The 72,089-nt window shown below is 35.6% G+C and overlaps 1 protein-coding gene across 1 annotated transcript; it reads left to right on the top strand.

The window, feature by feature from the left end:
• Positions 1-12,630: 12,630 nt before the first annotated feature.
• LOC150092165 (transforming growth factor-beta-induced protein ig-h3-like) lies at positions 12,631-71,398 on the top strand. The gene is made up of 11 exons (XM_090415242.1): positions 12,631-13,024; positions 43,883-43,981; positions 48,216-48,280; positions 51,786-51,934; positions 60,914-61,090; positions 61,303-61,603; positions 61,694-61,903; positions 62,191-62,504; positions 69,227-69,363; positions 69,550-69,721; positions 70,924-71,398. Exons 1-11 carry the CDS (start codon positions 12,912-12,914, stop codon positions 71,146-71,148), a joined length of 1,962 nt encoding a protein of 653 aa, XP_090271368.1. The 5' UTR covers positions 12,631-12,911; the 3' UTR covers positions 71,149-71,398.
• The last annotated feature ends 691 nt before the right edge of the window (positions 71,399-72,089 follow it).

Raw genomic sequence — 72,089 nt, 5'->3', positions numbered from 1 at the left:
GTAAGGTTGTTTGCAGCCAATTCTATCTCCTCTTTAGTGTGAATAGTAGGGACTGAGCCAATGTGATCAGGTAGGATTCTGGAGAGTTTATCCCAAGATATGAAAGAGTGGGAAGGGGAGAATTGTTCTTGTGTACCAAGTTGAAGCAGAATAGGATTGTGATCGGACGAAAGTTTATTTATTGTTTCCAGCTGATATTGGTATCTGAGGTTTTTGAGGACGACTATGTCCAGTACATCTGAACTTCCAGTTGAGCTGTGATGGGTGGGCTCTGTGGGTCCTGTTACAACAATAGAATGTTGCGTTGAGTAATCGTTTAGAGTTCCACCTTTGTCGTTGATTGTGGAGCTATGCCGGGCTGTATGTTTGGCGTTAAAATCACCAGCCATGATGATGATGGAGTCTGTGAAGCCGAGAATGGAGTCCAAGTCAGATACCAGCAATGGAATGCTGGGTGAATTATATACAGCATAGATTTCGATATTACCAGAATTTGTTGGTATGAACTTCAATGCCTGTTATCTCTAGGTTCTTGGTTTGGGGATTGGTCAGAACATTGTGGCTTAGGTAGTTTTTAATGTATATAGCTGTTCCTCCTCCGCTGCTGGTGAGTATATCTGTTTTGTACATAATATAGTTCCGTAATTTGGGATTATTAGTTGGCCTGAGATGAGTTTCATTTACCAGTATTATGTCAGGATTGTGTCAGTGAGAGAACTCTTGCAGCTCCAGAACTTTGTTATTGAGTCCCGTGGCATTCCATGCAGTGATTGCAGTGATCCATGCAGTTGGGATGGAATTTTCTTTTATTCATTATTGAGGGCTGTCAGAATTGAGTGCGTACCTTGTAGGAATCTTTTCGTGAAGGACGGCGAAGGATTCGTCAAACTGAATTCTTGTGACATGGTAGCTAGTGAGACAGTTAGTACTGATTTTAGATTTGAGTTTATATGGTCATGAGATGCAGTAGCCTTTGTTCGTGTTGCTTCTGCATAAGTTTTAGGCATTTGTTTCCTTTCTTGAGTTGTCGAGCTGGAGATAATTTGGACGGGGTGTGACTTGTACGGCTGTCTTGAGCATCTCTGAAATGTGTTGGAAGGGTAGTTTTTTCCTGACCCCCGGTTATTTGAGTGTGTAATGCATCCCTTGTAGTTAGCGGGGTGAGGTCCTCCACAATTGGCGCATTTAGCTGGAGTGGATCTTGGTTTTGAACACATGACGGTCTGGTGGCCCTCGCCACATTTTAAACACCTGTAATGTGCCTTGCAAAGTTTTTGGGCATGGCCAAACCTTTTGCACCTATGGCACTGCCCAGCTGTCGACTTCTTCCTTAGTGGTTCAGTAGAAATTCTGAAGCCACATATCGTTGTCAGTTCATAAATTTCTTTCTGTGTCTTATCAATTTCTATGAGTACCAGTGGCATTGGTCGGTTGTTTGCCCTGAGCATCCTGCTCACTTTCACTGGTGTTAGACTCCGACTCATAAGATCAGCAGTGATTTCTTCACAGGTGACGGCCTCGGTCACTCCTCGAAGCACTACCTTGAGATTCTTCTCACTGGGGTAAAGCAAAAGTGTGATATGGAAGACTTTTGTTGTCCATTAATCATGTCAGCTGTCTGGATTTTTACTCCTACATCTTGATTTTTAGCCCAGGAATATGCGATTTTATGTTCCCTAAGGGCTGGGACAAGGATAAATGTGACAGTGTTCCATTTATCCTTGTCCCTTAGTTTTACTGGTGGAACCTTTTCGGTGTTCCTCGGGACTTTTAATGTTGGTATGTGTTCATCCATCTGGTCTTCTATAGTTCTTCTTCTTTTGTTGGAGAGCTCCCCTTGAGAGATGGTGACAGAGCAGCAATGAGTTCATCTTGTGAGATCTCATTCTCCTCCTCCTCTCCATCCTGATCATTAGAGTGAATATATTGTTTTATAAATCCTGGGCAGTCAGATTATAACTTGCCTATTATGAGTTTGAGTACCTCTAGGGACAGATCCTTAATAAGGAGCAGTTCTTTGATGTCATCATCAAAAAACATCAAAGAACAGATCTGCTCCTTAATAAGGAGCAGATCTGTTCTTTGATGTTTTCCATGTCAAATTGGCGATTTCCTGCCAGCAGAAATTGGTTAATAACAGTATAAATAATCCCGCAAGGCCAGGGGCCTGCTAGCAAAGTATCCTGTAGACCTAGACGGACTACTAGCAGTGTATAATCCCGCAGGGCTTGAAGCCCGCCAGCAAGTGTCCTGTAGACTGAGTTGGTCTACTAGCAAAGTCTTGTTAGAACCTACTAATTGGAGAAAAGGAGTATCAATATCTCACTTGGCCACAGTTTATAAACCTACCTCCCTATAAAACCTTAATTCCACCACTGGTGCGCATTGCGGGTGGGACCTGCCGGCCATTTGACCTCTTGCACATTTCGTGCAGAGGGGGAGACAGTAGGAATCACTCTGTGTTAGCACCAGTGCAATATGAGATTACTGAGAAACCTTGTATGCAATGTAATCAGGCTCAGTCTAAAATAATACGTCTGTTCTCATCAAAATCCTCATTCATCCACTCAAGGGAGCACTAGGAAACTGTCATATCTTATATAATATTGCCGCTGGCCGCATTGAACTCATCGACATAGTACGCATGCGTGATATGAAGATACAGAAGAACAGGCGAGGACTACCTGTTTATCATTGTATACAACTGTCTGTTAAATTGCAAATGAATAATTTGATATTTGTATTTAATAATATGTAGCCATTTTTAATAATACGAGAATCAATAAATTTTGAATTATTTACTGAATAATAAGATCAAATAAATTCAGAATCGTACAATGTCCATCATTTGTTCAGATATCCTCCATATTTTAATGATTAAGGTAGCATATTACCTGTCATCGTGTAATTTTTTAAAGTTCTTATAAGGACTGGCTTAAAAGGGCAAAGCAAGAATGCTTTTCATCATCTTCCCCGTTATCTGTAGAGGACAATGTAAGAATAAGGTGTTATTGAGCTATAAAATTCTGATCATGGCAGGAGGGTAACAGCCGAGCCTCAGTTAGAACTTCATTGGCTACAGCATTACCCTCCCAGTGTACCCATTTTAGTCGCCTCGTACGACATGCATTAGCTGCATTGGGGCTTATATTTAAGTAAAGCCGTCTCTAAAAATTAAGACGACCTCTAGATCACTCAATAGTGGCCGAAAGACCGTTTAACTTAGCGTTGGCTCCACTCAGTGACGGGTCCCCCCACCACTGAGCAGAACAGCTTATATTACAGGGAAAAGCATCCACCGGCAAGACCCCTCAGGGGCCATGCCTGAGAACACTCTCCCTAGAGACTCAAAATGCTCTCCCAGGGCAACCCCCCCCATCAAGGGGAGCAAAATTTCGGAAGAAACTTGAGAGAGCGAACTCTCGAAACTCAGCATCCAATTAGTCGCCTCTTACGACATTCTTGGATTTGCATTGGGGCGATTCTTAAGTAAAGCCGATTAAAAATTTAAGACGATCCCTAGACCACTCCATAGTGGCCGAAAGACCATCCAACTCAGCGTTGGTTCCACTCGGTGATTGGGTACCCCCCACCACCGAGCAGAACCGCTCATATTCCAGGGAAAAGTATACACCGACAAAGCCCCTCACCCGGAGGACACCCTCCCCGGAGACTCAAAATATGCATATGCATATGCGAAATTCCAGAAGAAACCTGAGAGAGCAAAACTCTCGAAACTCTGCGTCCATTTAGTCGCTTCTTACGACAGGCATAGGTTGCGTCGGCGCTATTCTTTTCCCAGCCACCGCGCGGGAAGGCTATCATGTAATTAACATTAACATTAACATTTCTGGCTAGATGGAGGAAGCAAAATTGCTTTTCATATTCCCCTTTGTCTTGTAATGAAAGAACTTTGAATGGAGTGTTTGTGAGCTACAGGGTGTTCGGGATAAATTTGACAGTTTCGTAAGGAAAAAGAAAATCTTCTTTGTATCTATTAAATTTAATGAATTGACAAAAAAACATTACAGGCAGAGTTAATTACAATACTATCAACAAGATTTACTCAAAATAACCACCATTAGCATCGATCACAGCTTCAATTCTGCTTCGGAACCTCGAACAAGCTGATGCTACAGTCTCCCTGGGAAGGGCCGCAAAAACTGTTTTAATTTTATCCATTAACTGGGCTTTTGTATTACTGGAAGTGCGATTGGTGTCTTTTTCAACTGCGCCCCATACAAAATAATCCATGGGGTTAAGGTCTGGGGAGTTTGGAGGCCAAACATTTGGACTGGTGAAGTCGTAGAAATTTTCAGACAACCATTTTTGACTTTTCCCAGAGGTGTGGCAAGGGGCCGAATCCTGCTGCCATACATACGGCCTACCATTGGCTACCCTTGTTATCCAGGGCTTGACTACAGTTAGCAACTCCACGAACAAAGCCCGAATTCCAATGCCAGGGTTCTTCAACACCTGTTCCTACAGATTTGCGAGGAATTCTGCTGTACGAACGCAATCAGATCGTCTGCTAGGGATCTTTCTTCTTGCTACATCCTCGTAGTCACCATTGCAAGTCTCTAGTTCATGCCTGATTGTTTTTACTGTATTCAGGGAGCATTGGGCAGCAGTCGTAATATCCTTATTTTGATGGCGGGCACGAATCATCATGATACAAGTTATTCTCTTCCATGATTCAGGTGGGTTCCAGCTATCCATCCTTTCTGACATCTTGTATATGAATGAAGAAGGGTCCAAACTTTTAAATGAAGAGAAGTGTGTGTTAATACATGTAACTTACGGAAAAATATAATTAATTATAAATATGTCAAATTTATCCCGAACACCCTGTATATGCTCGCCCATTGAGGTCAGTGAAGTTAGTTGTGTTCAGCTGAACTTAAGATTGACTTTGGTCTTTTATATTTATAAACTTTCCGCTTCATTATATTCCGAGGCTTCCTTGATTAACGGGTTAGGATGAAAGCTTGTCTTGGTAAAGAACTTCTCAGCTAGATTTAGGAGAAGGGAAGAGATATAAGGGATATTAACTTCTCTATGGATCTGGGTGTTTCTTATAAACAAAGGGGCATTTAGAATCATCCTCAGGCACTTATTCTGTAATCTCTGAAGTTTTAGAATGTTTGAATTCGCGGTGTGGCTCCACGCTGGGGATGCGTAAGTGATGACCGGTCGAATTACCATCTTGTAAATTATTAATTTTGTTTGCGTTTCTAGTTTACTCTTTGTCTGTTGATCATAGGGTAGAGCTGTGCTAAGACTTTGGATGTCTTTAAGGTAATGTAACTTATATGTTTGCTGAATAGGAGTTTATTATCAAGAATCACTCCAAGATATTTAACTTCAGTCTACCATGGAATCTTTACTCCCAATAAATAAATATCCTCCATGGTATGGATTTTCTTTCTAGTAAACAATATAGTTGAGCTTTTCTGGGGGTTAACTTGTATCCTCCAGTCAACCATCCACTTTTCTAAAATGTGTATGCTGGTTTGGAGTCTTTTGCCAGTTTTCGGCTCGGTGATCTTGCCACCAGTGAAGTATCATCTGCATATAAGGCAGTGAATGTTGTTCTTGGGTTCAGAGGGATATCTGCTACGTAGATTGAGAACAGGAGAGGTGCCAGAAGAGATCCCTGAGGTATGCCTGCCGAGATCCTGCGTCTGGTCGAAACCGTTTCGCCGACCCTGACCTGCATATATCTGTCTTTCAGGTAAGAATGTATTATTTTTATTAACTTGACTGGCAAGTTAAATTTTATCAGTTTGTAGAGAAGGTCTTGATGCCATACTTTGTCAAACGCCTTCTCTGCGTCGATTAAGATGGCAGCTGTATTGAGTTTCCAGTTATAACCTTTAGTAATGATTTCTACCAGCCGGTGCACTTGTTGAGCTGTACTAAGGGCCTTAAGGAAGCTGAACTGTTCATTAGGCAAAATTCCTAACTTATCTGTTTCTGCTTGGAGTCTTGAGAGGATCACTTCCTCTGTCACCTCTCCGAGGCTGGACAATAGGCTTATGGGTCTGTAGCTTTTGGGAAGGTGAGGATTTTTTCCTGGTGTTTCGTATAAACAAAGGGGCATCTAAAATCATCCTCAGGCACTTATTCTGTAATCTCTGAAGTTGTTTTAAGCATAAAATTATAAGGTGTACTATTATATATCTCTTTATTTTATTTATAATATTTAATTATTAATGTTTTTGAAAACTTTTTTATTTTATTTTTAGTAATTTAATTAAATGTAGTTATTTAATTCTTACAAGTATTTCCAAGAGGCAATTTTATTTAACGTTATCTCATCGAGTAGGTGACGTGTTACATTGCAATTAATTGCAAGACCAACGTGTATGTTGCAATTAATTTGCGATGTGCACGCCCAGCTACTTCGCACATCCACACTTTTGTTTATTGACCATGTGTAAATGAAGGTTTCCTTTCAAATAATGCGTTATTAGCATATATTTAACTAAATTGCTCTTTAATTTAATTTAAATGCAAAGTGGCGAAATTAATGAACTTATGCAAAAGGGAATGAACTATCTCATATACGTTAAGACCTTCATCTATCCAAATCCTCGTTTTGGAATGTTCAATTTAGAAATTTAGACACCATTCCGAAATAGAGAGAATTGTGTTCTCCATACGTTCTTATTAGTTAACAATAGTATAAAAATTATATGGTATCTACACATATTAAATATTTGCACCCACTTTTTAAAATATTTTCTTATATTTAATTAAAAAAAATACCTATTTTTAAATTAATTTAACTGAATTTTTATATACAATTTTATTTTATTTATTATTTCAGCTTAATAAAAACAATTTAATGTGATCTGCATTTATCCAGATAAAACATTTTAATAAACGATTGGATCCAAATGCCGGATAATAGATTGGCGAAGAAATAGAAAGCACATGGAAATAGAAGTAGTGAAAGATCAAGAAGAAGATGGCAAGTATGGTCTTGAAACAGGGACAGTACAAGCAGTTACACTTAAAAGTGAAAGAAGCAGATACATTTTAATGTTTACTTAGTTTAATGTTTCGCACTGAAGTAAGTTCCAAATACAAGATGAAGCTTCACTGACCTGGAAAATTGTCTGTTTATTCATAGCCCGAGGATGATGCTGTAAAACGGAAACTACTGGTGAAAGTCAGGGTTAGCAACAGTGGAGTTTATAGTGCTTTTGTTAATTTCTGGTGATTTAGTGTAATTATATTTTTTGACCTTTGCATCCAGTGAAATGGTTCAAGACTTGAGAGTTCACATGTTCTTTCAGTCAACCACACCATAATTATAGAATGTAATAATGTTTAACGTAATGTGAGGACGTTAACCTTAAAAATATCAACGAATTATTTTTTTATTCGTATTATTTTTTATCATGTTATACTTTACAGATATAAGTATGTTTAAAAGTTGACATTTATATATATTCTTTCCAAAATGTCGATTTTAATATATATATATGGTTTAACTGTTTAAAAAGTTATGACTTAGAGAAATTTTAATATTATTTTTGTTATTATTTTAATATTTAATCTTTTAGTATTGCTAAAATTAAAACTGATTTGAAAATTTTAAATGTCAATATTTTTTAAACCTATAAATTACTTACGCGCCGATTTACTGTTATAATAACAAGAAATGAAAAATTTTAGGTAGAATTCTAAGTCAAAATTAGTATGGTAGATTTGATATTTCTTTCTTAAAATGAAAATTTAATCAGAAAAATTTTCTTCATTTAATTTGAATTTTATTTATAGACGAATATTGGATTCATTATAATTTTTAAATATTGAAAATATTGGAATATTAAAAATTCCAGCGTTTAAACCATAAAAATAATTATGATTAGTTGTTAATCGTTAAACTAATAAATTTGGACATTTAGAAAGCACTTAGTTTGTAATTGCATTCTGGATAAAAGCATAGACATCGGTAATTTGACCAACAAGAAATGCATCCTAAAGAAATAAGCAAATTTGAAAGCAAATTATCCAAAAGAACATTCAAAAGATTTATTTACAAAAGAGAATAGAAATAGTGAGAGAATAATAAATAGGTTGCGCATTTGTCGGTTACTGACAGTTCATCTTGCCATAAGAGGTCGCTGAGATCGATTGCACAAAAAAGAAAAAGAAAAGAAAAAGAGAGAGAAATATATAATTGGGGAAATATAACTATAAAATATTTTATATATTTTATACAACTTTTGTTACTTTTATATATATAGAAATGCAAACTTTTGTAATAAATGGAGTTTTATATAAGTTTAATTTACATAACTGCTGTAATATACACAACAAATTATTATTATTATTATTTTATTGCACAAAATAATTTTGTAACAAGTAGTATTTATTATTTGTATTATATTATATTTTATAGCAAGTAGAAAGTATTTGTTATCTGTGTCTTATATGATGTTTGTGTGTGTGTGTATTTGTGTTTGTATATATATATATATATATGCATGTATCATTTATTATTTTTATATATTTTATATATTTATCTTGACTAGTTAATAACGACACTAATATAATATTTATGTTTTTTTTTAATTACCTTATTAATCCAAATCAAAATTAGCTTCACTTTCACAAGATTCATCTGCAGTTTTTATGTTAATTAGTTATTATTATCATTATTTTATTTATTTGGATTATATATTTAAATGAATAAATAAAGTCTTCCTGGAAACTTACCAAAAATTATTCCAAATTTCCAGGAAGAAGATTTTATAAGAAAAGTTATCCTTAATGACTTAAATGATGCAACTGTTGAAAAAGTAAAGGATTTCTTTCTTTCTTTTTCTTTTCTTTTTTTTTTTTTTGCAACAAGGCATGATAGAAGGCTTCGGTGTGGTGTTACTAATTTGATCATCCTGTCTTGATGTTTACCACGATTATAGCCTCACCTTTCTTGAGAAACCTTTAAACAGACGGAAGTTGTCTCATTTTTTTTGATTCGAATCTTTCAACTTGTTTGCTTCAATGTTTATTATTATTATTTTTTTGCTTTTTTTTTAACGAAATGATCGATTATATTTTCTCACCATCCTTGACATTGACAACATGGCCAATGGCAAGGGCGTTGGCGAAAGCAATAAAAGTGACCTTGGAGACATCTCGTGTCTATAAACGAGTTCTCCAAAAATGTTAATACTCTGTAAAGTGAAAACTGAAAGGAAAAGAGGAAATCTAAAATTCAAACTTAAGAGAGAGAGAGAGAGAGAGAGAGTAAAAATGGTTTTCTATATTAGTAATAATTCCGAGATGACATTAAAAGAGTTTAAGTATGATATTCCAGACTAAAGATTAGTCATTTAGATTCAGGGGAAGAATAGGGGGGAGAGACAGAACGTAGCATCCATACTGAGCAGTGGCGGCTCGTGTCTTGAAATCGTGGGGGTGCTACAACTTTCGAAACATACATACACACTCTAAGTACAGTGTATACGTGTTTGGATAAAATATCAAAATTATGGTAAAAATGTAAAAAAAAAATTAAACATGAAAAAATAGTGTTTATTATCGATAAAATTATACAGTTTGGTATAATTCAAAATCACTTAAAAATAAAATCCATTCCTTTAATTGTAATTAAAGGAATAGATTTACAATGTTTGGCCATTACAATTAAATCCTTCAATTGTAATGTCCAAATATTTAAAGAGACGGAGTAAACACGAGAAGCACTACTAACACTCTATTACTGGTGCAAACTGCATAAACAACAGTGGAACTACGCGACGGACAGTGCCGTATTAGGCTAATAGCTCGTATCTCCCTATGACGTGCATATGCTTGCGCGCGTAGCAATATGGCACTGTGGTAAACACAGTGCTGCCAGCGTCCTTCGCCCTCCTAAGTGCTACAAGATGGATTTTTATTATTTTTTTATACAAAATAAAAGAATTGTATAGGATTGTTGATGATAAAATTAAATATTACAAGCAAATATAAATGAATTAATAAATATATTTATATATCGAGAAAAATTGGGATGCTGCAGTTCCGCAGCGCCTATGCACGAGTCGCCCCTGATACTGAGTGTTGTCAGGGTATCATTGTAGCGAGAAGTAGTCACAACAAGCAGTGCTGTACTCTTTTTGGATAAAAAGTTTTATTCTTTTGTCTTCTGTTTCTTTGAAGTCGTAACAACAATAACAAGAAACTAAGCCTTTGGCCATGAAGTGTTTAGTTCAAATTCCTCACTGCAGAACATCTGCCAGTTAACCATCTCGTATTTACCACAATTAGATTTCTAAGAAGCCAAGTTACTTAGCTGCGACAGCCATTGCACTTACCCCATTCAAGAAAATTGAACTATAAATAAAAATATACAATTATACACAAATACAAGGCAAATAATAAATAAAATTAAATCAAAATCTCCAGAGAAATATGCATAAATATAGATTAGGATGATTTGGCATATTGTAATACCGAAAAAGTTTCTGTTCATTTTTACTATGTTTTATTTCTGCAATAATTTTTAATAAAATATACATTGTTATTGCCTTTGTACACAAATAATTATAATTTCATGATCATTAAACATAAAATTATACCTAACTTTTTAAAAACTTTATCCAAAATTTTCTCCCTTTCAACAGTAATAATCATTTTCAATTATATAAATGGCCTCAACCACATCGTTAATACATATAAAATAACATATAAGTTTACCTAGAAAACTAGTAATTTAAATAAACTAAATATTATTACTTACACTAAGCCTTATATTATGTTATATTATATTATTATCAAAACTAAATAGCATTCGAAAATATTATGCACAGTCAAATATGAAAGACTATTTTTATTATTATCAAGACTAAATAAAGCATTCTAAAATATATTTTATATTACAATTGTTCTTCTTCTTCTTCTTCTTCTTCTTCTTATTATTATTATTATCTAGATTACATATAAAGCATTATAAAAAATTATTTAGGTTAAATACAAATAAAAAAATAAAAACATAAAATGTCTTTGTCTTCATCTTCCTTTTAAGATGTTAGGTTCTCTGTTCTCTTCCAGTCTCCCACAATCTTTTTGAAAGTCTTCCTCTCTTTCTCTCTTGGTTTTTATATTAACATTTTTTACCTATTCGATTTGATGACATTTTATTCACATGATAAATCCATTTCTTGATGCAATTATCCATTATTCTACAAATAATCATCTAAGGTGGGTTCTTGTAAAATTTCTCTTTCTTTTCATAAGTCTTATTCTGCTGTTCTTAAAATTTTCATATCTGTTGTGTTTCCTTTGGTGTGTATATCGCGATAAAAAAAGGATAGAAGCTTGTTTCACCCACACCAGAAAAAAAATCGACCGATAAAAAGGTTAGGAGCTCGTACTCTAGATCAAATAACGATGTTAAAATAAAATAGCTCTACTGAGAAATACATATAGTCCTTATAAGGACTGGCTTAAAGGGGCGAAGCAGGAATACTTTTCATCTTCCCCGTTATCTGTAGAAAACAGTGTAGGGATAAGGTGTTATTGAGCTATTAAAGCTTTGATCATGGCAGGAGGGTAACAGCAATAGCCGAGCCTCAGTTAGAACTTCATTGGCTACAGCATTGCCATCCATTACCCTCCAAGGGTATTATTAATCACCGGCTGTTTAAGTAAAGGTGAACTCAAAAAAAAAAAAAATTCGGACGATCTCTAGGCCACTCCATAGTGGACGAAAGGCCGTCTATATCTCAGCGTTGGTTCCACCGAGTGACGGGTTTCCCCACCACCGAGCAGAACCGCTCAAATTCCGAAGAAAATCATTCACCGATAAAGCCCCTCAGCGGGCCGTGCCGGAGAACACTCTCCCCGGAGACTCAAATTGCTCCCTTAAGGCAAAAACCTTAAGAGAGCGAACTCAAAAACTCATCATCACCCAAGGGGGTAACAGCAACAGCCGAACCTCAGTTAAACTTCATTGTACAGCATTGCCATCCATTACTCTCCAAGGGTATTAATTACCGCATCTCACGGTCGGTTAATCTTCCTCCGAAACAAAATACATATAAAACAATACACTTACTGAATATATTAATTACATAAAAGAATTTATTTGGTGAACAAATTTTAATGAAAAAATGTAAAAATTACTTAGAAATATTTGAATTAATCTTTATAGATCATGTAACAATATAAAGAATGTTTTCAATCACAAATTGTTATCATGTGAAATATGAAATCGAAACAAGACTACAATAAAACAAAGAGCGAATTAAGGTTTAAAAAAAAAAGAAAGAAAAGAAAAATCGAATTTTCCAAGATCGGATTCTCTATACAAACCTCACAATTCCCTGAACCCTATTCCCCCAAGGAATGAAACGATGTACATTTTCAGTACCCAAAGGAGAACAAATGTGTACTAGCAAACACCTTCACTTCTCTTTCGTTGCACACCTCAACTTCCTACAGTCATTGCAAGTGTGCTGACGTTTTACCATCCCCCCGCCTACATCGCTACTGGCAGGCATTACACAAACATACCTCCAGAAGTCGAACCGCCAACGAAGTGCATGACGTCACCAGTCTCCGCCTACCACAAGGGTTAAAGAGACACGCGAAAAAGTCGTTCTCCTTTAAGTTGCACGTGCGAGAAGCACGAGCTATCAAGGGGTAAAAACAACAAGGTTGGGTCGACAGGAGAAATACGAAAAGCAGAGAGAGAGAGAGAGAGGGAGAGAGAGAGAGCTGAGGCGCGCGCGCGCGCGTGAGGGAGTTAAAAGAAGATAACTGGGAAGGATCGCCATCCGTAAGCGGATGCGAGTGATCACAAGCAAACCCTTGCAGTGCGCTGTCGAGAGCAAGACCGTGTAGTGTTCTCCAGTACCCCCAAGTGACACTAATCAACTGTGCAGACCATGATAAATACATGGTCCTTGTTAACGGTGGCGGTAGCATTTCTGGCTTGCTTGCTAAGTATCGAAGGACGAAGGATACCTCAGTGGCACCTGAAGATTGCCCAGAGTCAAGGGTAATACTTTCTTTTTTGTTATTATTAATTTATTATTATAGCAGAGTATGTGTCTTCACATACTCTGTTATAATAATAGCAGAGTATACTATTTTACAGGTTGCTTAACCGATTGGTTTTCAAGTAAGTTAATTCTGTATTAATGTGAAAAATTCTGTGTTTATCCATCGTCAGTTTCAAGTTCTATACTCCTGAGAATATGTTAGATATAATTAACGTATAATAATGCGAAAATTGCGTCTTTATTCAACCAAATGCTCATGTAATAGCACATACTAGAGTTTAAGCTCACAATGTTTGAAATTAGAAGGAATACAAGGCTGAAACTGTTAACAATAAAACCCAATACTTAACATCAACTTTAATACATTACCTTCTCAAGCATGAAGTATGGTCGTTTTTTACAAAACTTAAATACTAATAATAATGGATTAACACTTAATTTATATTTTATGTGTAATCAAGCTGAACAATGACTGAATTAGGTTACTCAAGTCCCTACCTCAGACAGCTAAATAGTTCAAAGTAAAGAAAATATGTTACCGTGTGGACACGTTAATGATTCTAGTACTATCTCTAAAAGTTACTCTGAATCACCGTAGTACTTCTAAAACGATACACAGGATATCCTAATTTCATAATATATATATATTGCCTACAAAAGTAGGAAATATAAAATGAACATAACCGTAAAGGTATTTGTATATAATGAATATCTTAAAAGTTAATTCCTGTATTAGAAATAAAACTTTATAATACAATTTTCCAAGAATATTTATATTAGTTTGTTTTTAGAAAAGTAAACATAAAAGTTACAAAATATTTTAATACAAAATTCTTATTTTAAATCTACATAATAGAAGAAATTTATTTAAATATAGATTTTAAGCATTGCGATCTATATTTCTCTTTTCCAATTTATCTAGCAAGAGTTCCTTTTTTTATTCTTTTTTTAGCTTCTATTTCTAAATACAACTCAATCCTAAACGAAACGCGAATGACTAATGTTGATTCATCAGGCTTTCCTGTGACGAATTTAGAAATGAAACAAGTTGTGTTGAGCAGATATACCAGTTAGAAACTACATGCAGTCTATAGACTTTTATTTAGAGAAACATATATTTATAATTTCCTAAAGTTATAGCTTAGTTTGACATAATTCATCTTCCTATTCAGTAAAGTGGTGTGTGTGTGTATATCCACGTCCTATAAACCCAGATGACGCAATTTTCTCTGTTTATCTACATCTACCTCCAGACCTTGGAACAGTAAACAGATATAGTCCGAGGGTAAAAGGTTTCTCATCTTTGCGTCTTTGCCAACACGGTACAGTCCACACGGATTACTTCTTAAGTGCAGCCTAAAGCTATCTTAACCTTATGAAGAGTGGTGAATAATTCCCAAATCCACCAAGGAGACTTCGGTCTTGACCAATAGCTCTAACATGATAACCATCCTTTTCAAATATATCCGCTTCTTTCCAGAAATCATTTCATCGAAAAGTACTTTGCCAACATTTATTTTGAAATGTATTGAATAAAATACAGTTCGTCATGCATATAAGTAGTTTCTACAAAGAATAAACAGCATATGGTCAGAATGATTGGAATTTTTATTTAATTTGTATTTAACGTATTTTATAACATTCATGAAAGATATATGGATGGATATTTAATATTCTTAAAAATTATGATTTCTACTTGAATATATAAAAAAATATTAAACTATATTTTATTACTCATACACACCATATATATTAATGTGTATAAATTTTATATGCCTTATTTTTTGTATTTGTTTATTTTTATTTTTGAAATAAAATAAGCTGTCTTAATTTTTATGGTATTAATAATAAGCCACATTACATTTATTTTTTTTTTTAATTTCTTTATGTATCCTAGTTTTCTTTATAGATATTCATTTTATTTATTTTTATTTTTCAAATTTCAATATTTCATCAATGTTATCTAAATTTTATGAAATATCAATCTTATCATATTAGAAAGTGGTGTATTCGTTTAGTATCTAATTTTCAATGTTACTTAATTAATACTGTATAAAAATGAAATGAATTTTTATTCATATTTTATATATATTAAGATTTCGTTTACTTATTTAACTTTAAAACGTGATACATTGTAATAATAATAAAAATTCTTGTTTCGTTTGTTTTTATTATTAGTTTGATTTTTTTTAGTTGAAAGATTTTCTAAAATAATAACTAAAGAATAATTTATTACTTAAATAAATCCATAGTTTTTATATACATCTTACTTTAAATAAAGTAGAACTTAATACATGGGAATCTGATATAATATAAACACAATAAATTACTTCAGTCAACGATAAAAAGTATCTTCTACATAAGCCATATACGGTACATAAAACAGTCTGTCATTAGAATCAGGTTATTACTAACCAAACCTGAGAGAGCGAGTGAAATTTTGTAAGACCTTCTAAGGAAGTTATCTTCTACGAAAATAATGCGTTCCACTTTTATGAGTAACATGCTAAAAGCAAAATACGTCACATACATATAATCTATGTTGGTCGACGTGCGTTCAGGTGCATTCTTTCATGGAAAGTTATAGCCATAGAATTATAAATCTTATTCACAAACGAATAGCAAATTCCATGCATAAGTTAAAGCATATGTTTATTTCTTTGTATTGATAGAATTCTTTACATTTCTCTACGGAAATTTCTTTCAAATAAGGTGTTTTAATTTGCTGTAGACGGTATTGTATTATAAATATAGTTGACCCTAAGACCTGGTTATAAAAATCTTGTTTCGTTGCCCAGTTAATAATGTAGAACAAGAATTGAAAATTTTTCAGAGTAAAATTGTCATTATAAGTGCATTTTAACTCTTAAGGAATTTAATGCATTAAAAAAAAGTAAAGATTAATTAATTTAAAACATTTAAGTTAAACAAGTCTCTTGGATATTTTGTCTACGTGCTGCCATCTTGCGGATATCATTGAAATGTTATCCACAATGATGTCATACTTCTGTTGGTATATTAATGTTTCATTTTCAAAATACTATAAACTTAATACACTACTTTTTAATAAAGACTATAAACTTATAATTAATGTTTCATTTTCAAAATACTATATTTTTAATAAAGATAAAATTAAAATAATTGTGCTACATGTAGCGAATTTTCCAATGTAGCTTCAAAATGATGTTTAGTCATCATGAAAATGGGCAATGCTTCAGTTTTTACAATATTGGACATTTTTGGTTCCCATGGTGACATAGTAGAAATGTAATATTCGTTCCCTTGACGGTGTAATATTGAATGCAGAAGTAACAAAAAAATGGATTTATCAAATACTGTGTAAATTGTCTGACCTGAGTTTGGAATTGTTTGAACAGGAAATAGAATTTACGATCTATGAAGAAGAAAACGTCCAAGATCCTGCACAAACCCAAAGGGCGAGAATTGTTATCTTTTATTGCTACACGAAATGGTACGAGGAAAACTGTTGCTTATTACTTGCTCAACAGGAAGTGAACTAAAGCCCTTTGTATGATATATTATTTTTTTTTTCCCTTACAATCCTCTTTTCCGAAATTTGAAAGCGACAGATGTTTGCTCATCATATAGAGTAACGAAAAAATAAAAATACAAGAGCAAAGGAAAGATTCGTGTATAAACAAGTGAGTAGAAATCGGTATGTTTTGATCCTAGATCTCGTATATCAAAGAATATCTTGCGCAAAAGAACTGGAAGATCAAATTACTGTCTTCGTAATTTTTAAACCTTTTCTTTTGCATTTTTTCCCTTCAGTATGATGTAATTATTGACATTATGACTGACAGAATGCGAATCTACCTATTTAAGTTTAATGTAGTCTCTACCGTACTGTGTGTAACTCTATCTGTCATCACTCATTCCTACATCAGCAGTCGTTATTCTGACTGATAAAACTGTTAGTGTAGTGCCAGGCGTCACGTTCTTCCGAAGAAAAAAAAAAAGCGAGCGTCCTTGGATTGGTATACTCTAACCGGATCAGATTGTCATTATTCAAGAAGTTTGTGGACGTTCACTTAGTTGTGACACGCACAACTCAAGGTTACACTTGACTATTATCGCTGGTTTTTCAAAAGTGTTTTGACTTTCAGACTGATCTAATGAGTTCCGTGCATATAAAAGTGTGAACTGTTTTGTTTTCGTTTTTATTTATTTATTTTAAGGCTCAGTATGGGATGGCTATGAACTGTTACTTAACAAAAACAGTTACAAAACTCGTGCACAATTATGGAGATAGACGATAAATGTTTATAAATGTTGCCAAGTTATAAATTCAAGAGGATATATTACGGATCGGATAACACTGAGATCAAAACCGTACTCATGCCGACAAAAAAAAAATCTAGATTTTTTTTTTTTAACAATAAAATTAACCTCTTTTTATGCCACACGATCACCTTCGAAACTACTTCCCCTTAAAGCAGTCATACTCCCAACCCCCAATATAAGTGAAGAATTAGAAAAGAAATCTGATAGTCGCTACTGAGCTCTTTCAAATCTGAGCTGTTTTTATTTTTCGTCTAGACTTCACTTTTTAAATTCTAGACTTCCATTCTTATCAGTCTAGAAAGAGTAAAATGCGTACATTTGTTGAGTACGAAGGATTATGATTACCTGAGATTTTTCAAATTAAGTACAACGCCAGTATGATGATAAGGAGTGTATATATATATATATATATATATATATATATATATATATATATATATATATATGGTCGGTATTACGTGTGTTCAATGACCGAGTAGGGCCTCCGTAGCTCACAAAGCCCTTTGGTCGGATAGACCTGGGTTCGATTTCCGTTCAAGATGTGAGGAACCTTTATCTGGTCTCTTTGGACGAAAGGGAAGTTAGCCGGCCTAATACGGAGGTAGGGGTATTGTCACCCGGAAACACGGGTTTTTCATCCCCCAGAACAGGGCCCCGTGAACACACATGGATCTACAGTCATAAATACTTACCCCCCCCCATGAGAGGACTCAACTCGCCCCAATAGGGACGGGGGAGAAAAAGGAGGAAACTCCATACAAATAAATAAATAAATGACCGAGTTATATGTTTTTTAGCGATGGGAGGAGGGAAAACTTTATTATCCATTCTTAAGATTATATACCGGCAATCTCGCAACATAAAATAAACTCAGCAGGTCATCTCTCTCTCTCTCTCTCTCTCCCCCCCCTTATACAACTATTTATTTTAATTTTATCTCAGACAGGAAGACTAATTAATAGCTTCTCTTACTTTTTGTAAAAAAAAAAAAAAAAATACGCACCTAGTGAATTTTATCTTTTGATCTTTTACCTTCACGTTCCTTCTTTACACTTTCACCATGCTACATCGAAATATTTCCTTCATTTCAAATACTTATCGTACAGATTAAAATGATCTGATTTTTTTAAAGTAATTTTTTATAAACTTGAAATATATATATATTTTTAATCTGGCTTGTATAGCAACTGTGTCTTACTTTCTCACTACTTGATCAGCCCCATCTTAAAAGTAAGCAAAATTTTTTATAAACTATTCTAATTTAAAATTATTACCACATACCATTACTATATTGCCATGTTCTGCTTGGTTGACTGATTGGTTAGCATATCCACTCCAACCAACAGGCTGCAGGTTTGAATTTCACCGTGGAGATGAATGTTTTGATTACGTTTAGGTAGTAGATAAATTTTATTACCCGGTGTGAGATCATCTCCCTGCTTATTTGAGGCCTGGAGTAGCTTGAAGGTTTCATATTGGGTCCCTAGAGAAGAGAATTAAAAGGAAAAAAAAGACTAATATACAAGATAATACCCGGAAGTTCGCAGACTGAACACAAATGGCAGTTCCAAATTTTCTGCTGTGCATTCTTATATTGCTTCATTATAAGTTAGTCTGCTATTATAACGTGAAGTGTTTTCAATGTCAACGCAGTTTAATTTCTCGACTGTTTTGTAATCTGTATTTTTAGAAATGTGTGATATATAAATGAGCAAAGGTTTTGTATCAATTTTTGTTCTAAATAATACATAAAATCTTCTTCAGAAATCTTGAAAAGAAATTTGGTTTAAAAATGTAATGTTTTACATTGCTAAAATTTTAAACAATAATGAAAAATTTCAATTTATTAAAGTAATGAAAATCAAATAATTATTTTTTTACATGCTTCTAAATTCTCTTGTATTTACAACCCGAGGCTAATATATGTTAATATTGTTTTTATTTTATATGCTTCTGAAATTTATTATTATTATTATTATTTTATTTATTTATTTTGGCTAGATGGGAATGCTTTTCATATTCCCTGTTATCTGTAGAGGGCAATGTAAGGGTAGGGTGTTATTGAGCTATGAGCTCTGATCATGGCAGGAGGATAACAGCAATAGCCGAGCCTCAGTTAAAATTTCACTGGCTACAGCATTGACATCCATTACCCTCCCTGGATACCCATTTTAGTCGCCTCGTACGACATGCATGAGCTACATTGGAGCTATTCTTATCCCGGCCACCACACGGGAACGCTTCTGAATTTTTTTTTTTTTTTTTGTGTGTGTGGGGGGGGGACAGGGGAGATGGACTGAGTCCTTCACTCTTTATCCCTTCGTCTGATTGAAGAAAATCTGTGTGGATGGGGTATTATTGAGCTAAAAGCTCTAAGTCATGGCTGGGTAACGGCAATAGCCGAGCCTCAGTTAAAACTTCATTGGCTACAGCATTGCCATATTTAAAGGTAAAGCCGTCTCTAAAAATTCGGACGATCCCTAGGCCACTCAATCGTGGGCGAAAGACCGTCCATCTCAGCGTTGGCTCCACTCAGTGATGGCCATCCACCCACACGCCATCACCGAGCAGAACCGCTTACATTCCGAAGAAAGCATTCACCGAGAAAGTCCCTCAGCAGGCAGTGCCGAAAAACACTTTCCCCGGAGACTCAAATTGCTCCCTTAAAGCAAAAACCTTATGAGAGCGAACTCAAAACTCTCGAATCTCAGCGCCCCTTGGGGGTAACAGCAACACCCGAACCTCAGTTAAACTTCATTGGCTACAGCATTGCCATCTATTACCCCCTGTATTCCTTTAGATATGGAAAACTGCTGAAATTATTATTATTATTATTTTTTATTTTTTATTTTTTTTTTTACAAGTAACATATTACATTTTTTTTGCTGAAATTATTTACATTTACGATATATGAGATTAATATATATTAAAAAAGATTTGGTATATTAACACATATACGTTATTTTTCTCATATTATCTTTATTTATCTCTTGTAGTTTCAATTTCTCTTGATACCCAAGAGATATGAATTATTCAAAGCTTTGTAATTCTTATCCCCACTTGAGAAAGATTATTTACAGAAAACCGGAATGAAAAATTTGCATACAAAATCTGTATGACTTGCTGTAGTCTTTGTTTCTAAATCTAGCGTGTCGTGGGTCTTAGGACGTGTATAATTTGATCACGTCACTACCAACTTGGAATAATAGGACATGACAAGATTCAAGCCTTCCCATTAATTAATGACCTCATTGTAAACAACAGTGTCTGTGAACTTTCAACGCCTCCACTGTCTGAAACAAAAATGTTACTATTCGCTTGGCATGGGCGTAAGTTTCATAGCATATTTTATTGTCACTTTGCCTCTCGATGGTACCACCTCCTGAAGATGTCGCGATTTTTCTTTTTTTATGTAGGTGGGTATCTTCAAACTAAATGACAAACATTGTAACTAGGCCTAATAACAGCCTTGCACTAATAATAGAAGGAAAAAAAGACCAAAGTGATTATTTGAGAAGCTTATTTTTATGAATGCAAATTAGCTGCATGGCTGATTTGTCCTTCAGCATTATTATTTATTATTTTTTGATAGACTAGAAAACCCGTTTACAGTCGAACATTAACAAAACACCTAGCAATTGAAAGTTGACCTAATTACAATGCTCTCCAGTAAGCGATTGTTAGTAAGAACCTACAGTAGTTCTTAATATATTTTCAATATTATTAAATTTTCTTGGTGTAGTTGTTTGATAACTGTTTGAAGTTGTATCACTGGCATTTTTTAGAAATATTTCAGTAATTATTTTATATCATTAACTTTCTACTTTATTTTAAATAAAATTTTAAAAATTATTTAAAATTATAAATGGATAAAATATAAATATCACAATGTAATGATTTTCTATTGTAAAAATTAAAAGTATTTAAAAAATCATTTTTATGTTATAACGATTTATTTAAATGCATGTAATCGTGGACATTCATTATAATTAATTAAAATAAGATTATTAAGTTAAATTCTTTTATCTATTCTACTTAAAAAAATAGGCTCAACCGTGTGAAATACAAAGCATTATTTACTTTACAACTTTTGAAATGCCCTAAAATTAAAACATGTTTTGATTTCTCAACTCCACGAAAGAGTGCGCTTCATCCGAAAGTATTGTATCTTGTATTGGATTTGTACAAGAGGGATGGCCTACACCTGATATCAGGTGTAGTTTGGTATCAGGAGTCTAGAAAAACTAATAACTGGTATGAGAGTCAGGGAAACTAAATTATAAAGGGAGGAATAGTATGAATGTGAGTGTAAGAGTGACAAAGTTATATAACTGTCTTAATGACGCGAATGGACTTCGTCATGGAAATGTTGACGAGGAGAGAACGATTTCGACTTACAGTTCGTCTGTTTCTGACTCATCAAACGTGTGCAAAGATGTCTACATGTGTCAGGCATTAGAGAAGAATAGAGATCTGCAAGTTGTCCAACTGTGTCAGGCAGACTGCAGACAAGACAATACAAAAGATCCAACAGGTAGATTATTATATCTGTACACGAATGCTAGGAGTATCAGAAACAAGGGGGGGTTAGAGTTTCTTGCCTTGGTCAATATGTTGCTGCCTCAGATTGTAGGTATTAGTGAGACCTGATTATCAGAATGAGACCTACTAACTGGTATCGAGTGTCATGGGTACAGTATTTTTAGGAAGGACAGCGTGGACAGGAGAGGAGGGGATGTCTGTTAATGATATTGGATGACTTAAATCCAGTTAGAGTTGAGATCTATGATTGTAGTACTACTGCTAACAACATTTCATGTGGCAATGAATTTGAAGCCATCTGGTGTGAGGTGGAATATAACAAGACTAATTACATAGTGGGGTGTTGTTACAGACCTGATGGATCGGTTGCTAGTGATGAAGAAATGCATCACTAAACAGAAAAGATGAGCGCAAAAAGAGTAATCATAATGGGAGACTAATTATCCAAACATTGATTGGGAGCAGTAGAATCTCATATGAAGAATGAAAATGCATTTATTGAGCTGTTGCGGGACAATTTCCTCAAGAAGCATGTGACAGAAGGAGCTCAAGATCAAAGAATGTTAGATTTGATTATAGTGTCAGATGGCGTTTCAATTCAAGAAACGCCAAGTAACTATTCTGCCTCTGGTTGGTGACAGTGATCAGGCGGTACTCACTTGGGAAGTGACTAAGTTTATGAATGTTCCATTCAGAGAAGGTTACATGCTGAACTACAAAGCAGGAAATGATGACCAACTGAGGACTATACTGAGCTCATGGAATGTGATCGATTGCAGGATGGAAAGAATATCGACAATGCATGGGAAGCATTTAAACAAGACTTAAACGATGCGATATCCGAATGTGTCCTGAGTTCGAAGAATAGAGTAGGAGTCAAATGGATGTGTAATCTTATTAAGCAAGAGATTCGTAAGAAAAGGACGATGTGCAAGGAATACCGTTTGCATAAGGATGACGTCCGTTATGAACGTTATAAGCAGTAGGCTAGAATAGTCACAAATGTTGTACGGAAAGCAAAGTCTGAATATGAAATTAAAATGTGCTAAAGACAACCCACAAAAATTCTATCGATATGCTGAAGTGAAAGAAAGAAAGAATGAATATGAAAGAATAACGCTTCTGAATCCGGAGTGTGAGGATTACTGATGCAGAAGAGGTTGTTCAGTTAATGAGTGCCCATTTCGTTAAAAGCTATCAAACTAGTGAACGCAACATTGAGCTCCCTGTTACCTTTTAACTAGATGAAAGAATTTCTCCCTGTTACCCCTTAACTAGATGAAGAAACGCAGGCGTGTGAGGCCGAGGTATTAGAGCTGTTGCACAAATTGAATAAGAATTCAGCCATTAGAATATCAGCACGTCTGCTAAAAGAGTGTTCAGCTGAACTGGCCATTCCTTTGACCAGGATATTTAATACGAGTCTCAGAACAGGGAAGATTCCGCAGGAATGGAAGGACTGTATGGTAATTCCATCGCACAAGAGTGGTGCATAGTCCAACTATAGACTAATTAGCATCTTAGGAGTGGTGTAGAAGATTTTGGAAAAATTGGTCAGGGCCAGCATTCAAAAATGGGTTGACAGTGAATCTCTACTTTGCAATGAACAACATGGGTTTACTAAGGGAAGATTATGTTTTAGCAACGTGCTCACATTCTATAACAATCTTACCATTGAACTAGACAAGGGGAATGGATACACCATGATACTTTTGGATTTTGCTAAAGCTTTTGACAGAATACCACATGGTAGACTGTTGCATAAACTGAAGAATATGGGTGTGGATTATAAAATATTAGCATGGATAAGAGGATGGCTGATTGACAGATGTCACAAAGTGGTATTATACGGGGGATGTGAGTCTACAAAATTTAAGGTAACAAGTGGTGTACCACAAGGATCAGTGTTCGGTCTACTGTTATTCAATCTGTACATTAACGATATTGGGAAGGATTTAACAACCGACATGTAGCTATTTTCTGATGATGAAAAGATAGGTAGGGTGATCAGGAATGCTGCTGATATGCAGAATGATTTGAATAGGCTAGAATTGTGGACATGGGAAAACGGGTGTCAGTTCAATGTCAGTAAATGTAAAGTCATTCACTTCGGCATGATTAGATATCCAATGTCGTATTATATTGATGGGATTTAGGCTAGAAGAAACTGATGTGGCTAGAGATCTTGGAGTGCTAGTAGATAGGACGTTGAAGTTTAGGGGCCATGTAGCAGAGATTGCAAATACAACTCAAAATATACTTGCAATGCTGAAACAAATGTTCACATGTAAAGATAAGGATGTTATTTTGCCTCTTTACAAGGCCTTGATAAGATCACTTGGACTATTTTTATGTATGACAACAACGGTTTTTTCCGTTGTGATTCTCATACATTGAATAGAATACAAAGGAGAGTGTTAAAATGATATCAGGATTGTGGAATACTGATTATGAAGCAGACTGAGAATTTGTAGACTCCAGACACTAGCAAACAGGAGAAAGAGAGGTGATATGATTGAGACTTGCAAACTTCTAAAAGGATCATACAAGATTTCAATTGATGGAATGTTTCAATTTATGGTAGGTGAGGAAAGGACAAGAGGGCATCTTTAGAAGCTGAGAATGAAGGCACCAAGACGGGTGTGAGGGCTAGATATTTCTCTCAGAGGGTGGTGCATGATTGGAATGGATGTTGTGGATGCAACATCCACTGCTTGCACCCACAACAACCTTTGGATGTTGTGGGTGCAAGCAGTGTGAAGCTGATGTGTGCAATATGTGGCCTCCCTCGATGAGTCTCTGACTCCCTGGAGGTCTCTCTCTCTCTCTCTCTTTAACACTAATAAATATTTTACTTATCATCATACAGAGTATTTACATATACACAATAAAGTATACTATTACATTTTCTGTTCAGTACAAAATGTAGAGTACAGTGATTTTTTTAAATATAAATGTACATAATATTTTTTCAATATCAATATCATAGTTTATTATTATACAGCCTATTTACATATACACAATTTTTTAATATCTGTATCTTCATTATTGTTATACACTTTACTGACTGTTTTGTTACATAATCTGCAGTCTTTGATTATGACGATTTCGTGTAGATAAGTGAGGTAGATTAATCCCACATACTTCGAAGCTTAGGTTAGCTTTTATGAAGAGAGTGGGATGTAGGCATTGGATGCTGGTGATTTGTGATGTGTATATTAGTGTTAATGGTATATTAACTTTGTTGGTATATTTTCCAGAGTTCGTGTTCTAGTGTTCTGTAGTTATCTATGTGTTTTAAGTTTCTTCGTAGGTTGTTGAGTTGCGTGGGTATCTGATGTGATCTCACAAAAGAACCGTATGAGTTGTTGAAGGGTGTAGGGATTTAGAGAATTGTTGTAGGTCGTGTTATACGATTTGTCTCTGTTGTTTCGATAGGTGATGTTGAAGTAATTCCTTGTTAATGTTATGTAGTGTTTCAGGTTTTTAATGCTGAGGATTCTGTGTGTCTCCATGTGCTGGTCTGATATTGGTTGTTGCGTCTTAATAATAATAATAATAATCTTGTTTCGTGAAGTTGGAAAATCAATATTACTAAAGTTACATACATGCAAATTAAAATTGTAACTCCTATTTTTCTCGTTCTATATGAAACTTGTGCATTTATTTAAATGACTATATATATATATATATATATATATATATATGTGTGTGTGTGTGTGTATCTCTCAATTCACAAATCTATATATTTCATATACATTTTTTATGTACAAAATAAATAGGTGTATTTTTATACAAAATAAAATCTGAATAGTTGAAAGTTATGTTTATATAATATTTACATAAATTAATAGTATATTATTATACTGTATAATGTTCTATATTATATATATAGTATATTATATTATATAAAAATTATATTCTGTTTTATTATACCTTTTTGATAAAATTGAAATAAGGATCGAGACACGTTACAGTAATAACATTTTAAGTAAAATGTCTATATTAAGTAGTAAAAATAAATATTTCAGTAAGTATATATGTCAGATTTCTGAGAAAACATGTTACACAAGCCAGCCACCAAATTGATTAACAATAAATCACATAAGCACATATAAAATTCATCGGCTGAAATGGAAACCAGAGTATTAAGCCTAGAAAATATCTGATCTTAACATAAAGTGTGACCTGGCAGAGTCAATACCTTGAACTTGTATTACGTTCAATTTGCTCCATCTTCACGATAAGCTCTTCCTGACACATTCTAGTAATCTCAATAAGAAGCGAGCGTTTTTCACTTGTCTTCGTCTCTCAAAAAAAGAGTTGATATTGGAATTAATGAGGATACTGTAGTATCTAAGAATGACTGTCCTTTTAATGGGTCAGAGGTGGTGTTGACAATGGAACAGGACAAAATTTATAATCATATTGCACTATGACACTCATTTCAAAACTTTCCATGATCGTAATTTTCATACTTAAAAGAATAAATTCGCCACTACATCCTAATAATAACGAGAAACGTAAACAAACGAATTATTTATTTATTATTATTGTTATAGTATACAAATACAAAAGTATGACGCAGTACTCATAAGGATTAATATGATTATATATTTTTTGACAGCTCTTCTTCTTATTATTATTTAGACTTTCCATCTAATAGACCATTTAGGGTTGCAACGTTTGAACTCGACGAATTACCGAATTTTTACAGTGTACTAGAGTTTGATTATCATTAAGGCCGAAACAATTAAGTCTATCAAGCCTGAGTATTTTTGCAATCGACTGCGTATGTTCTCCGACCTTTTCTTCTGTTCTGTGGAATGAAACGCGTTCATCTCTTTATGAGATCGGATGGCTGCCTAAACTAAATCTGACAAAATAGGGTAATTATTCGTTATTTATTAAAGTAATATTCTATGTTTGTATATTGCGTGTGGTCTTCTGGCCTGTTTGTCTGTTTTAAGGGATGAAAAACCCGAGTTTCCGGATAAAACCCTCCATCTCCGTATGAGATAGGTTAACTCACCATTTTGATTGAACATGCCTGATAAAGATTCCTCACGTCGTAGATGGCATTCGAACCCGTGTTTTTTTTTTTTTTCCGACTAAAAGGCTCACCTTATTTTTTATTTATTTATTCGTATGGAGTTTCCTGCCTTTTTCTCCCCCGTCCCTACTGGGGCGAGTTGAGCCCCCTCATGGGGGGGTTAAGTATTTATGGCTGTAGATCCGTGTGTGTTCACGGGGCTGGTTTGCGGGATGAAAAACGTCTCATAAACTGGCGGAAAAAACACTACTGCCCACTCCCAAGACCGGGTAACTTGGCTATGGCTGAGGAAGATCCTCAAATTCCTCACGTCTGCAACGGGAATCGAGCCTGGGACACTCCTTCCCCAGTCATATGGTTGCGAAGCGCAAAGCCACTAGTCTAACCGCGCGGACTAGGGAACCATTAAAGAATCGATTTAAATCTTGTTGTCACAATATAGCAGTATACAAACTTTAGAAGAACTTTTCCGTTCGTGTGAAAAAGTTCTGGTTACATATGAAAAAGATTCTATGATATCCTATCCTTCTCCTCCGTCTAGGACGGGTTGAGTCTCCTCCTAATGAGGGGTTACTGGCGCATCCGTGCAGCCGGTTCGCCACTCCTCTGCTGCATCCCCTAAGAGCAATATCCATGATTGTGTGTGTGTGTGTGTTCACGGGGACGATTTGCCCGTTTGCGAGATGAAAACCCCCCAGATCAACTAGGGAGAAAATCCCTACAATCCACGCCCAAGACTGGTTAACTTGGCTATGGCTGAGGAAGATCCTTCAGCTCCTCACGTCGTCGACGGGAATGGAACCTAGGACACTCCTTCCCCAGGCATATGGTTGCGAAGCGCATAACCACTAGGCTAACCGCGCAGACGTGAAAAAGATATAAACCTAAAAATTGCAAAATATTTAAAATAACAGGTGTAATTAACTCTACATTTAAACCTAACCTATTTCAAAAACAACCAGACTAAAATGTATACAATACATTAGCCCTACCGATCCTAATGTATGGAAGTGAAATCTGGACACAAAGACAAACAAAGATTAATAACAGTTGAAATGAAGTTTCTGAGAAAAACTGCAAAGTATACCCTATTCGATCACAAACAAAAAAAGAGAAGAAATTATGAAAGAATTAAACCAGAAATCAGTAATAGAAAAAAATTAAAAAATATAAACATAAATGGATGGAACAGTTAAAAGAATGAAAACAGAAAGATTACCAAAACAAGCCTTAAAGTACAAGCCATCAGGAAAAAGAAAACCAGGACGTCCTCTTCGGAGGTTCAGCGATGACTTCTAAGGCCGGAACAGGACATACTAGGCCTAAATCCGTGATAGGCATGATGGTGATGATGAAAACACGAGTTCGAATCCGGTCTATGATTGTGAGAAAACTTTATCAGGTTCAATCAAAATGGTAAGTTAACCGGTCTCATATGGAGGTGGAGAGTTTTCTCCCGGAAACTCAGTTTTTTTATCCCTTAAAATAGGCAAACAGGCCGGAAGACCACACGCAATATACAAACAGATGTAGTTTCGATCGCCTACACGGGAAAGTGTGAGTCTACGTGTGAGCGTCAATCAGGAAGAAAAGAAGGAATGGTTCCCTTCTGCAAACATGAAAGGAGAAAGTAAATCCTACTAACTATAAGGGGGGAGCTTTCTTCCCTCTTCCGCGTTTTGCACCTGTTGGTGTATTTTCAGCGACTACAGCCTCTTCAGGATATGTTTGCCATCGCGTGACGTTGTAATTTAAGAAAATTGTTTGCTTAATTGTGGAAAGGTATGCACGATGACCGGGTTGTCGATGTGAATTTATCATGAAAAGGGTAAGTCATGTGATCCTTGATCGCTGATGATATCACGCCAAACATATTTGGACAGTCTATGTGGTAAGTCGAAACAATGAAGATGCTTACCACCAATGGAGAATCCTAATGTTGAGGTCAGATCATGCGGAATATTTCCGCACGACCTAATCACTTCCGCCGGGAGCGCAACTTTGTTGAAATCCACCCCTACTCCACTATCATACCGCAACACTCAAAGATTTTAATAATAATAATTGTCAGCCTCTATTGTACCACACACATTCGCAGTGCTTTCAGATGAAAATTGAAAATTCTAAGCTTCTAACAATAGGCTGTTAGGTTTTGGTGATCTCGTCAGATTGGAGATTATTTTTCATCTTCCTCGATGCGACTACACCCTTCTTATTGGAGGCTTGAAGTGACTAAAACAGTTCCATGTTTACAGAACACGATTTACGGGTCATCTACCTCTTAAGTTAATCGTGGTAATAGTTTTAATGTGCTGTTTGCAACCAGCATTTATATTAATCAGGTCATAGACGTCTTGAAAAGGAGATTTCTAATAACTATCGGAGTAAATCAGTTTTATTTGCATTTTAAAAAAAAGTAACTCATCAGTGAGTAAGATATAAATGGCTAAAAAACTTTTCTCTTAAAAACTTTACACTAAATAATAAATGTATTTATCATTAATGTATTGTGTTTATCAGAAAGGAAAAAAGTTATGTTGCAGTCTTTATAACTCGGTATCATTTCCGATGGCTGCATTACAGTGGATGTTGATGCACGCACCTAGTAGCACTAATCCTTCTGTTATTCTCTTCGTATGATAGAAAGGATGCATACTATCAGGATCTTACGTCGAGTAGTGAAGTATAGGGATGCTAACAGTAAACAGATTCCTAACAAAAACATAACGAGCGATTTTTTTCGACTGTCTGTTATTGCATAGAAGATAGAAATGACGATTTTGAGTTCGTTTGATGCCCTGCCTGTATATCTATCCTAACAGAATAACATACCTTAGTTGACTTTACCATGGCATATTTTTAAGCTATGTTTGAAGTTTAAGCTTAGACGCAGTTTAGCTCATGTTCATATACGAGATCCGTTACGTGCTCTCCCATAAAAGAAACCGACCATTTTCTTAGCTACGAAATTCCTTGTGTAAAAGTAGACGGAATTTCTTATTCTTCATCTAATACCTGAACTTCGCTTTGTATTTTACACTTTGCCTTTATAAGAGTTGTATATGAAGAGATCGAAGTAGTTTGTCCTTCCTTATTCACCCTTCGTAGGTGGTTCTATCATTTGTCTTGCTTTTCGTCATCTGCTTGTTCACCCTTGTACTTTACCCCATAAAAGTGTGCACTTCATTTGCTATCATCCGTAAGCAGTTTCATCCCTTCAAATATGACAGAGAGTATGATTAGAAACATAGAGAATATGAGCACAATCCTTTACCCTTCTCTCATTCCAATCACACCTTCCCTCTTGTTGAATTAAAAGGGATATTTCCAGCTTATCCTTTACATATACTATGTTGTAAAAATTATCAGTCTAACTCCGTTTTTTTTTCCTATAATACTTTTCATCACATATCACATGGCACACCAGCACGCAAGTAAATGGACGATGGAATTACTGTAGTTGTGTACAGTATTGGAAATGGCACATTATTTACAGTTATCCGACTAAAAACGAGATATTAGTACGCGTTACCAAAGCAACCAAAATGAACTGTTGCTAACGTCATCAAAAGATGAAAACGAAATCCAACAAATGATCACGCCAGCACAAAAATGGTAAAAAAAAAGGACACGAAGGTGTTGAAAGTTTGTTTTTTGCATTTCTTCTATCGTACGTTTATTAATATATCCTTACAAGTTGAACGACCACAGCTGTAGAGGTTTCCCAAGAACATGAACTGAGTTCTATCCATGAAATAGTTCCAAACGATTCTGGAACTAGCTAATGTTGAATTTTCTTAGTAAACTGTAGACTATTGTTTTTCATGTCGCTATGATGAGCAAAGAGGCATCTATCGAAGACTTGTTACACTGAATGAATTCTATTAGAAAATGGCTGAATGGTTCCGATTATTGAGCCTCCGTAGCTCAGCTAGTGTAGACAAAGTCCATTGGTTGGAAAGACCTGGGTTCCCCGTCAGTGACGTGAGGAATCTTTATCTGGTCTCTTTCGACTAAAGGTGAGTTAACAAGGGTCTCATACGGGGGTAGGTGGTTTTTTCACCCGGAAATTCGGATTTTGCGTTTCAGGCAAACCGGACCAGTGAACACACACATGAATTAGTCATGAATACTTCCCAGACACATGCTACATATGCTAGTCCCGAGCCCGGATAAAATTGGGGGGTTGGGGAAAGCAATGGTAAACTACCCTGTAAAAATCTCGCCAGGAATAGTTTCTGGACAAAGCCTACGAAGTCACTTTGTAGTTTCTGTCACCAGTAATTATTAAGCTAAGTCTGGTGAATAATTTGGTGTTCGACGAAAATGAATTTACATTTCATACTCTTATTCTATGTGAATATTCCACCTATGAAAGGTTGTGAACCCATAACTCATCACTATTACATATCCTGGGTGAGTTAAAAGTTAAAGGTAGATAAACCGTGAGGAAAAAACCCTTGCATCCCCTCATGAGACCGGATAACTCACCTTTGATATTCGAACTGAGATCTTTCCATCCAGAGGCCAACCAGATCGACAAGATTTCGCAAATATTGCTGAAAGCGCATCGTAAATCGTACAGGATATTGCTTAAAATAATTTTTGGACAGTAATAAAGCTGAAAAATTATAAAGGACCAGTTAACCAAATTATAACAAACTACCACGAAATGGGAACCAGAATGTCACTGCTCACGTCTAAAGAGAGATGCGCAATATTCTGGAAAAATGAAATGAAGTACACAGAAGTACACAAACGAAGTACATAGTACAGTACTTTGTTTGTAAATAGAGTAGAATATAAAGGACTTGAATTTCATTTCACATTATTTTCTGTAACTGATGCTTATGTTTTTTTTTTTATTTATTTATTAGATAATGCTCAGGGAAGCATTAGGACAAAAATGCTTCCCTGAGCATTGCCAGGGAAGCATTTTTGCCACCATAAAATCCATCGCATTCACTTGCTCGGATCCTAGTTACAAAATTCTTCGTGACCAGTGTAATGTTAGATTTTAAAAAGTTCTATATAGTTAAAATATATTGATATAAAATGACAATATTACGAAAGAGGTTTTATTCAATGTAGTAAATATCCAAGAAAGAATTTCTTCAAGATTATTGACTTCAAAATTCAACAAAAAATCATACAATAAAAAGAATTTAATTCCACTTTGTAATAATGCTACATTTCAGGTTGCCGTATCAGACCATAAAAGAGACAGGATAAATAAAACGCATTTGAATACCTACTCTACGTTTAGCATATAAATTTAATCATCTCTATCTTTTAAGAAAGGGGTAGCTACTTTTTTAAAAAATAATAAGAAACGTAAACATCACGATAGGAAGACTTTCCAGTTCGGAAATGATCTAAGTTAGAAACAATGCTTGCACCACTCTGGAATTCACGTCGGATAATAGCTCATGGTGGAACGCACGTGCTAATGTTCACACACACACACACACACACACACACACACACACACACACACACACACACACACACACACACACACACACACACACACACACACACACACACACACACACACACCAGTGATGGTCTCCTATTCGTTGTTTCATTAAACATTCCAAGAGAGTATCGTAAGCAACAAGGCCAAGTCATCATCGACTCCCACCTTTTTTCACCCCTATGTGATGAACATCCGCCTACAGTAAATAAATAAATAAATTGGTGTTTTTAGGTCACAGCTTTGTTGTTATCTTTGCAGAGTTGAATACGATAACATGCAATTAAAATGCAGAACGAAAAATAATCTGTTGAAAATGAGTTCTATGACTTCTACAAGTGCGACAAGAATATTTGGTGATTTGGATTGTCGTCAAGGACAAACCTAGGTGAGAAGTATCGTTTTAATACAAACCGGTATGAGCAGTTCCTTTTATAAGGATTGACTTAGATGTTTATGGGTTTACATGCATTGGTGACAAAATAGTAAGAAGTAAAGCGAGGAAATTGAAATGTGCGTAGAATGAAGGAAATATTATTTAGGGGAAAAAGGTAATTAACCATTGAACTAAACTTAAGAAAATTCACCGATGTATCGAGAATATGGAGAACATCAATTTCGATGTTTTCCATATTCTCTATGCATAACGTCCTCTTGAGAATAAAATGGAAAGTGGTTAACGTACGAGACACTCAAAGACATTTTGATCTCCAGGATATTGTAGATCACTTTCACACAATATCCATAATTCTTTGCAAAAAAATTATAAGTAATAAAAAATAACAATGCTATCACCATTCACTACATACGTAGTACCATCGAAAATATTCAAAAAATCCTGAAGGAATATTAGTTCACCGCCTTTCAACTGGTTACAAAGCTATCCTCCCTTTTCCACTCTCCGAAAAACCAACTCCACCCAGGTCTCGAAAATTTCAAGGTAGCATGTTCTCTTAAATTTATTTTGATCAGTCAGACAAATCTGTCATTCCACGTAATCCAACATTATTTGGATTACCTGTAATCTCCATCGAAAAAAAAATCGTAATTAATACAGACATATATTATTATAAATTTTATTGTATTTATATTCAATACAAAACATACACAGCGAATATTGCAAAAATAAAATGCAATTATTATTAAATTTGTGAACCAATGTGTGACACTTTCCATTAAAATATAAAAAAAATTAACAAAAAAGAAATAAAAATTAAATACGTTTTTTTTAAGATAAAAAAATCTACTTAGTCTTAAAACATTTTAAGAAGCGCTGCACTAGAAAAGAACCAAACATCATCTATAAATGAAGATTCAAAGACAAATGTATCAGAAATCCTCTGCTCTACTAATCAATCACCTAATGAAACTTGGATATTTATCATAGCATATCCTAGATGGTGAACAAACTAAACTGTACATTTTCGTTTATTACATTTCAGTTTTTTTTTTTTTGGCTAGGTGGGTGAAGCAAGAAGGCTTTTCATATTCCCCGTTATCTGTAGAAGAAAATGTATGGATGGATGGAATAATATAGGGCTATAAGCTATGATCATGGCAAGATGTTAAAAGCAATAGCCGAGCCTCAGTTATAACTTCATTGGCTACAGCATTGCCATCCATTACCCTCCCTGGGTATCCATTTTAGTCACCTCGTACGACATGCATGGGCTGATATGTAAGTAAAGCCCTCTCTAAAAATTAAGACGATCCCCAAGACTTTCGGCCCAAGATCTTTCGGCCACTCGTAGGGAGTGGCCGAAAGATCGTCCAACTCAGCGTTGGTTCCACTTGCCTTACCCCCCCCCTCACTGAGCGCCGCTCATATTCCAGGGAAAAGCATCTCCACTGACAGGGTCCCCGTAACGAGCCACTCCGGAGAACACCCTCCCCAGAGACTTAAAATGCTCTCTCATAGCAACCCTCCCCCGAAATCTAAGCCCCACCCCTCACTGGGAGAAAAATTCCAAAAGAAACATAAAAGAGCGAAATCTCGAAACTCAGCGTCCCATTTTAGTCACCTCTTACGACATGCGTGGGCTACAGTAGCTATTCTTATCCCGGCCACCACACGGGGTACATTTCAGTTTTTTCTTTTTTTTTTTTTTTTTTTTTTGGAGGGGGGGGGGAGATGGATTGACTCCTTGACTCTTTATCCTTTCATCTGATTGAAGAAAATCTCTATGGATGGGGTTTTATTGAGCTAAAAGCTCTAGTCATGTCTGGATAACGGCAATAGCAGAGCCTCAGTTAAAACTTTATTGGCTACAGTACTGCCATCTGTTGACCTGGATCTCTTGGAATATATACACCATTCACATTTCAGTTTCAAAAATAAAATTTATTTTTATATAAACTTGGTTTATAAATAAATATTAATTTAATAATATTTAAAACCAGTTATCATCATAGACCCCTAATTTTAATAAAAGATTATAATTACACTATGAATTTATAGAAATATCTAGAAAATATTTCAATATATGTAAATTATAAAAAAATATAATTAATGGACATCATCACAACATTTTCCCATTACTCGTTGATATAACCGACATTTTTATGAAAGCATTAACATTTCAAAAAATATAATGATTTTTATAATATTTGAATGGTTTTTTCCTTACTTGTACTACCTTCGGAAAGTACGGAAATGCTACTTCAGGTGTCATGAAAGATTTAATAACAGGAAGCCAAAGTCTTAGTAATCAAAGGATTACATCATCAATGTGTGTGTGTGTGTGTGTGTGTGTGTGTGAGAGAGAGAGAGAGAGAGAGAGAGAGAGAGAGAGAGAGAGAGAGAGAGAGAGAGTCCTTAAAAGTCCTACAGCTTTATTGGGCTACTAACAAAGAACCTTGATAACAGGGCGTAGATGCATGTAGTTCGTGATAAACCTTTCACTCTTGGGAAATTAAGCGTTATCTGTAGTCTATTGAGAAGAGAAAGTAGCCAGATTGCTTGTGAAGGGTTACTCATTATTTCGATATAAAGACGACATGGCGTGATGCTTAAGTGAAAGCAACCACGTCTCTACTTTTGAAAAAGAATTCCACACTTTCACAATGAGCCGAGAAAAGTACCCCGGCATGAGACGTGCAAGTTTGGAATTTTGGATTTTAATGAAGTCTATTGAATGATAAAACCCGGATGTTTGTTGCTTAATAATTTTATCCGATGGGTAGAGAGATAATCGTTTGCTTTTAAAAGAACTATTAAACCGTTCGAAGCCGTTGTTTTAGAAGGTGAAAAGAGTTTTTAAAGTGCACTATGTTATGTGATACAGTGGTTCAATTTAAATAAATTTTATTCTATGTTCGCAAAGAATAATTGCAGTAGTCACAAATCGTGAAAATCAGCTGCAAAGGATTTGATACCTTGCTATAACTTTTGTGGCTTGATGGACCCCAATCGCTCGGATTATAATCCCTTCATCTCTATGAGAAATGGCTTAAATTAATGAGAATTTATCGAGCCAGGTGCTCGATAAATTCTCATTAATTTAAGCCATTATTCAGATCAAGTTAAGAGGACTCAAATCATATTCGAAAAGAATCACTGCAGGTGTTCCTCGAGGCTTGCTGCTTTCTCCGCTGCTTTTTTAACATCTTCGTTGCTAACGTCCCTAGCAAGCCAAACTCCGCAATTATGCAACTTTGCTCTCTTCTCAACCGAAGAAGCCGTGTCAGCACTGAAAACAAACTACGAATCTACAAAGCAATCATTAGACCCACATTGACTTATGGATCACCGATTTGGGATCACACCTCCCCTGGCAACATCAAAAAGCTACAGGTCATTCAGAACAAATGTCTCCGTATGATATTCAATGTTCCGTGGTTTTTTAGAAAGGAGTCGATAAACTTGATAAGGTATAGTGGAACGTTGGCTGTAAATAATTTATAGATGAGTCCTTTGTGCTAAACCTTATCAAAGGTTTTTGCAACATCTAGAAAAATAGCTCATGTGTGGCCAATTGAATCCAGTTGGGATGAATTCTATTAACCTGTGTAGTGCTGTGCCCAGTTCGAAACCAAAATTGCTCTTTCGGAATTATGTTGTTTTTGTTCACCACATCATCTTGAAGTCGTTTGAGGATGATTTTTTCCGCATTCCACAAGCATAAAAGGAGACTGATGGGTCTAACTTTGCGGTAATTGAGGCACTTTCCTGGCTTATAAATGAGGATTATGTGTGCTTGTTTCCATCGGATGGGAAAATAATTTAATCTGAGTATTGCATTTATAATGGCTACCAAATGCATGACATCTTTGTGCGGGAGAGTCTAGATTGTTTTGTTGGTTATTTCAACTCAGCCAGGGGCTTTTTTGTTGTTAAGCTTCCTAATAATTGAGTAAACCTCTTTAGGCGAGGTGGGACAGATATTTTCACGGCTAAAAGGCTGCCGGAGCGCAGTACGGACTGGACGGTGAATTTTTTCTATGAAGACCAAATCCGCATGCGCATAATTAGGACTGCACTGAAGTTGAAGAGCGTGAGCATGAGCTTCTGCCTTTTCATCGTCCCTATAAACTATACCTATTTCTCCGTGAATGGACTGGATGTTGGATCGGTCCGTACGGAGAGCCTTTGCTAACTTCCACAAGGAGTTATCTTCAGTTGTCAAATAACAAAGTTTTCTTTCCCATTGTTGATTTCTGTGATCTTTCAGTGCATAGCGAAGTAAATTTGATGCTCTGTTCAGCTCTTGGCGGTCTTGAGGAGATAGCGTGTTATGAAAGCGACGTCTGATGTTATTTTTATTTCTGATTAGAGCAAGGATTTCTTCTGGAAGTAGGTTTATTTGAGCTGCAGTGGAAATAGAAGAGGCTGCAGTTAAGCTAGTTTGAATTTTGCTTTCCAGGTTGTTGACTGATGCATCAATTTCTTCACAGGAGGAGATATTCGGCACTGAATCCATGATAGTGTTGATTGTAGCCTTGAATTTTGTGAAATTAGTAAATGACTGACTGGGAATAAGTTCCGATCCTCTCCCAGTTTTAGAAATACTGGGTTGTGGTCCGAACTGAGATCGTTAACCACTTGCAGCTGGAATTGATGAGATGCGTTTTTGAATATGGCTATATCTAATACATCGGGCATTCCGTGTGTTCCATAGTGTGTTGGTTCAAACGGACCTGCGATGATAATGTTTCTTAGCTTAGCAAAATTCTGAAGGATTTTTCTGTTGTAATTGGCACACCTGCTATTCCATAAGGGATGCTTTGAATTTAGATCTCCTGCCACTATTGTTGCTTCTGTAGTGTCAAGCAGTTGAGAAAGATCAGAGGATACCAGAGTTTTGCCTGGAGGGTTATAAACTGAATATATTTTTAAAATGCCTGCATTAATGGTGTATTTTTCTATGCCAGTTTTTTCCAGATTAGATGTTGGGATCTCTTTTATTTCATTATGACAGATGTTTTTCTTGATAAAGATTGCAGTACCTCCACCTCTGGCATTTGGGCCTGTCATTTCTGATTAAAGAGTAATTCCTCAGCTTGGGATTATCACAGGGCCGTAGATGAGTCTCACTGATTAATAGGATATCGATTTTGAAATTATTAGCAAATTCCTGAAGTTCCATAATGTTGTTACTGAGCCCATTAGCATTCCAAAATGCGACCTGTATGGAATTTATTGTGATGGCCGGATTATCAATTAATGATTGAGAATATGACTTGGGTATTTTTAAGAAATATGTTTGTATCAGCCTGGTTGGGATTTGATTTGCTAAAATCTGTTAACATTTCTCCTAAAGTGTCTGCAAGCATCGCAGCGGAGTTTTGACTGCTTGGTATAGTTTCTGCTGATTTGGTGTGTAAGGAAACCACTGAGGCGTACATCTGTTACTTGTAGAAGCTCGCAAAGGGCTTTCTGGTGTAAGAGGTGTAGCATGCTTCTGAGATGATGGGACTCCTGTTTCTCTAGTTTTAGACATATTAGATGGATGGGATGAGCAACCTTTGTAATTCGCCGGGTGCGGCCCACCGCAATTTGCGTATTTGGCAGGAGTAGTGCGTGGTTTAGAACATGTATGAGATGAGGGGTGATTGCTTCCACATTTAACTCACTTGTACTCTGCTCTACAAAGCTTCTGCGCATGCCCATACTTCTGGCAGCGGTGGCATTAACCTGCAGATGTCTTCCTTCTGAGAGGCTCTGTCTTAATCACTAGGTTGGAGACAATTTTTAGGTCATATAGTTCTCTCTGGTCTTTACTAATTTCAACTAAAACCAGGGGCATGGGACGTTTGTCTGCACGGTACATGCGCGAAACTTTCATAGGTTTTTAAGCCTTGTGACTTGAGGTCAGCAGCTATTTCCTCTGATGATATTGTTTCCACTAGACCTCTAATTACCATCTTTAAATTTTTCTCGCTTTTTAGCTGGAAGTATGATATGGAATTTTCAGCTCGTCCATAAATTTAGTAAGCCGACAGTAGTCCGATGCTCCTTCTGGTTGAATGCGGACACCTTCATCTGAATTTTTAGCAGAGATTAACTTGATTTCGGTGTTCTTCATCACCTTCGATACTGTCGACCATTTGTCTTTAGATCTTAGAATTACTGGTGGAATTCTTTCTTTGTGCTGAGCCGCTGCGTTCCCTGATGCTGCTCTTTCAACGAGCTGTATCGATGTGTCCATCGGTACTATCCTATCTTTGGGTTGAACCTCTGTTTCCGCTGTTGTTTTCAGGTTTTGTAGCTGGAGACTCCTTCTTACGCTTCTTTCTACTTACCACTTGATAGTCTGTAGAGTCATCTGAGTCCACTAGGGGCTGGTGGATAGCTGGCGACATAATCTCCCTGGTGTTATCTTGAGAAGTGCTAGAAAGTGGATCAGGGGGTTGGTAGTCCTCTGATTCGACTTCAGTAATCTGGTGGATCTCTACCCTACCGGCCCATTTGGAGTTAAGGAGGTATCCAACATGCTTAAAAACTGCAAGGAGTTCCTTAAAATTTAAGTCATCATATGGGGTGTTCATGATTACGCAATCTGTAGTTTGAAGGACGTTTCGCGTGGAACAGGACCTGCCTTGTCCCTTCCTGCCACCGAGTGTAGACCGACAGTGGAAATCACCTTTTTAAAGGCGGAAGACAACTGCCGGACACTGGGCAAGGAACAGGAGAGGGCCTGAGAAAATTTCAGTGAGATAAAATCTTACCTTGCACAAAATATAACTGCAAGAACGCTGTGTTGAAGATGACTCATCTGTCTGCCTGACATGTGTTGAAGATGACTCATCTGTCTGCCTGACATCTTGAAAAGCTCGCTCAATAACGATCAATGCAAAAACAAAACAATCCTGGCTATCTTATCAATTCTGACTCAAAAACATACACACTCAACCTTTTTTTCCTTTTTCACCCGAGAAATCTTCGCTTAATATAATATAATATATAAATCCTTATTCCTTATAAGGACTGGCTTAAAGGGGCGAAGCAAGAATGCCTTTCATCTTCCCCGTTATCTGTAGAGGACAGTGTAAGGATAAGGTGTTATTGAGCTATTAAAGCTCTGATCGTGGCAGGAGGGTAACAGACATAGCCGAGCCTCAGTTAGAACTTCATTGGCTACAGCATTGCTATCCATTATCCTCCGAGGGTATTGGATTGAATGAATCAATCACCGCATCTGCCCTCATTCACTTAATTTTAAATAAATATAAATAATAAATAGGTTTATTTTTTATATTTATTATTTATAATAATTTATATCTTATTAGTTTATTATTTATAATGTAAGGATAAGGTGTTATTGAGCTATTAAAGCTCTGATCGTGGCAGGAGGGTAACAGCAATAGCCGAGCCTCAGTTAGAACTTCATTGGCTACAGCATTGCTATTCATTATCCTCCAAGGGTATTGGATTGAATGAATCAATCACCGCCTTATCCTTATAAGGACTGGCTTGAAGGGGCGAAGCAAGAATTCTTTTCATCTTCCCCGTTATCTGTAGAGGACAGTGTAAGGATAAGGTGTTATTGAGCTATTAAATTAAAGCTCTGATCATGGCAGGAGGGTAACAGCAATAGCCGAGCCTCAGTTAGAACTTCATTAGCTACAGTATTGCCATCCATTAACCCTCCAAGGGTTATTAGATTGAATCAATCACCGCATCTGCCCTCATCCACTTAATTTTAAATAAATATAAATAATAAATAGGTTTGGCATAAAGAAATTAATTCATTCTTCGGAAACAAAAAAAATCTCTTGAATCTTTTTAAAATCTTGAAATAAATTTAAAATGCAACTAAAAATCATAAAAATTAATAAAATATAATAAAAACAAAATAAACTTAATAACGTGCCGTTGTGAACAGTATTCTGTATTGGCGAATTTGGAATTTTTACAGTTATTAATCAGATGAGGGAGAAAGAAGTGCCTTAGCGTTGGAGTGGTTGAGGAAAGAACATTCTGTGGGAGAGATAACGTGCAAGTTATCTCTCCCACAGAATGTTCATCTCCGTAAATAGATGGCCTATTTACGGATTTCTATTTTCTATTAGGGCTTGGCCTTTCATTAGATTTCTCTTGATATTATTATTAATTGGGAATCAGCTATTACTTTTTCCACCTCATTAAAATGGAAGAGAATTATTCGTGGACGATGTAACATTATATTACTGAATTAGACTTTCATTCCCAATTTCTGTCTAGAGCTGAAACTGAAGAAGCACGCAATGTCAATACATGGTGTAGAGTTTTCACAGTAGACGATGTGCTGAAGGAACTAAATTTTTGCACCATTTAATTATTATTTATTTTATTTTTATTTTTGGAAAATATTGTAATAATGATTTCTCAATACCATGGCATTTCACTTACTTGAATCTGGGATAACCGAGTCGCGATCCTTTGGGTTAGGGGTTTCAGACTCAACGGTTTTAAGCATGTTTAAGCACAACTCTCGAATTATATGTTGAATTCAACGAAATAAAAAAAGTAAATAAGACAAACAGAAATCAAATGTTTGCTTTCGTTCAAACGAAAGAGAAATATTCCTTTATTTTCAATAACATTATTTATTAAAATCATAGAGCAATAAAAAAAAATTACACTAAACATCGTATCTCTCTCTTACTACTATAAAACGCAAGTTTACTATAGTAGTTTCCCTACTTACCAACTTTAGCTTATGAGTTACGAGCGCAAGTATTATATTTGCGACTCTATTCCTTTTTTCCCCTTTATGAATCTTGACCCAAAAAACGTTTCTGCTGTAAGCTAAGTCCTATTTCAAAGGATGTTGCTATCCAGATGGCCTATTTACAATGATTTGTGATAAGTAACAGAAGTACATATTAATGTGATATATACATCCGATTAATTTGAAATTAAAATATTGCTTAAACAGAACAATACTAACATAAATAATAAACACAGGGAGATATGCTGAAATATTCTACCTTTTTTCTAATAATAGCATATATTTCTTTTTTTTTCCAAAAAAACGTATTTTTTTCTAAATATATTCTGCAGTTTACTAACTTATCTACATCACCATACACTTCACACTGTATGGTGATGTAGATAAGTTAGTAAACTTATCTAGATCTTTCTTTTCTATAAACTTTCGCCAGTTAATGCCAAGTTATCACGTAAATCAGTTATTAAATGCTTTAGAATTAACCGATAAAATAAATATAACAGGGTTTGCGTTTCACCGCAGAAATCATGTTTATTATCAAGCTCTTTCTTCCATTTATATTCATTTATTCGCGTGGAACAAGTTCTTCTTCTTATTGTCTTGTACATATATTCCTACACCTTTTCACTACTTGTATATAAGAAATATATGAACTCTGGAAGACATAGAAGTCATGTCTTACAGAGTTCATATATTTCTTATAGGCAAGTAGTAAAAAGGTTTAGAAATTCATTAATTAATTTGAAATCATCCTTATTCCCATTAATAATGAAAATTATCACAATTATCACTGGGATTGATATACATTCAAGTTACTATCAAGTTCACTGTCTCGATAAAACAAATAAGTGAAAGCTTAACAATTGAGCATTCTTAATAATGATGGTTTTTCTTTAGGCAATCCACTCTTTTCTTCCTTCTGATTAAATGATTCCTTCTTTGGTTTAAATGATCTCATTTTCATTTCCTCTTATCATGTTACGCTCCAGGCCTATCATGATCAAATAACTTGGCTGACTAGAAACCTAATTAATGCTATTATAGGAGTATTAATTCTACTTGCAGAGGATGCTATGCCTCACAGTTACGTACATTCTCTGGGTTTGTTTTGTCGAATTCAATCTCGAGTTTCCTGGAGGGGAAAAAACCCAGTTAGTTTCACATGAGATTGGATAACTCATCATAGGTTGAAAAGCAACTTATAAAGGTTCTTTGTATTCTACAGATAATTCAAATTTAAATTTTACAAAAAAAAAAAAAAAAAAAAAGAAGATTTTTTTTCCCCTTTCCAGGTTGGCAACGCATTCATCAAGTTGCGATAATTCTTGGATCAACTGCCTCATAATAAACTATGATGAATAAATATTGAGAAACTTGTTCACATGTGACGTTTATTGCTATACAAGGCAAACAGATATAGAGTTCATTGTACTCTGTATTCTACTGATCACCAACGGAGAAGAAATGATAAACATAGAAAAATTTGTTATCACAGAATTCCATACTAGTGGCTTATTCGTTCGTCATTGATAAAAAATTGCAGCACTAAAAATCAACTGTCGGCAACATTAGTTAGTCAACATCATCGACAGAGGATATCGAAAATCAGGATATTCAACTCAATTATATTTACATGAGCCTATATGCTCAATTTTACTTAAGCAAAGCCACAATATAAATTTCGTTCATATTAATAATAATAATATGCTGATAAAATATCAATCAATAAAATTAAAACATTAATAATAAAAATGTACTTATAAAACAATTAAAGTAATTAAAATTAATGAAAAAAGTATAATATTAATGATATTAATAACAAAAATGAATATAAAATAAATACGAATGAAAAAATTAATAATATTAATAATAAAAGTATGCTTTTAAAATAAATAATAAAAAGTACGCTTTTAAAATAAATAAATAAATAATAAAAAGTACGCTTTTAAAATAAATAATAAAAGTATGCTTTTAAAATAAATAATAAAAAGTATGCTTTTAAAATAAATAATAAAAAGTATGCTTTTAAAATAAATAATAAAAAGTATGCTTTTAAAATAAATAAATAAATAATAAAAAGTACGCTTTTAAAATAAATAAATAAATAATAAAAAGTATGCTTTTAAAATAAATAAATAAATAATAAAACTTATGTTATCAAAATATTTAACATAAGGAAACATTCTTATTTTATTTATTTGTATACCCCTCCACCCATAAAATTAACATCAAAAGCGGAGGGGCACCCATAAAATTGTACTGTCAATTTTTTTTAGATAAGAAAACCATTTTAAGAAATGTTATGATAGTATTTCTTACTTTACAGTCCAAACACATGTGCAGTGGAAGAAGTACTTGGCACTAATAAAAAGTACTGGACAGAATGCAAGTTTTGGATGAACAGGGAAATATGCGGAACTAAAACGTAAGTAATATTTTATTAATTTCTGAATAATTTCCTTGGATTTATCTACATATCTCTCAGGACGTTTACGACCACCCTTATGTACTTTTATCTAACCCTCATAGTAATTAGAAACAGTTTAAAACGTATTTAAGAACGTACATAACCTTAAACATGTAGATCTTATCTGATATAAAACCCACTGAATGGGAAAATTGCGTCTAGTCTATCAAGGTTTCCCCAGGATAAACACAGGTCTCGGCAACATCTTCCTCAACGATGCAGGCTAAATGAAGTTGTCCTTGATGACTGGGTGGTGATATCTGTCATGTATCTCAGAAAGAATTTCATCTGGCGTCATGTCCAAAAATGATTGATATCCATAGTATTATACTAGTGACTGACAGCCCCCCTCAACACGCCCATATTGACGAAAGTAAAATGATAAATAATGATATGTTTTAAAGAGCATTAGAATCAGATTTGTTCATTCGATTAGAAGATAAAGTTAGCAACAAGTCAGCACACGCCAAAGATTTCCTACAAAAATGTCTTGTCAGAGATCATTGGCTTCAGGGGATGTTTGGTCACATCTGACAGTTCCCACAGATGTTAATAGAACAATAACACTGTTCTGTTAATGTCTTAGTTATTGTCTATTAGCATCTTACCTTCAGGCCACTAATTTGCTGCAAAGGCTACGAACTCATCAAAATAGACTAAACAAATATCCAATCATTATTTGAACACATTACATTCGCATACCAAGTAAAACCGGCTATGTAGACACAACAATAGGAAAGTGACTACGTCTCTTGGTAACCATGACAACAGCACACGACTTTCCTGTTTGCTACATCCAAATGTTGTACCATCAAACATAAGTACGCTATTAAAAGTAATAAAATAATATCACCCGGAAATGAAGCTCGGAGAAGTATCTTTGGCCATACCTTCTGACCTCGACAACCTTCTGCCTGTGACCTCATTAAAATATATAGAAAGGAAGTGCAGGCAATCTGCGTTTATTTCAAGGACAACCAGGCCTAGTCTCTAACTCTTTAATGACTCACTTTTTTTTTCTCTCGTTCTTTTTATATTTCAGATGTAATTTAACAAGAAGGTGGCCTGTTCTACGTATAAGTAGACACACCTAATACGGTTTAATGTTTATGTAGATAAACGTACGACACTAATTCAAAACTGCTTAGCTGCAACCGTTTTCTACGACATGTATTGTGTAACTGCATTCTCTATTCTAATACGCTTTCATGACTACATAAAAAGTTAATTCATTATTCAACCAACTCGAGGAAACTACCGCTAAAATGTCTAATTAAATGGGATTAAAGTGACATCCAGGAAGCTGTTTATGGCGGTCTTACGCTCTACGCCCAATCTTGGGCCTCAAAGCAAATTCAAATTAATATTCATTTCAAAGTCTCTCTCCTTTCTCATTATACTTATCTTTTCTCACTAGTTTTCCACCGTTCTTTCTTTCATCTTAGCTACATAACATACATTTCTCTTTCTATTATATTATTTTTCATATTCATATCATACTTCTGCTATTTTTTTTGTTCCTCAAGAATTTCGACCAGGATAAGCCTGCTTATTTAATTAGGCTTAGCTAGAAATATGAGAAATAATTATTTAGATATCTTGATATTTAAATTTAATTGGTGTACGAATAGATTCCTTTTATTTTACTAAATCACAAAGAAAATTTAAAAATTATAAATTTATAATATCAATAATAATTACTACCTTTTTTATCTTTAAATTATTTTTTAACAATTAATGTTAAATACATTTTGATGATATTATGTATGAGGTCAATATCTTTCCGTTTGTATGACGTCATGATTACCATTTTACTCATTGATTTATTTCCAATTAAGCCTAAATCAGCAGGTTTATTCTCTCTCTCTCTCTCTCTCTCTCTCTATAAGGAGTCAGATAAGGATGTAATCTATCGTTCTTCATTTTTTAATACATATATTGATAATGTCCTGATAGTGTAGAGGAATAACTACAGTGGAATATTATGTAAATATATAACTGCAACTGATATCATGTACGAATCTTGCAAAAACATATAGGAACTTGTTTATTTTTTGACTAAGAGGGATGCTTCTTATTTTCACGTAGATAAATCATACTTCTGTATTTTCTTTAAAAACTTCTACGTCTGTCCAATGGCGTGGAATTTTATGTTGTCAAGGGAGAAATAAGTTAGCCGTATGTAGCTAAGCAGCAAGTTGGGCTGAAACGCAGACTGTTTCAAAGCTCTAGTCATGCTATAATACGATGTTGAATTTTTTTTTGTTCCTTGAATAAACCACGTGATTATTGAAAAGAATAAAGAAATTCGAGAAATCCTGGAATTTGTTGATCAAGTAGCGAAGTACATTTTATTTTAATTTACAGAAATCAGTACAACAACCACATGAAATGGTATTACAATCTTAAAACATCAATAACATTTGTACGAGACCATCAGCTGCAAACAAAGATAAGAATAAATAATAAGCAAATCGAATAGTTGCGACTGTGACGACAGCATGAACAACAAAATGAGAAACATGAACTGTGTTTTAAAATTTTCGAATTCGGAGTCCCCCTTCCGCCCTCTAAGATAATAGAAGAATTCCATTGATTCCTTTGTTCGCATCATTGTGGAAAATACTTATAGAGCAACTCGTCCGTTTGGAGCTTAGCGTCTGACTTGCGATTTTTAAAAATTATGATATCATCCAATTTTATTCCCTTCAATGTCATCTTGAGTTTTAAATAAATAAGGAAGTCATATGATATCAAATCTCAGAAAGGACGGCAAGGGACAAAATAGTTGTACTATTTTGGATCAGAAGTGCCTGATCTAAAGAAGTGAAATGAGCAGGATCATTGTCATAGTAGAGAACTAATCTCTAATACACCGCCTTAGATAGTATTTCTCGCAAAATATTTCAATCAAAATGTTGGCTTAGAGTTAATTCTTGGAAAGAAATTCGTAATCCTTATTTCATGAATAAAAGAAAAGAAAGAAACCGTCATGCACTATAAACTGGAATGAACGTATTTGTCTTTCTTCGAGTTATTAAATGATGGGCATTTATGCTGATTAGATTTATGCAACATTTCTGTGTCGAAGTCACCAAGTCGAAGTAAAACTGTATGCGCATGCTCTATTCTTTGAAGTATCTACATTACTTCTCTATAACAAAAGTTGTAACTTTGATATAAACAGTGAAATCCTACCAGTTTATATTCTAAACTGCAATAGTGCCATCTAGTGTTCAATCCGGAATTTGTTATCACTCGTATACGATACCGTAAAGAAATACACTTTTTTTATAATAAAGTTTATATAATTGTATATCATGTAGCCTAGAAGGCTAACTTGAATTTTATTATTTGATTCGTCAACCAATAGCGAGCATCCATTTCTTTTCCATCCTCATTGTGGCTTCTCTGTTTGAAGTGCATTTAGCAAAGTTGTGTAAACCCTCTAAAATTATATGCACAATTAATAAACGGTAAACGTAAATCTGTTAGTAGAAAATATTCCCAACATTAGTCAATCTTCATTTTTTATTCATCTGATTATATTCAAATTTGTCATGTATTATTTCTTCTACTCAGTTTCGTGTTATTTCAATTAAAATATTCAACTTATTTATTTTGTCTTTTTTAAAAAGGACTTTTGTCTTATATTAATGTCCGGTGATGTAATTTTTGTGCCATTTTTAAATATTATATTTTTATTGTAATACGTATTACGAAATGAAATATACCTTTTGTTTATTGAGTCTTAATTATATTTATGTATCAGCTTTGTATCGTTATAAAGTATTATTCCAAGTACCCTAAATTAACATATCATACATTTTAAATAAGTTATTTTATAATTTTTTAAAAAAACTATTAGCATTTAAAATGAACTATTAAAACAAATTTAAAAATAAAGCTATTACTTAATAATCAACTTATAATAGCGAGTAAAATTTATAATGAATAATATATTTTAGATATGTATTAAATATTAACTAGTGTGTTGAAAATAAATTTACCGTGTAGTATAGAAAGAAATAAAAGTATGAGGCAGGTCTAAAGCAGCAATATTTCTGATAATCTTCCTAACTTAAGCTCAGTTGAAGTAGTTCAGTAAGTGCACTTGTTATGCAGTAATTAAAGTCAACCGAGTAAATACAGTTCTTCTTCTTCCTTTTTTTTTTTTTTCTCTTGATTACAGGGTTATCCGATATGAGTGCTGTGAAGGGTATCAGATGGTGGATGGAAAACACGGTTGTGCTGGAGGTAAGTTCTTTTCATGGCATCTCATTAGCAAATGCATGCAGCTGCGCTAATCAAGTCGGCCTAAGTAGATAAAGCCTCTTTAAGATGCGTCAGTGATTAGTTGGAATGTGGAAGGAAACAAATTTAAGCAGGAAAGTCTTTAGACTTGGTTTGATAATATGGAAAACTCAGTCCACATGATCTTATCACGATAACTTTTGTCAGAGATAAGAATCGAAGATAAGATTGTAGGAAATTTGCATAAATATCTATAGTAGCTTGATAGAAATTTTCGGGTCTCTAAATATAGTGTTTGAAAATATTTCCTCCTCTATTAAAAAAGTTGCGTAGGTTTAGGGGAGCCCCCTGGATGCCCACTAAGAATTATTATGGTTGTCTCTAAATTATGTTAAACTCAAAGTTATGCAACAAAATCTTAGTGCAGTGACTTTGTTTAGAGCATTTTCTCTCTATAACCAGTTTTATCGGAATATGTCAGTCTTTTGTCTTCTAACTGAACCTAAGACGTCCGTGGATAGTTGTGCATAAGAATACGAACGATGAATCTTCCCTTTTGATGTTCCACTTATATTTACGTTAGACTGGGTTGATTGGATGCCTCATCTTAATCAAGTAATTCCTTTCACTCATAGTACCAGTTTACCGTTTTGAAATTGGACACCTCTTGGCAAGCTTTGAAACTGGATATCTTTTTTTCTGATATTTTCTGATAGCCATATCTCGATTCTATCAGAAAACTTTTTTTTTTTTTTTACCTGCTATGCCAGTCTGATCGTGGTTTGCAATACTTAGCGCAGGAATGTTTGCCTGTTGTTGAAGATTTTTCCGCTGTCTAGACATTTGTATGATGGTTTAACATCTCATTAATGTATATCCAATAACTCTGTTTTTAGTCACGCTAAACACTCTAAGTGTTATGTTCATGTTATAAAAATAGAGTACGCAAATTTTGCAGATAACATCAGATATGTGATGGGAAAGAGGACTCAGCATCAACAGTCTGATATATTAATATTTATGAATTTAAGCGCAGAAATGTTTGCCTATTGTTGAAGATTTTTCCGCTGTAAAGACATTTGTATGATGGTTTAACATCTCATAGCTGTTTCCCCCAATATCATTCTTTGCACTATTTTTTAATCTTTATAGGCGACTATCCCAAATTGAAAAGTACAGCAATATAAAATAGCCCGTCCAGAATAGTTTTAGAGATAGTATTTGGCAATTAAAAATCTTAATAGTTGTATATTATAATAGGTTTACATTCTGCCTGATTGGCTGAGTGGATAGGGTACCCGCTATCCAATAGGCTGCGGGTTCGAGTCCCGTCTAGCATGGATGATGTGTGAATGCTCTTTGGCGAGAGATATTCTGTGAGATCACGACCTCGATGTGGCTAGTGAAAAAGTACCGAGCTAGTAAGAAAAAAGAAACACCTGCCATATTCATGGTATCGAAGTACTACAGGTTTGCAGCCATTAATGGGTGCGTGAGAGTAACATAAAAAAAAAAAGTATTTCAGAAAATTTAAATGAAAATATGACTAAGGGAGCCTAACGTGGTTTCATTCGGGCTCTTAGCGTCCTCTACAGGTGTGTGTGTGTAAGAGAGAGTAATATAACATTTTTATCATTGGCTAGCCTAGTCTCCGTTCATATAACTTGACGTGGTTAACGACTTACTTTAGGTCTTTCAACATTAGTAAAAAAAAACAAAAAAAGGAAAACAACTTTATCTGACCAGATAACCTTTCTCAACTGGTGTAAGGCCTCGGCATGTCTCTCAAGACACAATTCCATACATAGTTTCTTATTTATACAGCGAGAGCGGTTTCTACAAGGGCACACGGTTATCAAACTTGACACACCCTACATCCACCACCCTAGCATGGCCAATGTAGGGGTCAAGGCCAGACAAATGGGATTGAAGGCAGCGGTCAGCTAATGCATAGCCAATAACTCTGTCTTTGGTCACGCAAAACACTCTTAAGTGCTATGTTTATATTATAAAAATAGAGTACGCAAATTTTGGCGATAAGATCAGATATGTGATGGGAAAGAGGCTCATCATCAAACGTCTGATATGTTAATATTTATGAATTTAACTTCTGTCATGTTGGAGTTTAGTGAAATGTTTTGCATCATACTGTTAAGGATATGTACGCGATACATATGTTAGATATAAGTTTAGTAAAACTCTGTTATCAGTTTAAGATATTATTTTGGTAAAAAAAAAAAAAAAAAAAAAAAAACTAACACAAAATTGTTTTACACACACACACAATACATAAGCTGTCTAGGTATTAAAATATGACTTTCATTTTGAGAATAGCTATACACGAACTATTTCGCAAAACCTTTTATTATTTTTTTTAATACAGATCTCAGACAGTAACCACGTGAATATATTTTTCTTTAAACAAAGACATAAATAAAAACAAAACACAAATAAGTTTGTTTTGTTTGACTGTTCTTCCGTAATATTATCATGCTCCTCTTAAGGTCATAAAACATATTAATTAAAGAACTTCACTTTTGGATTCTCCTCCAGAATGAACTTGAAGTTGTAAAGAGACATCGGACAAAAAAATTAGGGAAGAGTTAAAATGCCGTGCTTTTAAATGAATTTTACAAATTCAGTGCCTTTTTAATTAATTTTATTAAATAAGAATTTTTCTGATTTTTATTTTTGTTGTTTAGTTACTTTTATATGTGAATCCTACTTACGTAAGTTTGTAGATATATCGTATTGTATCGTACGTGAAAAATGCTGCTCTAGAAAAAAATATGGAAGGCTCTTTGAAGTCTGTATTAAGAAAGGCTTGAAAGAGTCTTAGCAAGGGGGAGGAGTCGTAGATGAAATACATCTACCGTCTAAAGATATTATGCAAACACTCCCATCACCTTTCCCGTTAATTTGGACTCTCTTTTAAGCTAATTGTACACAAAACATTCTTAAAGAAAACAGCACTGGAAGTGCCCACGCACGCACATAAGATGAATATTAATGTTCAAATTAACACGTTCTGACTTCAAAATTAGGGGTACTTCCATCTGAGAATGGATTTTAATTACTTTCTTTACTCTCCTCATGTTCAAAGTGGTTTACTTCTGTGAGAAAGTTTTTCCCTCATCCCACGCTGCATTCGCAACTAACACAAGGTCTGTTGTAGGCGAGACTAATTCGCCTCATTCTAGGCGCGATGTCCATTCAGATCGAGGGTTCAGCCTTCCCAAATAAGGCATGTGAGTATGATTTTGTTATGTAAAAAAAAAAAATAAAATAAATAAAAAAGGCGGAAATCTACAGTTTAGTTTTGTTTCTCCGTAATTAAATGATCATTAAATATCTTGCATTCTTTCATCTAAACAATAATTATCGCCAGAACTTTCCTTATTTGGTTTAAAATTAAAGTCTTATAAATCATAATTATTCAATGCAATAATGCAGGGTTTGTTATTCGGCTTAGATAATAATGATCAGTAATTTCTCTCTTTTTCTATAGTGAAACCTATGACTGACGTCTTACAAACAGCTTACGACCTTGGAGCAACTCGTTTCATCGATTTCTTAAAGGATGCTGGACTTCGAAGTCGACTAAGTCATCCAGGAGAAGCAATAACCATTTTCGCTCCTACTAATCAAGCATTCAATGTAAGTAATTTTAATCATTCCTTATTTGGATCAAATTTAAAATATTTACAGAAAATTAATTATAATTTCTTATAATATTCTATTAAATTAATTAAATTATTTAAAAATTTTTCTTATTTGCTCTATTTTTAAAAATATTTCTTTATTTTCTTCTAATAAAAGAAAAGAAACCATTCAATTTTTTGTATAACATACATAGTTAATTTTTTATTGAAATTAGTGAAATCTCGTGTGGTTGCCGGGATAAGAATATCACCAACGTAGCTAATACATGTCGTACGAGGGGACTAAAATTGGTACTCAGGGAAGGTAATGGATGCCAGTGCTGTAGCCAATGAAGTTCTAACTGAGGCTCGGCTATTGCTGTTACCCTCTTGCCATGATCAGAGCTTTATTTATAGCTCAATAACATCTTATCCCTACACTGTCCTCTACAGACAACGGGGAATATGAAAAGCAATCTTGCTTCGCCCCTTTAAGCCAGTCCTTATAAGGAGTGAAATTTACACTCATTTATAATACATTGCTTAAAATTATGTTCATTAAATGTTTATTCGGCTTATAAGAAACGGCGTATCTATTTGATTACTAAACGAAGTTTAAAATTTGATCACTAAATCCTTAGAGTTTGAATTCTAAGAATATACTATACTGATGAAACTTGCAACACATCTATTACCTAGATCTCAGCTGTTAATTTAACAGTGATGTTCTGACTTAAAACATTTAGGTGCCTCTCCAAGAATAAAATTTTTAGTTTCTTCAGTTTGTATTTACTAACGTAAAGAGAAACTTAAAATTCAAAGTAGTTTACTTTCACTGTCAGAAAGCTTTCCTCATCTGCATGAAACTAGAATCCAGCACACAGACACACGCGCACTTATTTACTTTAGTATAGCTTCTCTTCAAATAATTCAGCGTCAGCTCTGGGTGAGCTGACGCTGAATTTAAATAATTTCTTCCACTTGCGAATAGTTTCTACTAAGCTGTTTGCTGGTAGAGAAATATTCTATTCTTTAAAATGTTACAGACTAAATTCGAAATCCAGAGTTTGGTTAGAATAGGGCAAGTGCGAATTGTATTGCATTCAAACTAAATTATAGATTTCAGCTTATTTGTCATTGGCTGGTTATCAATGCAAAGAAACCATAGCGCCACATGTCGGTTATTTTATTTATTTATTATTGTTATTTCTACTTGATAAAATTTTCATTTATTCTTTTTAACTATTATATTTCATGCATTTTATTTCTTATTTCTCCATTTATCTTACAGTTTATTAATAAAATTGTAATAAGCTAATAATTAATTTTATCAGGTTCTTAGAAACTTTATACAAAAATGTTTAGTTTAAATTTAAAATGATAATTTTAATTCTAATGTAGTTTGATTTTAAGTTTAATTTTATATGCCTTTAATAAGATGTTTATTTTATTTTTTTATCTCATTACCTGATAACTCGGAATGGCTTGCTATCTCTCTCTCTTTTTTTTCTTCTTTTTATTGATTAAATTGCTTAATTTTTTTGTATTAGACAATCCAATAAGATCACTGGTCTATAATTCTTCACTTTATGCGATGAACCAGTAAATAGAATAACCAAAGGACATTTTATCATGGAATTGTATAGAAATGAAGTACTCTTTTATTTTATTGGTTAAATGTATCATCATGTGTTTAACGTACTTATGATATAATAAATATATTATCATGAAATACTTTAAAACTTTTTGATTGATCGTCATATGCTTATAAGTATGAAATATCTAAAGACACTCCCTCCCGCTAAAATCATAATAAGATATGTATATATTAAAATAGATTTTTCATCGTATTATTATTATAAGAAATATTTATATGAAATTAAAGTAATTCGTGAAATTCAGAGAAAATGGGATTTAAACTTGGTAGGTACGTTTTGGACAACTCTGTATTTTATAACATTACAATAATGCGAAATGTGTAATATCCTTATAAGGACTGGCTTAAAGGGGCAAAGCAAGAATGCTTTTCATCTTCCCCGTTATCTGTAGAGACAGTGGAGGGATAAGGTGTTATTGTACTATTAAAGCTCTGACATTGGCAAGAGGGTAACAGCAATGGCTAAGCCTCAGTTAGAACTTCATTGGCTACAGCATTGCCATCCATTACCCTTCAAGGGTATTAATCACCGCATCTCACGGTGGTCGAAATGTACAATATACAATATATATTTTTTGACAATTGCCATTTATGTCTTTAGGGGTGAAGCAAGATGCTTTTCATATTCCCCGCTATCTGTTGTGGTTACAGCGAAGGTAAAATTTATGACCAGTTTGCTCGCCCTGAATGGGCACGGAGATTATGCATCGCTAAAGGAAGCTAATATAGCTTTTGGTCTTCTATATTTGAATATGTCCATTGCCTCGTATGCTGCATCTTGCTGAACCACATCGTTGGGGTGTGTGGACGTCTTTAGGAAAAACTTGGATGCTAAGGATTGTAGAAAAGAGAAAATATAGGGAATATTTCTATCTCTATGAAGTTGATTGTTTCTAACATACCACGGGGCGTTCAGAATCATTCTCAAGCACTTGTTCTGCACTCGCTGTATCTTGATAATGTTAGCATTAGAGGTGTGGCTCCAGGCCGGAGAGGCATAGGTGATTATAGGACGAATCGTCATCTGGTATAGTTGCAATTTGATTATGTAGCTGAGCTTGCTATTTCTATTAATTAGCGGATAGATCTGAGCTATGGCTTTAGATGCCTTTGCGCACGTGGACTTGATGTGTTGGTTGAAAGATAGCTTTTTGGCGAGAATTACACCCAGGTAATTTGTTTCTGTCTACCAGGGAATTTTAGTATTGAATAGTAACACATCTCCTGCAGGTGACATTGGCTTTTTTGAGAATAGAACGGGTGAGCTTTTCTCGGGGTTGAATTATATATATATATTATATATATATATATATATATATTTCTAACTTCTAAAGTCTATGGCTGGATGGACATCAATCCCTTCGGTTTTTATCCCGAAATCGGTATTTGTTTTTTAATTGTTTACAGAAAGATAGTTTTAAGCACTTTGCTCTCCCGAATTAGGGCTGTGTAGAAATATTTCATTCTGTAATCAGGGCCGTCTTTGGGCGTTTATGTTTCCATCTGTCTTTTTCATCGTAATCTGATGACTCATGAATGAATTGGTTGGGATGGAGTGATGCTTGAGCAAAGTACTTGGTTGCTATCTGGAGTAGAAACGTGGGTATATTTCACAGGTTTCCGTCTTGGTGGAGGAGAGCATTCCTCACAAACCACGGGGCATCGAAGATCATTCGGAGGCATTTGGTTTGGATTGTTTGTAATCTCTTGATGTTGCTAGGGAAAGTGTGGCTCCACGCTAGTGATCCGTAGGTTAGTATAGGTCTGATGATTGCTTTGTATATTCTTAGTTTATTTTCTGGACTGACTTTGCTTCTGCGGTTGAGTAGAAGGTAGAGCTGAGCTATTGCTGAGTTTGCTTTGTTGCAGGCATGAGAGATGTGGGAGTTGAAGCTGAGATGATTATCTAGTTTGATTCTCAGGTATTTTACTTCTTTTTGCCATGGGATATCAGTGTCGAACATCGTGACTGCTCCGTAGTGGGTTGCTTTCCTTCTTGTAAAAAGTATGGCCGTACTCTTGTCGGCGTTGGCATCTATCCTCAATTTCCGCAACCATTCTTCAAGATTCGTTGCTGCGTTTTGAAGTCTTTGTGTGGCTAGGTATGGTCTGAGTGATCTGGTCAGAATCGCCATATCATCTGCATAGAAAGGCATGGTGGTTGATGCTGTGCTTGGGACGTCAGAGATAAAAATGTTGAAGAGTAGCTGTGATGATAGGGGGCCTTGATGGACACCTGCTGTTATACGTCTTGTAGTGGATCTGAGCCTACGGAGTTTCACTTGAAATTTTCGATCTTTCGGGTAAGAATGTATGATTTCGATGAGGTTTATTGAGTATTTTGCAGTTATTAGTTTGTGGATGAGGCCTTTGTGCCACACTTTATCGTAGGCTTTCGCCATATCCGAGAAAATTGCACATGTATGTTGTTTCCAATTAAATCCGATATTTATGTATTCTATAAGTCTGTGGATTTGTTGAGTTGTGCAGTGACCAGTTCGAAAACCAAAATGTTCTTTTGGGATTAGGTCTAGATTGTCTGTTTCGTTTTGTAGGCGTTTAAGTATTACTTTTTCAGCGATTTTCCCAAGGCCTGACAACAGACTAATAGGTCTGTAATTCTGGGGATATTGAGGTGCTTTTCCCTGTTTGTGGATGAGGATTATATCTGCCTGCTTCCAGCGAGTGGGGAAGTAGTTGAGTCTTAGCATCGCATTGATGATAGCCACTAGATGCATTATTGTTTTGTGAGGGAGTGCTTTTATAATTATGTTTGAAATTTGATCAGGACCTAGTGCTTTTCTGTTCTTGAGGTTCTTGATGATTTCGTATATTTCCTTTGGCATAATATAGTTTGTGTTGTCACGGCTGGTGGTATGATGAAGTGCATAACGTACTTGCCTGTGGATTTTTTCAATGAAGCGCAAGTCTGCATGAGTTTAGTTTGGTTGAAATTGCAGTTCCAGGGTGTGTGCAAAGGCTTCTGCTTTTTCATCGTCTCGGTAGACTATGCCTTTTTCTCCATGGATTGGTTGTATGTTGGGGTAATCGCAACATAGGGCTTTGGTCATTTTCCATAATGAGTTATCTACAGTGTTTAAAGAGCTTAGTTTCCTCTCCCATAGTTGATTCTTATGGTCAGTCTTTGATTGCATATCGGACTAGGTTTGTTGCCCTGTTTAGCTCTTGTTTATCCTGTGGTGATAGTGTTGTATTGTATCGACGTCTGATCCTGTTTTTGTTGTGGATAAGCTTTAGAATCTCTTCTGGGAGCTGGTTAGTTTGTGCTGGAGCAGTAACGGTGGAGGCTGTTGCAAGGCCAGTTAGGATTGTGTTTTCCAGTTTATTGATTGCTTCGTCTACTTCTTTGGGTGAGGAGATGGTTGGGACAGGGCCTGTGATGTTGCAGAGAGTTGCGTTGAGCTTCTTGAGATTTGTGTAGGATTGTTCGGGGATGATTTCTGCTTCCCCACCTAGGCTAAGCAGAACTGGATTGTGGTCGGAGCTGAGATCATTAATAACCTGTAACTGAAACTGATGTGGAGTGTTCCTGAAAATGGTTATATCTAGCACATCAGGTTTGCCCAATGGTCCGTAGTGTGTTGATTCAACAGGACCTGCTATGGTGATGTTTCTTGTCATAGCAAATTTGTGTACGCTCTTCCCATTATTATTGGTGTTTCTACTGTTCAACGCAGGATGTTTTGCGTTTAGGTCTCCCGCCACTATTGTTGCTTCGTTTATGTCAAGGAGCTGGGAGAGGTCTGAGGCTAGAAGTGGTTTGCCTGGAGGGTTGTAGACTGAATATAATTTTAGATTACCTGTGTTGTTGGTATGTATTTCAATTCCAGTTTCTTCCAGGTTTATAGTTGTTGTTTTCTTGATCTCATTGTATCTTATGCTTTTTTTAACAAATATAGCCGTTCCGCCCCTCTGGCATTGAGTCTATCTGTCCTATGTAGTGTGTAGTACCTTATTTTGGGGTTGTCGCAAAGCCGAAGATGCGTCTCGTTGACTAAAATAATATCTATCAGCAAATTCTTTTAGTTCTAGAAGGTTGTTGTTTAGTTCGTTAGCATTCCAATAGGCAATCTGTATTGAGTTAGCTATGGTAATAACCGTGTTATCCATTAATCATGGAGAAGATGACTTGTGTGTTTTTGAGGAATTTATTGGTGTCGGCCTGATTGGGATTTGTTTTGCTAAAGGCTGTTAACATCTCTTCTAGAGTAGCAGCTAGGATTGCTACAGAGATTTGGTTGCTAGATGCCGGTTTGTTACTAGTAGAGACCACAGATGCGTATGCTTTCTCGGGAGTAACAGTCCGCGTTCTGAATTCTGGTGTAGTTCGCTTCTGATTGGGCGGGGGTAGTGCCTCTCTAGCCTTCTGCAGGTTGGATGGGTGGAATGAAAATCCCTTGTAATTGGCTGGGTGTGGGCTGCCACAGTTCGCACACTTAGCAGGCGTGGTTCGTGATTTGACGCAAGTGTGCGAGGGATGATTGTCACCGCACTTCACGCATCTGTAATCTGCTTTACATAGCTTTTGTGCATGCCCATACTTTTGGCAGCGATGGCATTGACCAGCTGAAACTTTTCCTCTGTGAGATTCGGTCTTGATGATTAAGCTGGAGACTGTTGTAAGATCGTAAATTTCTCTATGGTCTTTACTGATCTCGACTAAGACCAGAGGCATGGGGCGCTTGTCCCCTCGGTACATGCGTGATATCTTAGTTGGCTCTAGGCCTTGTGATCTGAGGTCAGTAGCTATTTTTTCAGCTGGTATGGTTTCAGCCAGACCTCTGATGACCGCTTTAAGTTTTTTTCACTCCTAAGCTGAAACGTGTGATATGGGACTTTCAGTTCATCCATAAGTCTGGTGAGCTGGCGGTAGTCCGAAGTTCTTTCTGGTTGAATCCGGATTACTTCAACTGTACTTTTGGCTGATATAAATTTGATGTTTGCGTTCTTCAACATTTCTGTTATTAAAGACCATTTTTCTTTTGTTCTTAAAATTACTGGTGGAATCCTCTCTTTGGGTAGTGCCCTGTAGTCTGTCTCTATTCTTTCATCAGGTTGTGCTGTTAAGTCCATTGGAGCTGTTCTTTCCAAGGGTTGAGGTATTATTTCAGGTTCTGCAGCTGGTGACCCCCTTCTTGCGCTTCTTTCTGCTGACAACCTGATAGTCTGTAGAGTTATCTGAGTCCACTAGGGGCTGGTCGTTAACCGGTGACATAATCTCTCTGGTGTTATCTTGAGAAGTGCTGGGGAGAGGGTCAGGGGATTGGCAGTCCTCTGATTCAACCTCTTCTATTTGGTGAATTGCTACTTTTCCTGGCCATTTCCTTTGCAGCAGGCCTCCTACATGTTTAAAGATTGCCAATAGCTGCTTGAAGTCGAGCTCGTCGTATGGAGAGTCCATTATCTGGCTTGAGAGAAAATAGCAGTTGCTCGGGTTTCCCGAGTAGTTTGTAAGTGATCCTGTAGACTTTGAGAGTCCACTAACAAATCCCGTAGACAGCTTAGAGTAAGCTTCTACCAGCAAAAAGTTAGTTTATTATAGGTGACTATCCTAAAAAAGGAAAAAGGAGTTTCCGAAACTTACTTGGACACAGTGCAAAGACCTACTTCCCTAAAATACCATTCGTCCACCACTGGTCCTCATTGCGATTGGGGCCTACCGGCCATCAGACCTCTGCATATTTCATACAAAGGGGGAGATAGTCGGTCTCGAACTGTGTTAGTTCCAGTGCAATGTGAGCTTCCCGAAAAACCTTATATAAAATTCAACTAGGCAGAGTCTAAAGGAATACGCCCGATCACAACAACACCCAACTCATTTTTTCCTATTAGTAAACGTAAACAAATTTCATCAAAATTATTCTTGTTATAGAAGCTTTGTTATAAGCATCCCAAAGAACAGATAGATAAAGAATAGGGAAAAAGAAGCACTAACAGGTGTTTGTATGAGTAGCTCAGTCAGTTTCGATGATGTCTTTTGATTGAAAAAGAACTGGGTTCGAGTCCCGTCAAGGACTTTTCAATTGAAGGTGAGTTATCCGGTCTAAAAAGGAGGTGGCAGGATTTTTCTACCGAACTTCAAGTTTCCGGTAAGCAAACCCCTCTAGAAACACGCACAATTTACAGACATTGGATACTACAGGAATAAGATTGACTCTACCCTACTCTACCCTATTCTTCAGTTCTGGTTTCGAAAGCCTGCATGCTCGACGCGTACGCGTAAAACAGGAAGGAAGAAGTAGGTGCTTAGACGAAGCTTTCCTCTTCCACTCTTCCCTCCCTAAATCGAAATAAAGAAAAGAAAATAGAATATAAATAACAAAATTGAAAAATTAGAGTCAGTAGTGTTATTACTAATCGAAAGGGTAATTTTATAGTTTATCAAGATATTTTATTATTTTTCATAAGTTTAATTTAATTTGTTTAAAATAATAATAAGATACATACTTTTTTAAGTACATAATTAAAAATTTAAATATTTTAAGATATTTTAAATTAAATACACAGAAGACACCTTTAAATGTTTTAAATATTTCTTATAATATTTCTTATTATAATAAAAATAAGAGCTCGTTAATCATTGAGGCTCGGGGGAATCAATCGACCGTGAGATGCGGTGATTGATTCATTCAATCCAATACCCTTGGAGGGTAATGGATGGCAATGCTGTAGCCAATGAAGTTCTAACTGAGGCTCGGCTATTGCTGTTACCCTCCTGCCATGATCAGAGCTTTAATAGCACAATAACACCTTATCCCTACACTGTCCTCTACAGGTAACGGCGAAGATGAAAAGCATTCTTGCTTCGTCCCTTTAAGATAGTCCTTATAAGGACTATAAGGTTAATCATTGAGCTTATGATGTGATTAACCACACATGAGCTCTTCATTAATTAGTGAGCTTATGATGAGATTAACCACACATTTCCCAACAATCGAACTTGGTTACAAATAGACTGGGTAGCAGGTTGTTAATTAGTAGGTTCTGAGGTACAGTTCTCAGGACCCAAGAACACGAACATCATTAGGCATTTAATACTTTCGAATTATAGAGGTTTACTTAAATTTGCATATGCTTATTAATTTCTATTTTCTTCAATTCTAATAGAAATAGATATTTTTATATTGCAGTTTTTTCTTGCTTAAATTAATTATTGTAGTTCATAACTCCATTTTGTTATTCTAGATTTATATTTTTCTCATTGTTTATCTTTAATAGAAAACATCAGTTAACGACATCAACTATTTTCATTATGCATTCCCAACAATTTAAAAACCATTAGTCGTAATCATTCTCATCTTTATTACTTTCATTCAGAACTTAAGTTCAGAACAGTATGATGAACTCAAAAGGAGTATCAATGATGGGAAATCTTCAACGTTGCTGTACCACGTGGTAGGAAGAAAACTACACTCACGTGATTTTCATGGAGACATGGAGGTCGAGACATTGAGCGATGGTCAACCGTTAAGGATCAATCGATATTCGAATGGGGTAAGTGAAGGATCTCTGGAGACGACTTATTTAAACTAGTCTGAGTTGTGTCTTAAAATACAGAGAGAGAGAGAGAGAGAGAGAGAGAGAGAAAGCAGAATAGTAAGGAAAAAATGATCAAGGGATAAGTAAACCGGGGGGGACATCTTGTAACAGAAGAATTGAAACTTGCTTTTAATATCAAAAGTTCAAAAGGTTTTTCTCTTTCGTAGATGATGACGGTAAACTGTGCCCCGATCGTAAGAAAGGATCAACAAGCCACCAATGGGATCGTTCACCTCGTCGATCAAGTATTCATTCCACCGCCCTCTGGAGGCCGCGCTGCAATTGCAGAAGCTCTCTTTTCTGATGGTCGTTTCCGGGAGTTCGCGCGTGCGATGATACAATCGGATTTCGTGAACGAACTCCGTCGAGGTGGTCCCTACACTCTGATGGCTCCTACTGACGAAGCGTTCGAGAACATTCCCGCTACGGAACTTTATCGTATCACTTCGGATCCCGATGCGAGATTGGGTAAGTGGAATTGGAAACGAAGCAAGGTTTTGAGTTATGCACTTGCCTGACCTCTAGCGGTAATTAATCGTGTTTGTTTACTTTTCATAGCCATGATCAAGAACCACGTGATTCCTCACATTGTTTGCCCCGCTGCTGTTATCGACAACCATAAAATGAAGACTTTGGGAGAACAGAAAGTTGAACTAAGGTGTAACCAAACAGGAGTGTACGTCAATGATGGTCCTTTAACCCCCGAAACGATACTTAGTAACAATGGTGTACTCAATGTTATGAAAGAAGTGATCATCCCAGACAGAGGTAAGTCTTTTTTTATTAACTAAATATTCACGTCAATAAACTATAATTGTTCCTTCAATTTATCCATACAACCTTCTCATAGGTAAACAAAATTACCGGAAATAAGGTTCTTTATTACATAAAATCTAACTTCCGGCATTAAATTGGTCCAACAATTAAACTTCCGGTTTCGATTATAATAATAGCGAATACCGGAAGTGACCGAAAATAACTTCCGGTATATCGATTTTGTCTCAAAGGGAGAGAATATTTACTCTATTTTAGTTTCTATATTCGTTTCCTTACAGCCAAGAGTGTCATGGAATTGATCGAAAATCGTCCGCATCTGTCTACCTTCACAGAGCTCCTTAAAACTTCAAAACTAGACAAAACGTTATTAGAACCGAATATCACCGTATCAGTTATAGCGCCCTCTAACAGCGCTTTTAAGGAATTATTGCCAGAACAGATGGAGAAAATTACATCCGATGTACAAACGATGAGAGATGTTCTAAATTACCACCTGGTGAGGGGAAGAGTAAAGACGGATAGCATTTCTGATAACCAAAGAGTAGAAACTTTGGACAGACAGAACTTTCTTAGATTCAAAGTGTACAGAAAGGTAAGCAATAATTATTATAGAAAGTATCATGAAAAAATCTGAAAGTATTCCATATTTTAATTTTTTTTTTTTTTCTGACATCTCCGGTTATAAGACGAACATTTTGTTCTTTTTGAGGAAAAGTATACAGAAGTTACACTTTTTGCGCAAAATATTATATTTATGTATTTATTTATTTTTATATAAGACGAGTTCCAAATAAGTAATAAAAACTCTACATAGGAACTCTTAAAAAGAAAGATTCTTCGGATAACAATGAGAACTTTCACAGTTGTTTTCTGCAAATAAAATATAAAAAAATTGAAGAAAGGGAATTGCGGAAACTGACAAGTAAATGCAAGAGAAAGAATTAAAAATAAACGATAGAAAGAGTACTCAGTGGGTCGAAAAATAAAGAGAAATACGAGACTCTACACCTGTGTCCTGCTTGTAACACACGTGACCTTGTCGCAAATCTCTCCAAGATGCAGGCTTTACAATTATCATATCACGATATGAATTTCCGGCAGTTGACATCCGCTTGCTAAACCTTGAATGCGTCATTTGAGCCATCTGTTTGTTTTTAGTGTTTTCTTTTGGTCTATATTAATTGCTGTTTTCACACTAACATTAAGGTTCTAGCCGATAGCAAATAAAATAGTTAATTCCGCCCAAAAAAATCAATCAATTAATTTTTTTTCTCAAATTATTTTCTATAATATTAACGTAAGTATTATGTTATACTAATTTTAGAAAATTAATTTAAGTTTATTTTAAATTATTAGTGAAATAAAGAAAAGTATTAATAAAGGAATTTTTATAAAATATACTATTTCTTAAATAAGTAATCACAACTCTGAATTAATCAGGTAGAAGGAATTGATTGAGGATCAATCGACCGTGAGATGCGGTGATTGATTCATTCAATCCAATACCCTTGGAGGGTAATGGATGGCAATGCTGTAGTCAATGAAGTTCTAACTGAGGCTCGGCTACGGCTATTGCTGTTACCCTCCAGCCATGATCAGAGCTTTAATAGCTCAATAACGCCTTATCCCTACACTGTCCTCTACAGATAACGGGGAAGATGAAAAGCATTCTTGCTTCGCCCCTTTAAGTCAGTCCTTATAAGGACTATAAGAAGGAAGTAATCAGGTAAATCGAAAAAACAAATGGACTTTTGACGAGAACAGACGTATTATTTTAGATTGAGCATGATTAGATTTCATACAAGGTTTTTTCAGGAATCTCACATTGCACTGGCACTGACACAGTATGATTCCTACTGTCTTCCCTCTGCATGAAAAATGCACGAGGTCTGATGGCCGTGTAGGTCCCACCCGAAACGAGGACCAGTGGTGGATGTATAGTATTTTAGGGAGGTAGGTTTTCACTCTGTGGCCAAGTGAGTTCTTGACACTCCTTTCCCCATTTAGTAGGGCATTACAAACTTGCTTTACTTAGTTAGTAGACTTCCGCGTGAGTCTACAGGACAGGACCTAATAGAAGGCTATAAGCCTACAGGATTGCCAAAACAGGCATAACTGAACAAGAAGTATATCTACCAAGGCGCTTCTTATCCCGGTATGGACATCACGGACAATATTGTTCAAGCCTTTAGCAAAGAACAGTTGCTTGACCTGTTCAAGAAGATATTAAAAAGGTTTGATACCGGATTCCCGGGATTTATAAACATATACGCCCAGGTCAATGATCAAGAAGGAGAGGATGAGGATACAGAGCCAAGGTGCACAGGCAGCTAAAAGTCGGAGGACCCTCTGAAGATCTTATGGGAGAAGATCTAACACCGCAAGCTTCAGAAGACAACAAAGAAAAAGTCCCACCAGTGATTCCTCAAGATAAAGAAAAGTAAACATCGGTTTCAAGGAACCTTGGTGAACATTTAGTAGGGCATTTAGTAGGGCATTACAAACTTGCTTTACTTAGTTAGTAGACTTCCGCGTGAGTCTACAGGACAGGACCTAATAGAAGGCTATAAGCCTACAGGATTGCCAAAACAGGCATAACTGAACAAGAAGTATATCTACCAAGGCGCTTCTTATCCCGGTATGGACATCACGGACAATATTGTTCAAGCCTTTAGCAAAGAACAGTTGCTTGACCTGTTCAAGAAGATATTAAAAAGGTTTGATACCGGATTCCCGGGATTTATAAACATATACGCCCAGGTCAATGATCAAGAAGGAGAGGATGAGGATACAGAGCCAAGGTGCACAGGCAGCTAAAAGTCGGAGGACCCTCTGAAGATCTTATGGGAGAAGATCTAACACCGCAAGCTTCAGAAGACAACAAAGAAAAAGTCCCACCAGTGATTCCTCAAGATAAAGAAAAGTAAACATCGGTTTCAAGGAACCTTGGTGAACAAAACATCAACTTCTCCAGGGCTAAAAACACAGATGAGCGAGTTGAGATTCATCCCGTTACTGTCTTAGATTATCGCAAAATGACAAAAATGCTGTACAATTTCAAATTGCCCGTCCAGATCTTTGCACTGACAAGAGAGTGGTCCTCAGAGGGGTTTCTGAGGGTATCACAACAAATGAGGTCACTGACGATCTCATCAGTCAAGGACTTACCCCAATCAAAGTCAGCAGAATGCTGAGATCAGACCAAGGCTTCTACACCAAGCCTGTTGTGCCAATTATTAAGTGAACCCACGTAATGACACCATAAGCAACCAAGCACGTTGTCCTACTGTTCGAAATAACTCTTTAGCAGCACAGGAAGGCACGCGATCTTCATCCATGACCAAGACATATGCAGAGGCAGCTCGAACTCAGATTCCTTCAACACATGAGCAAGCAAGCTCCAACTTAACATCGTTAAGTCGGAGCTTGCTTGTTGGTTCTAACAGCTGTCTCTTGCCACCATGATGCAAGAATTCAGCAAAGCAAGTTCCTCATCATCTTCCAGAAAGAGATTCTACTTAGAAACCCAATCCATACTGACAACACTATACAATGTATAAAAAACTCAAACCAAACTCACTCAAGATAATGGCATGGAATGCTAAATGGTCTGTTAAACAAAAGCCTTGAACTGCAAGAGTTCACTCACAGATACAATCCTGATATAGTCTTAGTTAACGAAACGCATCTTAGACCAGCTAATAGCCCTAAATTACGGGGTTTCACGATGTATAAAACAGACAGACAGACTTACCGCCGGTTGAGGAAACACAGACCGACCCATAAACCAAGAACCTTAAGAAAACAGGTATTGAAGTTCATACTAACAATACTGGCAGCATCAAATTCTACGCCGCATACAACCCACCCGGCATCCCACTGTTGGCAGCTGATTTGGATTCCATTCTCGGCTCTACTGACTCCATTATTATGGCTGGAGACTTTAATGTCAGGCATACAGCTTGGTTCAGCTCCACAATCAATGACAAAGGTCATATTCTATACCATTACTCAACCCAAAACTCAATAATTACAGCCGGACCTACAGAGCCCACTCATCACAGTCCAGCTGGAAACTCAGATGTACTTGACATAGTCAAGTACATCTGAGTTTCCATTCAGGACTGAAAACCAGCACTGAGGATGAATTTTTCTGAAAGAAAAAGTCATCCTCAGAAACATTAGATACCAGTATCAGCTGGAAACACTAAATGAACTGTCCTCTGACCACAACCTCATCCTGCTTAAGTACGGTACGTTCGAGAAACTCACTCCACGGCACTTATTTATACCTTCGGACAAACTCTCTAGAATTTTCCCAGAGTACATCGTCCCAGCTTCTGTTATTCACAATAAAGAGGAGATAGACTTTGCAGTAAACAACCTAACCAGTCAAATCACAAAAGCAATAAAGTCAGTCACCCAAACTACAGTCTTTCACCAGATCAGTCGAATCTGCGAGGAAATCATGGACCTAAACATATTAAAAAACAAAGCAAGAAAGAGGTACCATAATACAAGAGCCCCACAAGATAAAACAACCTGAAGAATTTAAATAGATAAGTCCGTGAAGCTCTGCAAAAATATCGAAACCAAGATTGGGAAACCAAAGTGAATAATCTAAACCCAGAGGACAACTCCATCTGGAAATTATTGAGAGCCCTCCGCACTAAACGGCAACTTATACCCCCAATTCAGACAAAGAAGGGAGTCGCCCACACTGACAAAGAAAAAGCAGAAGCGCTACTTGACACTTGGACATTCAATGTAACCCCCTCTTATGAAAATCTGAGCATCAATCTTATCTACAAGATTCACCACCGAGTTAAGCAGGTCTTAAGACAACAAAAGGATAACTCAGAACCTATCACATCCACTTCTCCAGCAGAAGTTACAAATATCATAACCTATTTGAACAACAACAACAAGGCTCCAGGTCCAGATGGAATCACAAACAAAATAATCAAACTTCTCCCCAGAAAAGCCATTGCGCATCTAGTCAACATAATCAATACCATCCTCAGACTCAAGCATTTTCCCATAACTTGGAAGACGGCGGATATCACGCCAATCAAAAAGATTGGAAAGAACTCTCAACTCCCCGAATGCTACAGACCTAACAGTCTTCTATCCAGCCTTGGAGCCTTGGAAAGGTTGCGGAAAAAGTCATCCTTACAAGGCTTCAATCAGCAACGGATAAATTAGGTATTATTCCAAACGAGCAGTTCGGGTTCAGAAAAAACCATAGCGCTGTACAACAAATACACCGACTGGTCGAATATATCACGAAAGGTTTCAACTGGAATCTCCACACAGCTGCGGTCTTTATAGATTCTGCGAAGGCTTTTGAAAAGGTGTGGCATCAGGGTCTTCTCTATAAACTCATCATATTCAATATAACAATTAATCTAATAAAAATAATTCACACATACCTCAAAGACAGATACATGCAGGTCAAAATAAATGAAACTGTATCAATCAGACGCAAGGATCCTAGCAGGTGTGCCGCAGGTCTCACTTCTGCCCCCCCCCTTGCTATTTTCTATCTACATAGCTGATATCCCTCAAGACCCAAGTTCAACAATCACTGCATTATATGCAGATGATACTGCTTTATTAGCAGCCCCAAACTGGCTATCACAAGACTCCAAAGCAGTATTAATACACTGGAGAAATGGCTGATGAACTGGAGGATCCAAGCAACCCCCCCCCCAGAAGAGTTCAGCCGTATTGTTCTCCAAAAAGAAGGTCCAGACCAAGGAGGATATATACCTTGCTAGGAGTCAAGATTCCATGGCAGAGCGAAGTAAAATATCTCGACGTGATGCTTGACAAAAACTCCAATTCACCACTCACATAAAACACATAAGCTTGAAGACATCCAAAGTAATCGCTCAGTTCTATCCCATGATCAACAGATGAAGCAAACTGGATACTTGGAACAAACTACTCATATACAAGATGGTAATACCCTAGTCATCACTTACGCATCTCCTGCATGGAGCCATACCTCGGATACAAACATTCAAAAACTTCAGAGGATACAGAATAAATATCTGAGAATGCTGGACGGCTCATGGTTCATTAGAAACTCCCAGATTCACCGAGAAGTCAACATTCCCTACATCGCATCCCTCCTCCATGATCTAGCAGAAAAGTTCTTCACCAAGACAAACAATCATCCAAACCCGCTGATCAAGCAAACTTCAGACTACAATGAAACAGAATTCTACAAATACAAAAGACCCAAGTCAGTTCTACGCTCAGCTAATCTCACTGCCCTTCAGGCGATCTGAAAGCTCTGTAACTCTCAACTTAAAGAACTTCCCTCTCAAAGGGAAATATGAAAAGCATTTATGCTTCACTCATCAAACCAGTAACGTTCTTCATTCTGTGAATTAATCAGGTAATAAAAATGAATGATCAAATCTTCATTGTGCACAAAATTTTCATACTTTAGCAGCAATATCCATAACAGCTATTTGCAATTCATTCTGTCCAAAATTGTGTTTTCTCATCCCGCATAAAAAATAAATTGACAGTTCCCATATATTCATGACATTCACGAAACAATCAAATGTATCTTCAAACGTTCTTGATAAACAGCCATATATTACGAAACGAAGACAAAGAATCATATGATATATCATAATGTTGTGTACTAAAATTAACTATCAGCTACAATTGGATCCGCTATCGTTCTCTCAAATCGCATTAACATGAATGTTATTATGATTATAATATTCCCATGCTCGTCCATATACATCGGTTTACATTCTTTTTTTCTATAAGTTGATGACGAATTATTTATTATAATTGCAAGTTGGCAATAATAATAATGGGACAGTTCCATTTCCATTAAGCCCTGTTATTCCGAAATTAGTATGATTATTTATATTTAATAATAGATAATAATTGTTACTACTACTAATAATAACAGATGCATTTTGCTAAAATTTTCTAATAGAAAAATGGTAAAAAAAACCCTATAAAATGCTTTCTTATATTCAATAATAAATATAGTGAATTAATATAGTGAAAAAAATTAATAATTAATAAATATAGTGAGTATTTTTTTGTCTTAAATATAAATAGGGTTTTAAATGATTAATAGATGGCGCCACGAAATGAGTAGTTCACTAGAATTATTAAATCCATTACAAGAATTGAAGGGAATGAAAAATTTATTTCCTTTCATTATAATAATTTTAATATTTAAAATTTATTATTCCTTATTTTATCATTAAATTTTAAACCAAAAGGTGTATATTTTTTTTGTTTTTTTTTAAACATAATTCAACATTTTTCTTTTAGGAAATGGGTGTGGAATCTGCTATAATACAAGAGGCAGATCTGGAAGGACAAAACGGATTATTGCATATTGTAGATCGCGTATTGACGCCACCAGAACACAGCATTCTAGAAATGCTTGAAAGCAATGGAGAATATAGGTAAATATCTCTTTATAATACTTTTAATTTTCTTTCGTGTATGGTATTTTTATTATCCTGTTTTAATTGCGTTTTGGCAGTCATGCTATATTCTGAATATTATTTAATGGTTTTAAATAGTTCTAAATATTATTTCAGCAAAGCTTAGCCTGTTAATTTCATTATCTGAACTTATTTTACTTGCAGCATGATGGCAGATGCAATTCATCGGGTACGAGAAGTTGAGCCTCATTTCTTAGATACTAATTCTAATCCTGATGCTGCATTCACAGTCTTTGCACCCACAAATAAAGCATTTAACGACCTTGGAAGCGATAATCTGCATTCCTTGATGAAAAACAAACGGAGATTAAAGAAGGTGAACTGCACATAAAATTGTTTGAAATTGCAATGACAAGTTTACCTTATTTTGAGAGAAAAAATCATTTTATATTGAACAAATATGTTTCCCTTAACCAAGACTCAATAATGAAAAATATTATTAAATATATAAAATATAATGTGATAATAAAATATCTAAGTAATTTAAATAAAGATTTAAGAAAACATTTAGAGAAAAATTCAAAAATCTTATAATCATTTTTCACACCTTTTAAAAATTAAAATATATATCTCTGATAAGAGAACAACCAGCAAAGTTTGATTTTATTTTTTTTTAATAGGATAGGTCAGCCCTATTCCTCTAAATATAAGTATACCTGACTGCATCCTTGTGTGTTCATGGGGCCGGTTTGCGGGATGAAAAACTCCAGCTAAACTGGCGGTAAAAATCCTGCTGTCTACCCCCAAGACTGGCTAACATGGCTGAGGAAGATCCTTAAGCTCCTCACGTCACCGGCGGGAATCGAACCTAGGACACTCCTTCCCCAGGCATATGGTTGCGAAACGCAAAGCCACGAGGTTAACCGCGCGGAATACCCTTAGAGGGTAATGGATGGCAATGCTGTAGCCAATGAAGTCATAACTGAGGCTCGGTTATTGCTGTTACCCTTCTGCCACGATCAGAGCTTTAATAGCCCAATAATACCTTATACCTACACTGTCTACAGATAACGGGGAAGATGAAAAGCATTCTTGCTTCGCTCCTTTAAGCCAGTCCTTATAAGGATGATTTTATGGTGTAGGAGGAGAGGATCGACCGTGAGATGCGGTGATTAATGTCGTTGGAGGGTAATAGATGGCAATGCTGTAGCCGATGAAGTCATAACTGAGGCTCGGTTATTGCTGTTACTCTCCTGCCATGATCAGAGCTTTATTAGCTCAATAACACCTTATCCCTACACTGTTCTCTACAGATAACGGGGAAGATGAAAAGCATTCTTGCTTCGTCCCTTTAAGCCAGTCCTTATAAGGATTTATTTATAACGAAACGTATGTGTTTGTTTTTTAGCCATATATATATATTTTTTATCCATTGCATGCATATATTTCCAGATTCGCACAAATTGATTTATATGTTTTTGCTGTCTATATTGTAGCAGTTACCTCTTTTAATAAATAAAAATGTCAGAAACCAGCAGTAACCATATTCGAAATCATTTTTATCGTTGTCTTTCACAGATGATACAAAACCACGTAGTCGATACCATGTTCGCTACCGGTTCGATCCATTCCCAACTGCTTTATGACGTCAGGACCGAATATCAGACAGTGAAGGTGCACAAAGAAAAGGGAGGCTTAATGGTGAACACAGCCCATGTGATCAAACCAGATGTTGTTATGAAAGATGGAATTGTTCACTGCATCGACCAAGTCCTTGTACCAGAGGGAAGACGAAAGTCCTGATCACATAGCTGCCGACAAGCACAAAGCGAATCGTTGTTTGAGCAGCTGCCATGACAATATGGCCTTTGTAAAGAACTGTACGCCAGTAGAGGGCGTGTTGAAAGAAGTGTACAGCAAAGATGTGCTATATTACTGCTCTTACAAGGGCAGACACAATTTAGCAAGTCTAAAGCTTATCATGTCATGTGTAGATGTTGTTACTTCTCTTTTCACCTTCTTATTTAAATAAACTCTTTCCCGAAGCTCTGTACCAACAGCGTATTATTTCAAATATACATTTCAATCACAATATTTAGTTCTATTAGAATTAGGAATTCAAATTATCACTATTTACAATAATAATGATTTTAAAATTAATTTTAATCTCTTTTTATAAAACTATTGCTTATTTATTTTAAAAAATAAATAAAATAAACATTAAATTTTAAATAATGTATTTTTTAAATATTCTTAAAGAAACTTCCAACACCTTTTAAATATCTAATAACTATTAATATAGAATGAAATGATAAATAATTGTTTTCTTCATCAACAAAGTTTTTCCTAAAAACGGCTCTTAGGTGTACCGCGGTTCTTCAGATTCCGTAACGTAATAATTTTAGTCTTATGCTTAATGAGGAATGGATATGGGAAGAGAGAAAAAGATGCAAATGCAAATTTTGATCTTCCTAATCACAGTTTGACTACTGAAAGTGGATTAACATAATAATAATGATCAAATTAGTAATTTCGTGTGCACGTGGCACCATTTTTTGTAGGAACATAACAATAATATAAATTCGTCATATAGTGATTGTATTGATTTCTAACTTAAATCAGGTTTGATAGAGTTATTGTTAAATTTATTTTTCACCGTGATCTTTACATTTTTAATCGATCTGCTATCGATTGAATGCACAATTTTCCAGTTCTTGAAAATAGTCTACTATCAGCAGACTACT

Source organism: Typopeltis vanoorti, unplaced genomic scaffold (assembly GCF_054136105.1).
Source record: "Typopeltis vanoorti isolate ZY-2024b unplaced genomic scaffold, IOZ_Tvanoo_1.0 HiC_scaffold_24, whole genome shotgun sequence".
In the NCBI taxonomy this organism is placed as follows: domain Eukaryota; kingdom Metazoa; phylum Arthropoda; class Arachnida; order Uropygi; family Thelyphonidae; genus Typopeltis; species Typopeltis vanoorti.
Note: the sequence above shows the minus strand (reverse complement) of the source record. Positions and strands in the feature narration are given on the sequence as shown.

Bases quoted from the DNA above. Each gene is read 5' to 3' on its own strand.
- LOC150092165 (XM_090415242.1), top strand. From the start codon at position 12,912: ATGATAAATACATGGTCCTTGTTAACGGTGGCGGTAGCATTTCTGGCT. The intron at 48,281-51,785 runs GTAAGTTCTTTT...CTTTTTCTATAG, and splicing joins AAAACACGGTTGTGCTGGAG to TGAAACCTATGACTGACGTC. The intron at 51,935-60,913 runs GTAAGTAATTTT...ACTTTCATTCAG, and splicing joins CTACTAATCAAGCATTCAAT to AACTTAAGTTCAGAACAGTA.